Here is a 72,089-nt window from a genome sequence, read left to right on the forward strand (position 1 = left end):
TACCTTTGAAACTTCAAATTTCATAACATAGATTTTTTTTGGAACTAGGATCCATTAAATGACGGAAAAACCTTGGTGCCCCAAAAGTTAAGGTATCCATATATGTCTTCTGAGGCAACCGCAAACACCTAGAGATTGCTAACAAACAAATATGTTTAGGATTTTAAAGTTAAAAAAATAAAATAGATTGTGTTACATTGCATCATTTTACCTTGTCACTTTTGCAAAGAGTTGCTCATTGAGCTTCTTCTTCATAGCGTGCCTTTAGATCAGAAAGATGAGTTTAGCTTCTAAAATAAGAGATACAATACTTGTATATTAAGCAATTGCATGCAACTTTAGGAAATGTTTGCAAGAGAAAGTAAAACTGTATCATTGTTAGTTCAAATTCTTGTAGCAAGGATAAAGAATTCAATAAGTGAAAGTGGACTAGTTTACCTTAATAGTAGGCACACCTATTAGTCTTAAGAGACGTTTACAATCTTCATTATGTTGTTTGGTTACTTGTGAAAAAAACTCTACAGTCAGCTACTGGAATCAAATTCTTCAAGAAAGTAATTTGAAAGTTCAAAATATATTTAAAGAAACTTTATTTAAGGAACTGGAACTGTCGACTTGTTTTGAGTATCTGATATCAGCAGCTAACAATAGCAATAAAAGAAACAATCACAAATCTACCTAGACAAGATAACATGTTATTATGATATTAATAGACATCAACTTATGCCCTTGAGAAACATAGGATCACATTATTACCTTAAAGAAAATCCAATTAGATGCACATCTTATTAAAATTTTAGTTTTTTAAAATTCAGGAGAGCTGGTTAATGGTATACAGGACCATGATTAATGAATTAAAATCAGAACTTCTTATCTTAATACTAACTAAACAACAAAAGGAGTATAGAAGAGGTCACATGCTAATTTTATGGTGGAAAGCAGATCAAACTTGGATCATTTGTCATCTTTTCATAATCTTCTTAATGTAAGACTGACTTCGACATCAAAGATTCTGTTGCCTTCTCCAGGCATGGAAAAATTAGCCTATTTTGACTAAAACTTGTTGACTCTCTTTGTTAGAAAATGGACAGTCTTCTTGGAGCATATAATGTAGAAATATACATCTCTGACTCTGCTGTAGTTCTATAGACATGAACAAAAACAACAATAAACAAGGATGTCATGGCTAAAATCCTGATGCCTTTGCAGTCTACTATAGACCCTGCAGAAGAAGCTTGCTTACATGCGAAACAGACGTATGTTTTCATATTCTTCTCTGATCTATAAATTATTCTGATACATCGAGGAACAACCAAAGCCTGTAGCGGCAGCAAAAGCTGCTAAATTGAACTAAAAAAGAAGAAATGGCGATTTTTTTTCAAAAGGAAAAGAAAAGAAAATACTAATTTGGAAAACTCCGTCGGCATAAAAAAAGCAACTTCTCCAAGGATATCTACAAGAAAGGATGCGCACAATTTCGGCAAAATCCAATAATTCTCGCCCGTAATTTCCACCAAATTCCAACCACGGGAAGCAAAGCGCCAGGAAAAATCAAAACTTTACCTGACCTCAATAGGCAATGCCACCGCAAGATTAGGGCCATCATCCATCGAAGCAATCGGTGCTCCATCACGGATCGATCCCAAGCCAGAGTTTTCCCAAAATGATTCGGAGTGACACAAAGAAGCGAGTTGGGAGAGAGAGCAGGAAAGGAGGAGGAGGAGGAGAAGGACAAAAGGAAGGCTCCAAGGCCAATCAAGATCGATTTGGTCCACCATTTATTTCTTCTCCACTAGAGAGAGGGATCAAACAAGAGAGAGGATGAGGATCTTCTTTGCTTTAACCGCCGGCCAACCCACGTTCTACTTATTTACAAGCTCATAAACAAGCAGAGGGTGCCGACCTGGAGGAGCACGGGCTGTGGCTTCCCGCCGCTGTCCTCTTCGCCTCTTCCCAGCGGCGCGAAGAGCTTGTGCGTGCTGCTATATAGGGAAATAGGTTCAAAGCACCCTCTTCCAAAGCCAGACGGCGAAGCGGCGGCTTGCGCCCTAGAGAAGGCGATGAAGACTGCGTCGTCGCTCTTGTCGATGACGAAGTTGGCGCTACCTGCATTGGCACGCAGGCAGCCGGTCCAGGCTTGCTCCAGAAGAGGGGAAGATGCAAGGAGCACACCAAGGACATGGCCTGTCTCAAACCTTTAGGAGGCAAAGGTAGACAAATCAAGAGTGAGGGTGAGAGTGAGAGAGAGAGGAGAGCACACCGTCGTGGAGGAAGATCCAGCGGTTGGCAGGATGGTGTGAAGAGATTGTATGGGGAGAGGGAAAGAAAAATGGCTTAGGGTTCAGGAACGCGAAGGGGAAAACACGGCGCCGAAAAATATTCAGAGAGAGGGAAAACAAAACTGTGCGCGAGGGGAAAAAAAAGACCAAATTCAAATAGAACGGTTTTATCAAAACTGTTGTCGTAGCCACTAAAAAAGCGCTTAAAGACAACGGATTTAGAAAACCATTGTAAAAAGTGTTGTTGATTCAAAAATAAATCGCTCAATGACAACAGTTTTCCCAAAACCGTTGTCTTTTATATTTAATGGGAGTTCAAAGACAACGGTTTTGGCAAAAACCGTTGTCTTTGAGCAAATACGGAACGCTTTCTCTTAAAACCATTGTCGTAGGGGTGTTGTCGTTTGCAATTTTTATTGTAGTGCATTTTCAGGAAAGCCAAATATAAACCCTATGGAACACTGCAACCGCATCAAGCTGAGGAGAGGATGAACTTTGGGAGACCCCCAAATCACTACTCAGAAAGGACCTGACTCAGAGGAAGAGCCCTCTACCCTAATCCCCAATCAGATCCAGAAGAGGGATGGAGAGGAGGTCACCAAGAAAGTTGAAGGAACTCTTCAAATTCCCCCACAAAGTTAGACAATTCCTTTCCCTCAAAAACTGATAACATCCTAAAAGGATGAAGAGTTCAATCGATTCCTGAAGAAGATTAAGGAAATTTACGTAGAAGTACCACTGATAGATGCACTGCACCAAATGCTGAAGTTCACAAAATTTTTTAAGGGAATTTTATCTAATAGGAGGCAAAAGGGTGACTTCGAGACCGTCGCATTAACAGAGAATTGCAGTGCTCTACTTATGGAAAATATTCCACCAAAACTTCAAGATCCAGGAAGTTTTTTCATACCTTGCAAAATTGGTTATAAACTCATACAGAGAGCTTTCTATGACTTGGGAGCTAGCGTTAGCCTACTTCCGTACTCCTTATGTAAAAAGCTGGGACTCCAGAACATTAAATTGACTACTATGGCACTGTAATTAGCTAACCATTCATGTAGATACCCAATCAGAATAGTGGAAGATGTGTAGCGCCCGCCCTCCCTGCTAACCCTAAGGGACGGGGCTACGATACTCTATATACGTATTACAGCGAAAGACTTAAAAATTATTTTTCTTAACTTATTTCAAACCGAACTACACTAACATGGTTTCATAACATGATAACAAAATCAATAAAAACATAACATCAAGTCACCAATAGTGTATTACATTTCACAAAACCAAAGCATAGTTCTTAAAGGTTTTAAAGCAGGTTCTTAATTAGTTGCCTAGCCACCGCCACACACATCTTCGTTGCCCCTCCTGCTACTCCTTTAGCTCATCCAGCTTTTTCATTTATCTGTGGTACAAGGAAAGTAAGCTGTGAGCACTCATGGCTCAGTAAGTTCCTTTCCTACTCACTAAAGCCAAAAATCAACATATAATCAAAGAATGTATCAACAAGTCATAATCTCAACTAATCATGGCATAACCTAGCATTCTATTCAAGCATATCATGCATCATAATATAATCACCACTAGTCATGGCATATCAAACATCATCATGGCCGAAACATATACCTAGTGCATTGCACAAAACATAGCTAGACATGGCATAACAACCAAATATCATGGTATATCAAAGCATGGCCGAAACATGTATATCAAAGCATCATAACTATGGCCGAACATGTACATCAAGGCATCATCATATCCATGGCCGAAATCTATATATCAAGCATCAACATATCCATGGCCGAAACATGTCTATAAGGTATAGCATGAACATAACATTATCATACCTTATCATGGCATATCATAATCAAGAACATAGCATGAAACATAGCATAATCATAAGGTGTATGCAATATGATTTTGGAAAACATGTATCCGAAAAACATGTGTATGTCTCATGATCTTTAAAACCATTTTCTTTTACATATATATACTTGAAAGTAATCTCAACATAAGGGGGATCCTGGCTATGTACCACTTACATATTGCGCGCAACCTTGTAGGTCCAAGGTAGCAAGTCTTGAACCCTACGAGGCAAACATACTAGGCCCTTAGTCCTAGGGGCATTTAGGAGCCCATCCCTAACGAGGTCCTTAGTCCCCGGGGCGCTTATGGAGCCCACCCTTGGTACAAGCCACTCACACATAAAGTAAAGTACATGTCATACATATCATGTATCATAAAAGCATGCATCACTTAGGCACACATCATATCATAAAGGTATGCATCACTTAGGCATACATCATGTCATAAAAGTATGCATCACTTAGGCATACATCATATCATAAGGTATGCATCACTTAGGCATACATCATGTCATAAAGGTATGCATCACTTAGGCATACATCACATCATAAAGGCATGCATCACTTAGGCATACATCATGTCATAACAATATGCATCACTTAGGCTTAGATCATAAAAACATGCATATCTTAAGCATAAAGCATATCATCCAGCATGCATGATTTAACCACATAGCATATCATGAAAGCATGCATATTTTAAGCACTAAACATAGCATTAAAGCATGCATAATTTAACCACATATCATAACATAAGCATGCATATTTTTAGCACAAAGCATATCATATCATAAAAGCATGCATATCATATCATAAGTCATAAATCACAAGCATACATATTAAGCATAAGGGTGTATCTTGTGATTATCCTATCATAGGAAACATGGTATCATATTCATCTTGGTTCTAAGCTTCCTAAACCCTTGTGGCTGAAACCCCTTTAGAGCTTAATTTAGGTTAAACACAACATCCAAGCATATGGCACCTAAATTATCATCATAACATTTTCATAGGAAGCATTATAAACATGATTAACTTAGTTTCTAAGTTCTTCAAGTCCCTAATTTCATGTGGCCGAAACCTTAAGGTGTGAAACAAGGTTCCATATGACATAAAAGCATGGACAACTTTAAATCATATTTATAACATTTTTACCAAGGAACAAGGTAAACACATTTGACACATTTGAATTAGTTTCTAAGTTCTTTAAGCCCTTAACATATGTCATGGCCGAAATTTAACAAGTTCTCATTAGGGCTACAAACAAGCATACAAGCATGTGAACTTGGACTAACCTTATGTATAAATTCATACAAGGCATCATACAATAGTTATGGCCGAAACATACCCTAGCATCATTTTAGGTCATAAAGCAACATATAGCAATTGAACCTTGGCTTTCTACTTATCATATTTCATGTAGAGTGACATGAGCATATTTAATTTAAGTCCTAGGGTCTCTAGGGAATCTAAACCTTCATGGCCGAGACTTACAATGGTCCACTTAGGTCATGGAAAAATTATACAAGCATGTGACACAAGCAATAGGTTATCATATTTTCATAAGAAACATTTTAACACCTTTGGTTTAAATTCTAAGGCCTCTAGGTCATTTAAACCCTACTTGGCCGAAACTAATCAGTGTTTAAACTTGCTTCAAATAACATAAAAACATATGAAGTCATATGAGTTTCATAGCATATGTAAAGACAAGCATAATGAGTATACATATGAATTGTGTCTTAGGCTTTCTAGGTTTCTTTTTCTCTTTTTCTTTTATTTTTTTCTCATGGCCGAAACCTACCATTCTTTAGCTAGGTTCTTGAGTGGCCTAAAGCATGAAAAACCTAAGTAAGTTTCATGGCAAAAGTTACTAAGAAACATATATACAAATTGGTTCATGAATAAGCTAGGACCCCTTGTGGTCATACATGTTATATGTCGTGCAACTAATTTTTCTACACCCTAATTAAGCATGAGGGCATTAAACAACTTTCATATTTAAACAGCACAGAGGTCTTGAGCATATTAAAATTTTGTTTAAGCTTTTCTAGGCTATCCATCTCATCATGGCCGAAAAACCCTAAGAAGGAGTTCATGAAATTCTAGCAATATTCAAGCATACAAATCCTTTAAGATCTTTGTATTCTATCACATGAGCATGGTTATTTAAATTTAAAGGTCTTCCTAACCCTAAACCCTTTCTTGACTGAATCATATGAGTGGGTTTTCTTTTAGTTTCAAATATCTTCTAAGGAAGAAAACTAATACATGATCCTTAATACTTCATAGGGAGAACCTTGTACTAGTTGGGTAAAACAATAAATTTCCCTAGCCTCTTAAGAATATTTTTGGCCGAAATTCTAGGGTTCAGTACTCCTCTGATCAAGCATCATATAGGTATAAAAGCATGAAGAAGAACCCCTTTACATAGCATAGAAAAATCTATCATGTAGTGAAGACTAGTTTAAACACCATTAGATTTTGAAAGCTCTTCTTGGCCGAATTTTCTCAAACTTGTTTCTAGGTTTTAAAATCTTCATAAATTCCGAAAAGCACATAAAAGACTTGTACCATAGGTGAGGGGAAGCTTACATCCTTTTCACTTGTGGATCTAAGGTATGGTGAAGAAGAAGTAGTCTCTTCTTCTAGTTCCTTTCCCTTGATTCCTTTGCTAAGTCCTCCTTGTATCTTAGGCTTTCTTAGGGAAAACCTTGGCTTGGGGCCGAAGATGGAGGAGAGGGGGAACTGAGGTTTCGGTGAGGGAGAGGAGAGAATGAGAAAAATGAGAGAAAATGGAATTTTCCCTTTACATATTCTCTTTTATGTTAAGGGGGAAGAGGTAGCAAACTTAGTTTTTGCTTTCCTTCTCCCTTAGCCTTTTTTTTTTCTATTTTATTTTTATTTTTATTTGTTTATTTATCCTCATCATTCATGGTGAAATAAGGGGGAATGAATCCCCTTAATCCCTCTTTAAACATTTCGGCAAAACCAAAGAGGAAGAAGGAGAGAAAGGGAGGAAGACAAGTTGCCTTTCTCTTGCTCCTTTCTTGTTTTCTTTTGGCTAGCTTTTACCCTTACCTTTATCATGAGTTTCCCTCCTTTGTTATCAACATATTATTCCTATCCCAACTGGTTATTACCCATTAATTCTATGAAATATAATATAAGAGGTTCAAGGTTCAATCCTTGACCTCTCCCTATTTTTATTTCATTTTATTTCTTTTTGCTTCAACTCACTTCCTATTATTTTTCTAAGGAAAAATCCCACATTCATATATTTATCTTACAAGCTTAGTGGGTATTACAAGATGTGCCAGTAGAAGTGGGTGGATGTATCATTCCCACATATTTCATTATCCTGGATATGGAGGAGGATCCCAAGATACCGATCATCCTTGGAAGACCATTCCTTGCCACAGCTGGAGCCCTCATTGATGTGAAAAGTCACAAGTTATCCTTGGAGATCGACAAAGAAAGGATTGAATTTAATTTATCTAATTCCCCTATCTGCGACCCCTATTCTCAGGGAAATTCTAGCAAGGTCAACATACACAAAGTCGAGGAGTGCAGTTTCCATGAGAGTTCCCCTCCAGCGAGCAATAAGAAATACATTTGTTCTGCACGAGCAAAACTAAAGACGCAAACTGGAGCATTAACCCTAGGAGGAGAGTCGTACTTCCACGGGTTTAGTCCACATTAACTAAAAAGGGGTCGAGCTAAAGACCTAAAACAAGCGCTTCTTGGGAGGCAACCCAAGGATTTTTCATTTTAGTTCATCATTCCGTTTATCGTTTTATTTCTCTAGTAAGTTCAAGTTGAGTCCTTTTATTATTTCTTTATTTTTGGGTATTCATTTTTAGGATATGCAAAGCCTCACAAGATGGACGTGAGCATTTCATGGGCTTGGAGGCGTCAGAGGAACCAAAATGGCGAAAGGCGAGTCTCCGTGCGCTTAAAGGAGTCGGCCGTGTGACCCCACACAACCGTACGAAGCCAACAGAGGGACCAAAGCCACGGGCTATACAACCTTGCACGGCCGTGTGGCCTATGCAGAGAAGAGGAGAACACGAGACGTGCCAATTGGCACGGCCGTGCAAGACCGCCAGAGAGGAAGAAGACTTAGGTCGTGCCAATTGGCACAGCCGTGCGACCTATGCAGAGAAGAAGGAGGCATGGACCGTGCCAACCGGCATGACCTTGCGACTTTGGCCGAAGGAAGAAAAGAGGAGGTCGTGCCAATTAGCACGGCCGTGCAAAACCCCGCCTAACCCGGCCGTGTCTATAAGAAATGGTCGTGCCCCTACCCGTATGCGCCGCCTTCTCCTCCAAAAGCCCTAATTTCCATCTCCTTCTCTCCCCAAAAGCCTTCTCCTCCCCACTACACCTCATCAAACCCTAATTCCCACCTCTAGAGTTCATTTTTGCTTAGATCTACATCTAGATCTAACACTTCTTTAAGCCATAAATCCAGAAAGAGAGAAGCAACTCCCCTATTTTCCTTCCTTCTCCTCCTCTCCTATCCTCAAGACCCATCTCCACAAGAAATTCCTCAAAACCTTGCACACCATGTTATAGATCTTGAAGACACTTCGTCGAGGAAGCAGTGGATCTGGCGAAGGAGATGCACCGGGAGGCGACAAAGGAAAAGGGAAGGCGTCTTCTTCAAAAGGAAAAGGAAAAAGGGTGGCACGCGACGAAGATAACGAAAATGAGTTCAATATTATTTTTATAAATCATAAACAAAATGCTAGATATGATATCCTTGTCACTAGAAAAATTATATGCACTAAATATATGGATCCCATTACTATGGATATGCTAGGAATTAGGAATGACGTAGATTGGATGATTAGTTCTTTAGATTGAAATGATATTATGTATGCTCATGCACCGACTTACCCCCGCCTAGTTCTTGAATTTTTGAGCTCGATTGATGTTAAATTTTCATCTGAGGATGACTACGTAGGGATCATAACTTTTAGGATGATGAATAAAGAAGTTCGGTGGACTTTTAGTGATTTTAATGATTGTTTTGGTTTACCTATTGGTGGTGCTTGTGGATTTGATGATGAGATTAGATGGAATGAATTCTGGATGTCAATAACCGGATCAAAGGACCCTTATGAACCCTCTAGAGCTAAGGCATCCCGCATGCAAAACCCGTTCTTTAGATACCTTCACCGAGTAATAAGCAAAATGATCTTTGGTCGAGGAGAGAGTAATGGAGTGGTTAGAAAGGTAGAGCTCTATTCTCTTTGGGCAATGTTGAATAAAGTGGATTTTGATTCCGGGTTTCATTTTTTACTAAATTTGTTGAGAGCGACTAAAGTATCTTCGGGGATGATAGTGTTTGGTGGATTGATCACCCAAATAGCATTCAATCTAGGTTGTGGGCTTGATGGATTAGAGGTTATTCATGGTAATGACAAGATCGACATCGATTCTTGTCTTGCAACCAAGATGATTTGTCGGGATGAGAATGAGTTTGCCTTCCCTAGGAACAATGATTTTCCATTACCCCTTCCTTGCCCCGAGCGCACTTCAGTTCGCAACCCCGCGAACTGGGTGATTACTGACTTAATCCCCGAAACTGCCCCCTCCATTATAGAAGAAACCGAGCACCACCAAGAGCCCTCGTCATCAGGATTCCTGCACTCTTCCGGATATCCGAAACCTCCTAGGCACTTTTTTGCCTATGGTATGGGACCTTCTAGATTTGATTTTTCTGACTTCCATGCCTCCTTAGACTCCCTTCATGAGAAGTAAAATACCCAACAATGATTGTTGAAGGGTCACTTCAAGCTACCTGACGACCAGTTTAGGGAGGTACAGGATCATTTTCAGTTTACTAGGGACTTCTATAGTCAGGTGACAGGGTTCGTTCAGGACTATGAGGTTGACCAGGAAAGAATGAGCAATTTTATGGATGATATATTTATCACTAGACAACAAGTAGATGTCCTTTATCAATATCATCAACACCTTGGCCATCTTCCTGGTATGCCTAGATTTCCCCCTGGCACACATCGAGGACCCCATTATCCCCCACCCCCGCCATCATATTGATTTCATCGGGATGATGAAAAAGTTTAAGTTTGGGGGGATGTTGTGTCTGCACAACCTGAGTCGAGTCAAGTTTTCTTTTCTTTCTGCATATTTTATTTTTTTTTGTTTTGCATACTTTATTAGTCTGCTTTGTTTATTCACATTTTATTAGTTTCATATTTCTATTTTCATCTCATTTGCACTTTGCTTTGTTTATTCGCATTTTATGAGTTTTATATTTCTAGTTTTGAGACATATTTGAGAACATCAAACCTTCTACTTTTTCTGCTACTTGTCCGATAACAAAATGACTAGCATTTTCTAAGTCCATGTGTTATCAAGATAGTGTTAGTATGTTTGGTGTATCTCCTTTCTCTATCTTTAGTAGCATGAAATAAGCTAAGTATTGTATGGAGTTTGATATAAGTTTTGGCCTAACCTTAAGGATCCTATTTTCATTACACTTAAGTACTTAAACTTGAATAGTAGAAATATTTTTGAAATAGTTATGATTCATCCAAATTGTTTAATACTTTTGTTCCTATGGTGATTTCTCATTTACATTTTGGTTACTGGATGACCTCGGATCATGGAAGCTCATTTGGAAAAATCTAAATCCCAACATATGCATCTCGCATTTATATTTAGTGTTACACCTCTTTAGCACCAAAAAAAAATTGAATAAGGGATAAAAAATAGTTGTCGTGATTGGAAACTAACAATTCACCCCTTTGAGACCGAGTTAGGTTACTAGGGAAATAAATGTTATGTTTCTCTTGATTCCGAGTAGTATCCTTTGAGACCTTGTGTAATTTAAGAAAAATGACCCAAGTGTGTGGCAGGTAAGTGTCTATCACCGGGAACATTAGGAACTCAATTGTATGATGACTTAACTAGGATAGAAAATTGAAACTTGAAGAGTTTGAGTTACTTATTACACCGAGTACAAAGAACTTATGATTAGGTCATACTTAGGTTACTCCACAATCGTGCTCATCAATGAAACTAGTTGATAAAGTTAGGTGAATGCACTAGGGATTATGAAACACTGCTAGGCGCTCATGAACATAGTTTGCAGCATTTTTCTTTAGGACAAGCAAAGGTTCAAGCCTAGGGGTGTGATGTGCGTAAATATTATGATTGTTTATGCATGTTTTAATGCACATTCACTTGCTTTATATGTATATATTCTTTGCATGATTACCTCTTTTATCATGTACTCATCATATATACTCTTTTGTTTGGATATCTGCTCTTTGTTTGGTTTTGTGTTGACAGGGATAACATTCGGAGCAAAAATAGCGATTGTCAACGCACAAGAACGAGCCAGAGAACACGGCCATGCAACCTCGCACGGCCGTGTGGCCAAACAGAAGAGGAGCAGTGCACGGTCGTGCGGCCAACCAGAGGCAGATCAGTGCATGGTCGTGCAACCCTGCATGACCATGTCCTAGGAGTCGATCCCGAAGTTCACACTGTCATGCCAATTGGCACGGCCGTGCAGTGCGGCTAGAGACAAGAAAGGGCACGACCATGCCATATTGGCACGGTCGTGCCGCCGCAGTCGCGCCCTAGCCTATAAAAGGGTTTTAACCCTTTTTCTCAGGGGGGGAGAGCTAAGAAGCAAGCCAAGAGCGAGCCGTCAAAGAGGGAAACACCTTAGTGTCGTTCCACGTCATCCAGGACCTCCGTCCAGTGATCCTTCGTCACCACATTGATTCCAGAAGCAAAGGATTGGATCCGAAGATCACTCGTCATCGTTGAATAAGCATCCTTTCTCTTTCTCTCTTCTTGATTGGGATTGTATGCTTAATTACATCATGTCTTCAGGTTTTTCATCGGCGTCTATGGAGTAGATTCCTTGTTCTAGGATTAGGGAGTAGTTGTGGATCAGTTTGATGTAAGGCTCATACTTATGCTTATATTCTTTGGATGATTTCGCTTTCTTTGTTTCAATTACGTATTAATTGATTGTGTAGGAATTGCTAACCTTGTAGAGAGATTATCTTAGATCGTACACCCAAGGGGCCCTAGTGACAGGGGTAACCCATTCACGGACATCTAGGGTATTTCCTCGAAAGGAGAGGCGACTTCTCCGTAAGGAAGTAAGAGACCAAACCAAACCCTTACTTCTATCCTTAATGACATCAATTAGAGTTGCATTCTTGTGATCTACCGAGGCGCCCTAGTGACAAGGGTTAACCGTAACAGGATTTCACAGGGATCTTCTTTATTTAGTACTTAAGGATAGTAGCTCTAGCTTCCGGCGAATGCATGTGATGGATAATGAGTAGAGGATAGAACGTGATACATCAATACCACAACAACGAAACTGTACTCCTAGAACTTTTCGTAAACCAAGTAAATTACTCTCTCTTCACTAGTTCTTGTTTCCACTTCTCATTCTCTTTTCTTTAGATAACTCACAACCATCGATAGTTTAGCTAATGTTAAGTGAACCATTGCTAGTGCTTATAACCAGTCCTCGTGGGATCGATAATCTGATTACTGATGATGAATCTATGCACTTACGCTTCAAAACAAGGGTGAATCATATTCGTCAAAAATCATGAGTTAAATGGAATTACGCAGTGGAAAGATTAAATAAAAATAATACACAAGGAAAACTCAATCGATTTTACTTGGTTCGGAGCCTTCGGCTAATCCTACTCCAAAACCCATGTCTCGTGGACCTATCAATGGGTAATCCACTAAATGCCTCTCCCGAAACTATTGAAAGAGGTAATCGAACACAGGATAGGGGTAGTGTAACAGGCTACACTTCCCTTTAAAAATAATAGTATGAGAAATTTGCAACATAGCTAAAGTTACCAATATTTGGACGCGTTTGTGCATTGCTATTGGTCTTCCTAAGATGATCGATTGACTCGAAAGTGTAGCTCGATGGCACACAGACTTCTTTGAAGTAGCAGCAGAAAGGTGGAGCAGTTGGAAGCCCAATCAGAAGTGTAGAAGCTCATATAAGTGATGGATGTGATGGCTTGGGTGAGCACTCCCTTTATTGAGCATGGAAGGTGCCTTCCAAATCCTTGAAGGCACCTCCAATGTGGAAAATCTGATCCTAAATAGCCTGGACTTTATCTGTGATAAAATCTGAATTTTATCCTATGAAAGATGACTTCTATAGCCTTGAAGGCGTATTCTATAAATAGTACGAACGCACCTTCCAAAGCTTGAAGGCACCTCAAGCACTGTTCACCCAAGGCCTTTTGTGCTCCTTTTGTCCTACAAAAAGTGTTAGTTCAATAACCTGCAAGATAAGTGTTAGCACAATAATAATGAGTAGTAATTAGACCATTACTCCTCGAAACTAGGATCTAGTCAAGGTCTCAGTTTAAGGATCCAAAATAGACATAAACTGGACCGACATCTATTCTCCCTCCACCGGGGCGCATCCTCACCAAGTCACTCTCCTCTAATAACTTACCTTTACTTACCAACTTGCAGTCGGTTGACTAGCCCCATACCAGTTGTCAGGTCCGCAGACCCAACTAGACTTCTGGCAATTGTCAGGTCTCACAGACCTAGCTGGCCTTCCTGCCAGATATCAGGTCGGTCCTTTGACCTATCAGGGCTTTGCACCAGTTATCAGGTCTATAGACCTAGCTGGATTTTAGCTTGGTGTCAGGTCCTCCAAACCTGTCAACTCCTGCACACTTGGTAAAGCAATTAGATCACAAAAAATACCTAACTTAACTCACTATCATTCATCAAAACCTAAGTTAGACCGTTATTGCAAACTACACCAACAATCTTTCTCTTTTTGATGCAATGACAAGCTAAGTTAATGTTAGGAAAAGATATGCAAAATTAAGACAGTAATAACATTATTTAAGAGAAAAGAAGCTTGAGTAAGATCAATTATTGTTTAATTCTCTTGATCATTGGAGTTAAGATTTTTCAAGTCTTTCTCCCCTTTGGCATTTATCAAAATAAATATAGATAACGGTAGCACCTTATGAAAGTTGTAATGAACTTTTGTAAGTACAACATTAAAAACAATTTGCAAATTTATTAAAGGGAGGTTATATAAACATTTCTAAAGAAGATTTCAAACCTTTCAAAGAGTTTCAACATTTTAAAAATACACCATTTTTCAAAATCTTGCAAGAGTTAAGGACTTTGTCAAGATAGAACATTTTCAAAATAGGCAAAGGCTTGTTGGTTTATAACATGTTTTGAAATCTAACTTTTGTGAAATGATTTCAAAGTTTAAGGCTTTAAAGTAGATTCCAAGATATTTTCAAAGTTATTTTCAAATATACTAACTTTTCAAAATAATGTAAGAGTTGTTTTCTAAGTGATATGCGTAGATATTATACACTTGTTTAGCATATTTTGACGTGCATTCCTATATTTTATGCGTGCTTTATCTATGTATTTTTATACTCCTTGTTTTACTTTTAGCATATTTACTCTTCTTTGTTCGGAGATCTGCTCTTGTGTATTTTCTGTCTACAGGAATCAAATTTGAAGAGGAAATGATGTTTATGGTGAATCTAATCAACAAACGAAGGAAGTCAGTGCTAGCCATGTATGCCACACGGCCATGCCAAAGGAACAGGAAGGAAAATGATCTTGCCCATGTGGAGCAAACTGGGTGTGTAGCATCAACAGAAGAGGAGGATGACATGGCCGTGTGGTTTCACACGGCCATGTCACTTTTGAAGCAAAATTAGAACACGACCATGTAGATCTACACGACCGTGCAACCTTTCTAGAGGTCAGGCATTGTCATGTCGTGTGCGCCACATGGCCATGCAACATTTCCAGAGGCTAAGATTGGCACGGTCGTGTGTGCCACACGGCCGTATGAGCCGTCCAGAGACAAAGCATGGCACGACCATGTGAATCTCACACGGTCGTGTGACTCTGGCCGAGAGCTAAGCAGTCGAGGCCGTGTGAGGTTCACATGGCCATGACATAGGCCGTGTGGCACCCAAATCCCCTGCTCTATATAAAAGGTTTCTTCCTCTTTGAAAAGGGGAAGGCTCTCCCTTTGGGGAGATCCAATCTGGAGGCTTTTCTCCATCTTTTAGGTGTCAATCCGGTGATCTAAAGACTCTTCCATTCCCAATTCGACTCCGGTAGCAAGGATTGGTTCCGAAGATTACTCGTCGGCTCTAGATAAGCATTTCTTTTTCTATCTTCTTGATTTGGATCGAAATGTTTATGATCTTCTTGTCTTTGGATCTTTTCCTTTGTTTCATGGAGTAGATCTTCTTGTTCTAGGATGGAGGGAGTATTTGTGATGTGAATTGATGTAAGATTTCGAGCATATGTCAACTTCTTGTTTCAATGATATTGTTATGTTTTATATCGATTCAATCTTGTATGGATTGTTGTGTTTGGATCTAATTATAATTTCTAATTGGATGTTTGTATTACTTGTGGATCTTGTATAGGAATTCTCTAGATCGTATGACCGAGGGGCGTCGTGACAGGGTTGCCCCATTAATGGACATCTTGGGGATCACCTTGAAGGGTGAAGCAAGAATCTACAAAGAAGTGGGATAGATAGATGAGTTGATCCCTATATCTTGATGTGAATTGATTTGTGATGTGTTTCTATGTTGTATGACCAAGGGGCATCGTGATAGGGTTGCCCCGCTAACAGACTTCATAGGGATCATGACTATTTAATTGCTTAAGGTGTAGATATAAGTCCCTTGTCGGTGTTTTTTGCAGGAGATAACCGACGACTTCTTATAAATGCATGACAATTGAGGATATAATTGGTAAATCATATTACATTAATAAGTATCACAAAGAAACCAAATCTCCTAGAACTTTTATAAAACCTAGTTTCTGCATTACTTTTCTATTTGTATTTTCTAGTTGCTTCTTAGTACGTGTAATTCCTAGTTGATTGTTTAGCTAATTAGCTTTGAGATATCTTTAGTGGTTATAACCAGTCCCTGTGGATACGATATCTTTTTATTACTAATGACGAAATCGTACACTTGCGGTTGCGTAACACTAAGTACTTATCAAGATAATATAAGAGTGGTTAGCAAAGTACTAAACAAAATTCCAAAAAAAAAAAATGAACTTAGAAATATTTTCTAAAAAACTTTGAACAAGATTTTGAACTTAGAAATATTTTCCAAAATACTTTAAACAAGATTTTGAACTTAGAAATATTTTCTAAAAAACTTTGAATAGGATTTTGAACTTAGAAATATTTTTCAAAATACTTTAAACAAGATTTTAAACTTAGAAATATTTTCCAAAAAAAAACTTTAAACAAGATTGTGAACTTAGAAATATTTTCCAAAATATTTTAAACAAGATTTTAAAAATTACTAAGTAAAAAGAATTCTAAAGACAATTTTCAAATTAAAATTATTTTTCAAAAAATATTTTTGAAATTATTTTTCAAATATCCTCCCTTAAACTTGATGTAAAAATATTCATCAAGAAATTATCCTTAAAATATTTAACCATTTGTTACTAACTGACTATCAGAAGATAGCAATGTTTACTTGGTTAGTTAAGTTAAGTTAATGTATTCAGTTAGTGTTTGACTAAGATGTATTACTTAACTTGATCATTGTAGTTTGATATTTCTCACCCAGACTTGTGTTGATGCACTGATATAAGCATCTTAAGTCTAGGTAATTTACCTACGCATCTCACGTCATTCTACATTTTTTAATACACAATCAAGTAGGCCTCATATGTTTATGAGATACTCAAGTCCTAGATCTATTGGAATATATTTTCTATGGATTTGATCTAGATTAAGACTAAAATTAATTTTTGAAATACTAAGGAAATGGGAATTGTTAGTAAATAGTTTTTCCTAGAATTTGGAAATCATTTGAGAATTGATTTGATAACATTATTCCTAGTCTATGAAACACATTCATAATTATCGATGTAAATTACTAAATTCACTTTCAGGGAGAGGTTTGGTAAATATGTCAACTAAGTTTAACTTGGACTTAATATACTTGAGTTCAATGTTTCCTTTAGTTACATGATACCTGATAAAGTGGTGCCTAATTTTGATGTATTTAGTTCTTGAATGATGCATTGAATTTTTTATTAAGTTGGTTGAGATAATATTATCAATTAATACTTTTGTATTTTTAAAGTTTAGATTAAAATCTTTTAGGGTGTGCATCATCCATAATAGTTGTGCAACACATTCTCCTATAGCTATATATTCTGCCTCAGTAGTAGATAAAGCAAACAATGTTGCTTTCTACTAAATCAGCTAATAAGTGATAGTCCAAATAGTTGATAACCACCACTTATACTTTTTCTATCTAGTTTACAGCTGACATAATCTGAGTCAAAGAAACCTATAAGTTCAAAATTGGCTATTCTAAGGTACCACATTCCTAAGTTGGATGTTCCTTTTAAGTATCTAAAAAATATTTTAACATTAGCCAAGTGTGACTCCTTGGCGCATGTTTGGTACCTAGCACATATACTGACTGCAAATAAAATGTCAAGTCGATTGGCAGTTAGGTATAGTAGGCTTCCTATGGTGCTTCTATAATATTTGAGGTATATAGGTTTTCCACTTTGATCACTGTCTAGGGTCACATTCGTGGCCATTGGAGTTTGTTCTAAGTTATGGTTAAATTCTTCAAATTTTACATTTGTGATTTCTTTGATTCTTAGTGTATCTTTATTATATACTCTGTAACGTCCGTTGTTTAATGAGTAACCTACAAAAATTTTATTTTCTACTTTTAAGGTAAATTTTTCTAAGTATTCTCTTTTATTTAGTACATAGATTGGGCACCCAAACACTTTAATATATTTGATATTGGGTATTTTATTATAATAGAGTTCAAATAAATACTTATTATAATTTTTATTTATTGTAGTTCTATTTTGTACATAGTAGACTGTACTAACAAGTTCTATCCAAAAGTATTTAGGAAGTTAATAGTCATTTAGTATTGTCCTAGAGGCTTCAAGTAGGGTTGTATTCTTTCTTTCAACTATTTCATTTTGTTGGAGTGTTTTAGGGCAAGAAAATTTGTGATGATAGCCATTTTCTAGGCAAAATGTATTGAATTATGATTCCTAAATTCACCTCCATTATCACTTCTAATTCGTTTGATTTTTTGGTCTTTTCATTTTTAGTTTGTTTGTAAAAATTACTGAAGACTTCAAATGTTTCATCTTTATTTTTTAAGAATTTTACCCAAGTAAATTTGAGTAATCATCTATTATTACTAGACAATAGAGACTTCCACTTATTGATTTGATTCCATGAGAGTCAAATAGGTCTAGGTGCAATAATTTTAGTATTGAATTTATTTGAGTTTGATTTATTGATTTGTGAGTTAATTTGATTTGCTTTCCTTGTTGACAAGCATTACAGATTGTTGAATCTAATTTAGATAATATTGGTAAGCCTCTAATTAAGTCATTTAATTTTGTTAGATTTCTAAAGTTTGTGTGAGACATTCTTCTATACTATAACAAGGTTTCTTCTTTTTGTGTCAAATGACACTTCAATGAAGAGATGATTAGGTTAATTGCATAGATATTGTCCTTCCTAAACCCTTTTAGATTTATGTTAAGGTTATCTATGTGCTTGATTAAGCATTTAAAAGATAGAAACCTAACCTTATATCCAGAATCACACAACTGACTAATGATAAGTAGATTGTATTTAAAATTATCAACAGGTGTAACGACCCAACTTTCCTCAATTAGAGTCCTAAAAGTAATTTAAAAATATTTAAAAATGCTATAGAAATATTCTAGGGATTTTTAGAAATTTTTAGATTATTTTTATGTAATTTTTGGAGGTCGTTTGGTATTTTTACTAAACGAAGGAAGTTTCGACAAAAAAATGTCCAAGCCGAGAATTGAACCCACAACCTTTGACTCGGTCAAAACCCAGCTGACCAGGTGGGCAAACAGATTTTTTTGTTTAGAAAAGGCAGCGAATTTATTTAAGATAGTTAACAGAATATTGGATTATAAAAGGGATAAGTTGATCTTGGATTTGTCTGTTTAGAAAATGTAGCGAATTTATTTAAGATAGTTAACAGAATATTATAAAAGGGATAAGTTGATGTTGGATTTGTTTGTTTAGAAAAGATAGCGAATTTATTTAAGGAGTTAACAGAAATAATTAAGTTATAAAAAGGGATAAGTTGATGCTCTGTTTTCCCGTGACTTAAACCATTCTCTCCTTCTCTTCTGCGTACGATGGCGCAGCCCGGGCAGAAAACGAAAGGGAGTTAGGGCATCATCTCCGACGGCCGGCCAAGGTCCTAGAAGCCCTTTTTGTTCGGTTGTGATTCCAAGAATCAAGGTAAGTCGCTACTCACCTGCAGTAAGAGTCGTTCCGAGATTTCATCTTGTGATGTTTCCTGGATTTCTACGTGTTAGTGTATGATCTTGTTTTGCTCAAGTTTCCTGAGGAATCGAGTTTTTGAATCTATACTCTTGATGGATTTGTTGGATAAGGATGTCCTAGTTCTTCATGGGAAGACTCAATCCCGAGTTGGTCTTGCCATATGAACATTGATGAACACGATGATTTCCTCACCCTCTGGTGATGATGGTTGGTTATGGTTTGCTGCCGTAAACCCTAAAGAAAGAAGGGAAGGATTAGTTCAGTTCAAGCATGTGGAATTGTTAGATTCGGAAGTTAACAGATTTTTAGTTTGTGGTTGCTCGTTTCGGATTTTTGTGATGTCTTCTGGATTCTCGTAGGGATTTTTAGGCGTTTAAGATAGCATTGGGTTTTGTTCGGATTCTTTCAATTAGTTTGGAAATCTGGATCAAGAATTTGATAGATAGATTATTACTATGTGAAGTATACTCGAGTTTTAGTAAAATTGAAATGTTTTAGGTTGTGATAAAGTTTATAAGATGACGTTAGAGATTAAAAATTGAAAGAGGATTCGTTTGGACAATATCGCATAATATGTAGTAAAGAGAGAAAACTGATTTGATGTGAAATGATTAAAGGAGATAAGTACATAATGAGATTAATTGTCCTATGAGATAATATTATAGATAATTTCAACATAGATTGTTTTATTCTAGCAGATCATGATAAATTCCTGCACCTCAAATTAAGTTGTATGGGTTAAGCATATGGTCTAGATTTATTCTTTGACTCAGAATCAGATAGTCCTAACTTAGCTTAAGTTGATGTGGTTCATGTACATAGTTAGTCTTGAAGCAATTAGTTTAGTGTAAATGTTTGGATCTTGAAATCTTACTCCATCTCTTGTAAAGATGCCAGATTGCTTTAACATAGAATAGGAGTTCAAGAAAGGTTTGAGAACAGTATACGTGTAATAAACTCTTTGGGTTTGGTTGTTGGTAGATGTTGGCGATTTCTGTTGGGTTCTTCGGGCTGCGAAAACCGCTTTTTCGCGTCACGGAAACCCCGAAGGACCCAAAGCCGTAGATCCGTGCAAAGATTCGTATACAAAATTCGAAAAACTATTTCTTGTACGAGTTCAAAAACTGATCTACTACTTAGATCTACGAGAAAAATGTTTACCCTTGTAGCGTGCCTTTCGCAATCCCGCAAGGTCCAAAATCGTCGGATCTCAAGATTGTCAACGTAGACAATCCTCTCTCGGTATCCACACGAACAAGGAGGGTTCTCTAACTCTCAAGGATGGAAGAGAGAGCACCACAAGTGTGCTAGCACTCTCTAGATGCTCTCGGATGGGATTGGAAAGAAGAGAAAAGAAGAGAAAACAAGAAGAATCTCACCACTCCTCTAGTAGTCTTCTCCTTTGTGTCCTTCACACTCTCTTATTCTCTTGGACTTAACTCACACCTCTCCTCCCAATGAAGTGCACGGCAACCATCAGCCATGGAGAGAGGAAGCAAGAAGGAAGATGATACAATAAAACCACATCAATACACACAAATGAAAAAACTCCACACCATTAAGTGTGGCCGGCCACATAACTCCTCTCATTAATGTGGCCGGCCACATTAAAGAAAAGGAGAGTGTAACCTCCAATGAGGTGGCACACCTCATGAGGTGGAGGTGATGTGGCAACTATGTGTCATGCCATGTAGGATGAGTCAACCTACATGATGTGGCAATGCATCAAGTCAAACTTGATGTTTCAACTTCCAATTTGGTCAAGTCAAACTTGACCCAATCTCTTCCTTGTTGAGTTAAATCCAAGCTTTGATTCAAGTCAATTTTAATTTAATGAATCTCAATTCATTAATATAAATTGACTCAATGAATCAAATGTAAATTAGACTCATTCAACAATTGAATCTAATTGAGTCTAACTCAATAAGTCTAATTTGAATCAATCTTTGGTTCATCATATGAACCTAATCCTATTGGTTCATCATATGAACCTAATCTCCATCCACATGTTCTTTGTGTGTGACCCAATAGGTTCTTGTAACGTTGGCAATGTTTCTAAACTCTTTTAGAAACATAAGCAATGAGCGGCATCTAGCAATACATCATTGCTACCCAAGTTACAAGAAATGTTGAGATCCAACATCACCTTGTGACTACTAATTGTGACTCCTCACAATATGTGACATTGTCCTTCTATCCTAGACATCTAGATTGATCAAAGTGAGGCATAGACCGTGTCATCCTCTAATCAATCTAAATCTTGAACTCCAAGTAGACGCACTCGATCAAATGAGCTCAACATCTAATGTTGACTCATTTGGGCATGGCCATGCACTTAGTGGTCTCACTCTATCAAGAATAGCGATGTCGCTCCCGTCATATGGGAGGGATAGATACCATCTACATCACTCACATCCCTCTGCATAATTCGTTATATACCCAGTAATCGCCTTTATAGTCCACCCAGTTACGGGTGACGTTTGACGAAACCAAAGTACATAACTCCTTATGTAGGGATCCATGGTGACTTTAGGTCTAAGGACTAATAGTCATACTAATAGCCACATGAGAAAGTATATGACACTCATATAACGATCCATGATACTTTCTCATGGCGGGTCATTCAGTATACATTCTCCAATATATACCCATGTGTCAACTTGATATCTCCATATCCATGACTTGTGAGATCAAGTCATCGAGTTGACCTACATGCTAGTCTTATTGCATTAACATCGTCCTTGAATGTTAATACTCGACTAGGAATGATTAAGAGTAGTGTTCCCTATATCATCTCACTATCGATTCAACCAATCGATTGATATAGGTAAGAACGCTCTACTCAAGGACGTTACTATACTTAGTTTATTTGGCACTAAAACAAATAAGCATAATAACCAAACTATTGCCTTTATTAATATAAGAATATGATATACATGAGTCCATACAATCATCAAATGATTGGCTCTAGGGCTCTAACTAACAATCTCCCACTAACACTAGTTCCAATCAGTATAGGCTCTAAAGCCTAAAGACCTAGTGTGACCATCATGCTTTCTCTGTGCCAAAGCCTTGGTCAAGGGATCTACAATGTTAGCCTCTGTAGGTACTCTACAAATCTTCACATCTCCTCTATCGATAATCTCTCGAATGAGATGGAAACGTTGTAGAACTGCTGTGAACTCTGCCAGCTTATAGCACTACCATTCAAGCAAAACACGAACCTCGACTGCGATTTTTAACCATCCTGGTCGGTCTGGAAGCTAGCATCACTGTAACCCTTTACAGCTAGCTCATCATCGCCTCCATATATCAAGAAATATTCTTTAGTCCTTCTCAAGTACATAAGAATATTCTTGACCGCTATCCAGTGACTTTCACCTGGATCTGACTGGTATCTGCTCGTCATGCTCATAGCATATGAGACATCAGGTCGAGTACATAACATGGCATACATGATAGATCCTATGGCTGTGGAACTAAAAAACTCTCAGGTTGTGTCATGTACACATTCTCGAGTATGTTTCCATTCAGAAACGCAGTTTTTGATATCCATCCGCCATATCTCGGAATCTGGTCTCATCACAGCTTCCTGATAGGTGTTAGGCTCATCCTCTATGAGCACAACGTCATCATGGTCAGACACGAGAAATGAATATCTCTCAGGCTGAAGACGTACCCTATCAGACCTGCGAAGAGGTATGTCTACTTGAACTGGTTGTTGTTCCTCAACTCCTTGTGGAACAACATCATCCACAACACTTTGTGGTTCCAGTTCAACTTCCATCGAGGCTCCAGTGCTATCGTTCGCATCTTGAACTTCTTCAAGATCAAAGGTACTCCCACTAGTCTTTCTAGAAACAAAGTCCCTTTCTAGAAAGACCCCAGTCTTTGCCACAACTACCTTGTCTGGGAATGTAGAAGTAATATCCCTTAGTTTCCTTGGGATATCCAATGAAATAGCACTTGTCGGATTTGGGTCCTAACTTGTCTGAGACTTGACGTCGTACGTAAGCCTCACAACCCCAATTCCTCATGAAAGACACCTGGGCAACTCTCCCAGTCCATATCCTATATGGTGTCTTCATCACGGCCTTGGATGGAACTCGGTTGAGAATGAAAGCTGCCGTGTCTAGAGCATAACCCCAGAGGTATGTCGGAAGATCTGTGTGACTCATCATAGACCGTACCATATCTAATAGGGTACGATTCCTCCTTTCGGATACACCATTCCACTGTGGTGTTCCAGGAGGAGTGAGTTGGGATAGGATCCCACACTTAACTAGATAGTCACGAAACTCATGGCTTAAGTATTCACCACCTCGATCGGATCGAAGTATTTTAATACTCTTGCCAAGCTGGTTCTGTACTTCATTCTTGAATTCTTTAAACTTTTCAAAGGATTCAGATTTATGTGTCATCAGGTACACATAACCGTATCTACTGAAGTCATCAGTAAATGTGATGAAGTATCTATAACCGCCTCTAGCAGCGACATTGAAAGGGCCACATACATCACTATGTATGAGTCCTAACAAATCAGTCGCTCTCTCGCCGTGCCCACTAAAGGGAGTCTTGGTCATCTTGCCTCGTAGGCATGACTCGCATATCTCATATGATTCAAAATCAAATGAGTCCAAAGAAACCATCCTTATGGAGTGGGATAGCGCTTGTCATTTATATGACCTAGCGACAGTGCTAGAGTAAGTTTGGTTCAAGTCATTCGACTTGATCCTCTTGGTATTTATGTTATAGGCGGGGCTCTCTAGGTCTAGAATGTAGAGTCCGTTTATCGGAGGTGCTATAATAGAACATATCGTTTAAAAGGCGGAACAACATTTGTTCTTTATTATAAGGAGTATCCTCTCTTGTCGAACAAGAAATTATGTTCTTTGTCAAGGCGGTACATAACAACAATCGTCTAATTCTAGTACTAGCCCGAGGGCAAAGATAGATGATAAGTTCCTACAACAATAGCAACAACTCGTGCTCCATTGCCTACTCGTAGGTCTATCTCACCCTTCGTCGATGCTCTGCTATTCCTCGGAGCTTGTACATTAGTACAAATGTAAGCACATCCGGTATCTAATACCCACGATGAAGAAATAGAGGTTGACTTCTATAACATTTATACAAGTAGAAATCTTATTTCTCTTCTTCTTAAGATCTTCGGTATTCTTTGGAGTTCCTCTTCCAATGTCTTGCTTGTCCTTGATATAGGTGACAAAGATGTTCAACCATATCGTAAGCGCTCATAAACTCATGTTGCTTCAAGCTCAAAGTTCATGGTTGCGAGCATAAGACAAGACACATCTAATGCATCATCTTGATGCTTCTTGTAAGCATCTCGATCCGCTTTGCAGTGGCAGGAGGGCCTCGGAATGGGCTGCTCCAGAACGTACGTTTACGTTCTTGGGTGAGAACTATTCTCGATTCCTGTACCAAGAAATTTACTGTTGAGCTTGTCCTTCTTAAGACGGATCGCAGAGAGAAAATGTTCGTATTTGGCGTCATGGTTATCTACAACAAAATTTGCGAAATAAATATCATATTCTTTAAAAATCATTTAATTAGGCCTTTAATTAAATTATGCTCCCTTGAATTCTATAATTCTTGTGGGACAAGATCCACATCATACTAACCCTTGAGTTAGCTTTGGCTATACGCCCAAGGCTTAGTATGATCGGTAGATAACGATTACCAATTACATCTCTATGCAACTCTTGTTTATAGAATCAATATCCGCATTTATATTAAAACTCGAGTTAGCTTGGCTGCCTGAGAGTTAATATAGATGTGATTTTGACCTATCTTTTCCAACCGTTGGAATAATGCCTATAGTTGACTCGATCCAACCGAGTAACTAGGAATACTCAATCTAATTGAGTTTGTATTCACCCATGCGTTGATAGGCGGGACCAAGATTGTCCCTCCGTACCCTACCAAGATAATATGTATTGCTCTGCTTTGGCAGATTCAACAATACATGTGATCGAGGTAGTGATAGGTATCACGGCACGATTAGGCATTTAGAGTTGGTTCGATCTAGATCTAATCTAATCGAGAAGGATGCATCTTGTGCACGACTTAGATCTAATCTAATCGCAAGGGTGCATCATGTGCACGACTTAGATCTAATCTAATCGTTAAGGCACTAATTAATTAATTAACTATTAAACATGCATCAGATACATAATAATTAATTAATTAATCTATTTGTGATTTAGTCATGGCCCTACTACGATCTTCTCAAGCCAATGAGAATATCGAATGGTCAACCTAGGGTCAACAGCTTCTCCAAGCTCCTCCCTTTGACCACCTTGTGTTGCTCGTGCCCGCCTCGGAACTTCGTCTCGTGTGGACCCTCCACCGCTCCAATTTGTACATTACAATTTGAAACTCGAGTTACATTCGAGTCTAAATCTAATTTACAACAAGAATAAAAGACGAGGCACGACGCGCAGGTCGCGAATAATAAAATAAATACAACACGCGAAAACACATCACGGCACGCAGGCCGTATTATGAATTACAACACAACCAATCATATTGGGTTTTGGGCCATGACTATCACAAAATTAATATATAATTCAAAATTATATATTTTCTTATTTTCTGTAATTTTAAAAATAATTTTTTACAATTTTACAAGTAAAATTTCCCGACGGTCCCGGTTAGCGGTTTCGGGCGCAATCGCGGAACGGATCCCCTTGCGGGGCTAGGGGCAGCGCCCCTACCCGCGATCTAACCATCGTGAGGGTCCCATTGTGATCCAACAGCGCCCAAACCCACTGTCCCAAAACGATTTGGGCCGAGACATTACCGTTTCGGAAAAATCTTCCCGACGGGTTCGTTTTTAGCGATTTCGGGTGCGATCGCGGAGCAAATCCCCTTGCGGGGTTAGGGGCAGCGCCCCTACCCACGATCTAACCATCGTGAGTTGCTCCGTTGCGATCTAAAGGCACCCGAGTCCACTGTCCCAAAAGATTTTGGGTCGAAACGAAGCCGTTTGGGAAATTTCTTCCCGATAGCCGAAGCCTACAAGTGCCGAGACACTTGTGCTTCGCCTATAAGGAAAAATTACCCATAAAAACATAAAAATTGAATTTTTACAGAAAATCACAGAAGTTTTTTGTTTTCCAAAAACCAAAAACTAACTCGTACAAGTCTTTGCACGTGGCTCTGATACAACTGTTGGGTTCTTCGGGCCGCGAAAACCCAAAGCCGTAGATCCGTGCAAAGATTCGTATACAAAATTCGAAAAACTATTTCTTGTACGAGTTCAAAAATTGATCTACTACTTAGATCTACGAGAAAAATGTTTACCCTTGTAGCGTGCCTTTCGCAATCCCGCAAGGTCCAAAATCGTCGGATCTCAAGATTATCAACGTAGACAATCCTCTCTCGGTATCCACACGAACAAGGAGGGTTCTCTAACTCTCAAGGATGGAAGAGAGAGCACCACAAGTGTGCTAGCACTCTCTAGATGCTCTCGGATGCGATTGGAAAGAAGAGAAAAGAAGAGAAAACAAGAAGAATCTCACCACTCCTCTAGTAGTCTTCTCCTTTGTGTCCTTCACACTCTCTTATTCTCATGGACTTAACTCACACCTCTCCTCCCAATGAAGTGCACGGCAACCATCAGCCATGGAGAGAGGAAGCAAGAAGGAAGATGATACAATAAAACCACATCAATACACACAAATGAAAAAACTCCACACCATTAAGTGTGGCCGGCCACATAACTCCTCTCATTAATGTGGCCGGCCACATTAAAGAAAGGAGAGTGTAACCTCCAATGAGGTGGCACACCTCATGAGGTGGAGGTGATGTGGCAATGTGTCATGCCATGTAGGATGAGTCAACCTACATGATGTGGCAATGCATCAAGTCAAACTTGATGTTTCAACTTCAATTTGGTCAAGTCAAACTTGACCCAATCTCTTCCTTGTTGAGTTAAATCCAAGCTTTGATTCAAGTCAATTTTAATTTAATGAATCTCAATTCATTAATATAAATTGACTCAATGAATCAAATGTAAATTAGACTCATTCAACAATTGAATCTAATTGAGTCTAACTCAATAAGTCTAATTTGAATCCAATCTTTGGTTCATCATATGAACCTAATCCTATTGGTTCATCATATGAACCTAATCTCCATCCACATGTTCTTTGTGTGTGACCCAATAGGTTCTTGTAACGTTGGCAATGTTTCTAAACTCTTTTAGAAACATAAGCAATGAGCGGCATCTAGCAATACATCATTGCTACCCAAGTTACAAGAAATGTTGAGATCCAACATCACCTTGTGACTACTAATTGTGACTCCTCACAATATGTGACATTGTCCTTCTATCCTAGACATCTAGATTGATCAAAGTGAGGCATAGACCGTGTCATCCTCTAATCAATCTAAATCTTGAACTCCAAGTAGACGCACTCGATCAAATGAGCTCAACATCTAATGTTGACTCATTTGGGCATGGCCATGCACTTAGTGGTCTCACTCTATCAAGAATAGCGATGTCGCTCCCGTCATATGGGAGGGATAGATACCATCTACATCACTCACATCCCTTTGCATAATTCGTTATATACCCAGTAATCACCTTTATAGTCCACCCAGTTACGGGTGACGTTTGACGAAACCAAAGTACATAACTCCTTATGTAGGGATCCATGGTGACTTTAGGTCTAAGGACTAATAGTCATACTAATAGCCACATGAGAAAGTATATGACACTCATATAACGATCCATGATACTTTCTCATGGCGGGTCATTCAGTATACATTCTCGATATATACCCATGTGTCAACTTGATATCTCCATATCCATGACTTGTGAGATCAAGTCATCGAGTTGACCTACATGCTAGTCTTATTGCATTAACATCGTCCTTGAATGTTAATACTCGACTAGGAATGATTAAGAGTAGTGTTCCCTATATCATCTCACTATCGATTCAACCAATCGATTGATATAGGTAAGAACGCTCTACTCAAGGACGTTACTATACTTAGTTTATTTGGCACTAAAACAAATAAGCATAATAACCAAACTATTGCCTTTATTAATATAAGAATATGATATACATGAGTCCATACAATCATCAAATGATTGGCTCTAGGGCTCTAACTAACAATCTCCCACTAGCACTAGTTCCAATCAGTATAGGCTCTAAAGCCTAAAGACCTAGTGTGACCATCATGCTTTCTCTGTGCCAAAGCCTTGGTCAAGGGATCTGCAATGTTAGCCTCTGTAGGTACTCTGCAAATCTTCACATCTCCTCTATCGATAATCTCTCGAATGAGATGGAAACGTTGTAGAACTGCTGTGAACTCTGCCAGCTTATAGCACTACCATTCAAGCAAAACACGAACCTCGACTGTGATTTTTAACCATCCTGGTCGGTCTGGAAGCTAGCATCACTGTAACCCTTTACAGCTAGCTCATCATCGCCTCCATATATCAAGAAATATTCTTTAGTCCTTCTCAAGTACATAAGAATATTCTTGACCGCTATCCATGACTTTCACCTGGATCTGACTGGTCGTACTCATAGCATATGAGACATCGGTCGAGTACATAACATGGCATACATGATAGATCCTATGGTGGAACTAAAAACTCTCGGGTTGTGTCATGTACACATTCTCGAGTATGTTTCCATTCGAAGCGCAGTTTTTGATATCCATCCGCCGTATCTCGGAATCGGTCTCATCGACTACGATAGGTGTTAGGCTCATCCTCATGAGCACAAGCGTCATCGTGGTCGACACGAAATGAATATCTCTCGGTGAAGACGTACCCTATCGGACTGCGAAGAGGTATGTCTACTTGAACTGGTTGTTGTTCCTCAACTCCTTGTGGAACAACATCATCCACAACACTTTGTGGTTCCAGTTCAACTTCCATCGAGGCTCCAGTGCTATCGTTCGCATCTTGAACTTCTTCAAGATCAAAGGTACTCCCACTAGTCTTTCTAGAAACAAAGTCCCTTTCTAGAAAGACCCCAGTCTTTGCCACAACTACCTTGTGCTGACTGGGAATGTAGAAGTAATATCCCTTAGTTTCCTTGGGATATCCAATGAAATAGCACTTGTCGGATTTGGGTCCTAACTTGTCTGAGACTTGACGTCGTACGTAAGCCTCACAACCCCAATTCCTCATGAAAGACACCTGGGCAACTCTCCCAGTCCATATCCTATATGGTGTCTTCATCACGGCCTTGGATGGAACTCGGTTGAGAATGAAAGCTGCCGTGTCTAGAGCATAACCCCAGAGGTATGTCGGAAGATCTGTGTGACTCATCATAGACCGTACCATATCTAATAGGGTACGATTCCTCCTTTCGGATACACCATTCCACTGTGGTGTTCCAGGAGGAGTGAGTTGGGATAGGATCCCACACTTAACTAGATAGTCACGAAACTCATGGCTTAAGTATTCACCACCTCGATCGGATCGAAGTATTTTAATACTCTTGCCAAGCTGGTTCTGTACTTCATTCTTGAATTCTTTAAACCAAAGAAATACACATAACCGTATCTACTGAAGTCATCAGTAAATGTGATGAAGTATCTATAACCGCCTCTAGCAGCGACATTGAAAGGGCCACATACATCACTATGTATGAGTCCTAACAAATCAGTCGCTCTCTCGCCGTGCCCACTAAAGGGAGTCTTGGTCATCTTGCCTCGTAGGCATGACTCGCATATCTCATATGATTCAAAATCAAATGAGTCCGAACCATCCTTATGGAGTGGGATAAGCGCTTGTCATTTATATGACCTGGGCAGCGGTAAGTTTGGTTCAAGTCATTCGACTTGATCCTCTTGGTATTTATGACAGGGCTCTCTAGGTCTAGAATGTAGAGTCCGTTTATCGGAGGTGCACTACAATAGAACATATCGTTTAAAAAGGCGGAACAACATTTGTTCTTTATTATAAGCAGTATCCTCTCTTGTCCAAACAAGAAACTATTATGATGTTCTTCGGCACATAACAACAATCGTCTAATTCTAGTACTAGCCCAGAGGCAAAGATAGATGATAAGTTCCTACAACAATAGCAAACTCGTGCTCCATTGCCTACTCGTAGGTCTATCTCACCCTTCGTCGATGCTCTGCTATTCCTCAGCGCTTTGTAAAAAGCACATCCGGTATCTAATACCCACGATGAAGAAATAGAGAGGTTGACTTCTATAACATTTATACAGAAGTAGAAATCTTATTTCTCTTCTTCTTAAGATCTTCGGTATTCTTTGGAGTTCCTCTTCCAGTGTCTTGCTTGTCCTTGATATAGGTGACAAAGATGTTCAACCATATCGTAAGCGCTCATAAACTCATGTTGCTTCGAAGCTCAAAGTTCATGGTTGCGAGCATAAGACAAGACACATCTAATGCATCATCTTGATGCTTCTTGTAAGCATCTCGATCCGCTCGCGTGGCGAGGGGCCTCCGGAATGGGCTGCTCCAGCGTCAGGTTACGTTCTTGGGTGAGAACTATTCTCGATTCTGTACCACAGGAAATTTACCGTTGAGCTTGTCCTTCTTAAGGGCAGATCGCGAGAGAAAATGTTCGTATTGGCGTCATGGTTATCTACAACAAAAATTTGCGAAATAAATATCATATTCTTTAAAATCATTTAATTAGGCCTTTAATTAAATGATGCTCCTTGAATTCTATAATTCTTGTGGGACAAGATCCACATCATACTAACCCTTGAGTTAGCTTTGGCTAATACGCCCAAGGCTTAGTATGATCGGTAGGTAACGATTACCAATTACATCTCTACGCAACTCTTGTTTATAGAATCAGTATCCGCATTTATATTAAAACTCGAGTTAGCTTTGGCTATGCCCGAGAGTTAATATAGATGTTTTGACCTATCTTTTCCAACCGTTGGAATAATGCCTATAGTTGACTCGATCCAACCGAGTAACTAGGAATACTCAATCTAATTGAGTTTGTATTCACCCATGCGTTGATAGGCGGGACCAAGATTGTCCTCAGCACCTACCAAGATAATATGTATTGCTCTCTTTGGCGATTCAACAATACATGTGATCGAGGTAGTGATAGGTATCACACGATTAGGCATTTAGAGTTGGTTCGGTCTAGATCTAATCTAATCGAGAAGGATGCATCTTGTGCATGACTTAGATCTAATCTAATCGCAAGGGTGCATCATGTGCACGACTTAGATCTAATCTAATCGTTAAGGCACTAATTAATTAATTAACTATTAAACATGCATCATATACATAACAATTAATTAATTAATCTATTTGTGATTTAGTCATGGCCCTACTACGATCTTCTCAAGCCAATGAGAAGATCGAATGGTCAACCTAGGGTCAACAGCTTCTCCAAGCTCCTCCCTTTGACCACCTTGTGTTGCTCGTGCCCGCCTCGGAACTCCGTCTCGTGTGGACCCTCCACCGCTCCAATTTGTACATTACAATTTGAAACTCGAGTTACATTCGAGTCTAAATCTAATTTACAACAAGAAAATAAGAGAAGGCACGACGCGCAGGTCGCGAATATAATACAACACTCGCAAACACATAACGACACGCAGGCCGTATTATGAATTACAACACAACCAATCATATTGGGTTTTGGGCCATGACTATCACAAAATTAATATATAATTCAAAATTATATATTTTCTTATTTTCTGTAATTTTAAAAATAATTTTTACAATTTTACAAGTAAAATTTCGCGGTCCGGTTAGCGGTTTGGGCGCAATCATGAGCGGATCCCTTGGGCTAGCGCCCTACCCGATCTAACCATCGTGAGGGTCCCATTGTGATCCAACAGCGCCCAAACCCATTGTCCCAAAACGATTTGGGCGAGACATTACCGTTCGGAAAAATCTTCCCGACGGGTTCGTTTTAGCGATTTCGGATCGCGGAGCAAATCCCTTGCGGGGTTAGGGGCGCCCACGATCTAACCATCGTGAGTTGCTCGTTGCGATCTAAAGGCACCCGAGTCCACCGTCCCAAAAGATTTTGGGTCGAACGAAGCCGTTTGGGAAATTTCTTCCCGATAGCCGAAGCCTACAAGTGTTGAGACACTTGTGCTTCGCTATAAGGAAAAATTACCCATAAAACATAAAATTGAATTTTACAGAAAATCACAGAAGTTTTGTTTTCCAAAACCAAAAACTAACTCGTACAAGTCTTTGCACGTGGCTCGATATCACTGTTGGGTTCTTTTCGCGTCGCGAAAACCCCGAAGGACCCAAAGCCGTAGATCCGTGCAAAGATTCGTATACAAAATTCGAAAAACTATTTCTTGTACGAGTTCAAAAATTGATCTACTACTTAGATCTACGAGAAAAATGTTTACCCTTGTAGCGTGCCTTTCGCAATCCCGCAAGGTCCAAAATCGTCGGATCTCAAGATTATCAACGTAGACAATCCTCTCTCGGTATCCACACGAACAAGGAGGGTTCTCTAACTCTCAAGGATGGAAGAGAGAGCACCACAAGTGTGCTAGCACTCTCTAGATGCTCTCGGATGCGATTGGAAAGAAGAGAAAAGAAGAGAAAACAAGAAGAATCTCACCACTCCTCTAGTAGTCTTCTCCTTTGTGTCCTTCACACTCTCTTATTCTCATGGACTTAACTCACACCTCTCCTCCCAATGAAGTGCACGGCAACCATCAGCCATGGAGAGAGGAAGCAAGAAGGAAGATGATACAATAAAACCACATCAATACACACAAATGAAAAAACTCCACACCATTAAGTGTGGCCGGCCACATAACTCCTCTCATTAATGTGGCCGGCCACATTAATGCAAAGAGGAAGGTGTAACCTCCATGAGGTGGCACACCTCATGAGGTGGAGGTGATGTGGCAACTATGTGTCATGCCATGTAGGATGAGTCAACCTACATGATGTGGCAATGCATCAAGTCAAACTTGATGTTTCAACTTCCATTTGGTCAAGTCAAACTTGACCAAATCTCTTCCTTGTTGAGTTAAATCCAACCTTTGATTCAAGTCAATTTCAATTTAATGAATCTCAATTCATTAATATAAATTGACTCAATGAATCAAATTTAAATTAGACTCATTCAACAATTGAATCTAATTGAGTCTAACTCAATAAGTCTAATTTGAATCCAATCTTTGGTGCATCATATGAACCTAATCCAATTGGTTCATCATATGAACCTAATCTCCATCCACATGTTCTTTGTGTGTGACCCAATAGGTTCTTGTAACGTTGGCAATGTTTCTAAACTCCTTTAGAAACATAAGCAATGAGCGGCATCTAGCAATACATCATTGCTACCCAAGTTACAAGAAATGTTGAGATCCAACATCACCTTGTGACTACTAATTGTGACTCCTCACAATATGTGACATTGTCCTTCTATCCTAGACATCTAGATTGATCAATATGAGGCATAGACCGTGTCATCCTCTAATCAATCTAAATCTTGAACTCCAAGTAGACTCACTCGATCAAATGAGCTCAACATCTAATGTTGACTCATTTGGGCATAACCGCACTTAGTGGTCTCACTCTATCAAGAATAGCGATGTCGCTCCGGTCATATGGGAGGGATAGATACCATCTACATCACTCATCCCTCTGCATAATTCGTTATATACCCAGAAATCGCCTTTATAGTCCACCCGATTATGGGTGACGTTTGACGAAACCAAAGTACATAACTCCTTATGTAGGGATCCATGGTGACTTTAGGTCTAAGGACTAATAGTCATACTAATAGCCACATGAGAAAGTATATGACACTCATATAACGATCCATGATACTTTCTCATGGCGGGTCATTCAGTATACATTCTCCAATATATACCCATGTGTCAACTTGATATCTCCATATCCATGACTTGTGAGATCAAGTCATCGAGTTGACCTACATGCTAGTCTTATTGCATTAACATCGTCCTTGAATGTTAATACTCGACTAGGAATGATTAAGAGTAGTGTTCCCTATATCATCTCACTATCGATTCAACCAATCGATTGATATAGGTAAGAACGCTCTACTCAAGGACGTTACTATACTTAGTTTATTTGGCACTAAAACAAATAAGCATAATAACCAAACTATTGCCTTTATTAATATAAGAATATGATATACATGAGTCCATACAATCATCAAATGATTGGCTCTAGGGCTCTAACTAACAATCTCCCACTAACACTAGTTCCAATCAGTATAGGCTCTAAAGCCTAAAGACCTAGTGTGACCATCATGCTTTCTCTGTGCCAAAGCCTTGGTCAAGGGATCTACAATGTTAGCCTCTGTAGGTACTCTACAAATCTTCACATCTCCTCTATCGATAATCTCTCGAATGAGATGGAAACGTTGTAGAACTGCTGTGAACTCTGCCAGCTTATAGCTACCATTCAAGCAAAACACGAACCTCATTGCGATTTTAACCATCACGGTGGTGCGGAAGCTAGCATCAGTAACCCTTCTGACTAGCTCATCATCGCCTCCATATATCAAGAAATATTCTTTAGTCCTTCTCAAGTACATAAGAATATTCTTGACCGCTATCGATGACTTTCACTGACTGGTATCTGCTCGTCGTACTCATAGCATACGAGACATCGGTCGAGTACATAACATGGCATACATGATAGATCCTATGGCGTGGAACTAAAAACTCTCAGGTTGTGTCATGTACACATTCTCAAGTATGTTTCCTCGGAAACGCATTTTTGATATCCATCCGCCATATCTCGGAATCTGGTCTCATCACGACTTCGATAGGTGTTAGGCTCATCCTCATGAGCACAACGTCATCGTGGTCGGAACAGAAATGAATATCTCTCGGTGAAGGCGTGCCCTATCGGACTGCGAGGTATGTCTGCTTGGCGGTTGTTGTTCCTCAACTCCTGGAACAACATCATCCTGACACTTTGTGGTTCGGTTCAACTTCCATCGAGCTCCAGTGCTATCGTTCGCATCTTGAACTTCTTGAAGATCAAAGGTACTCCCACTAGTCTTTAGAAACAAAGTCCCTTTCTAGAAAGACCCGATCTTGCCACTACCTTGTGTTGACTGGGAATGTAAATAATATCCCTTAGTTTCCTTGGGATATCCAATGAAATAAGCACTTGTCGGTTGGGTCCTAACATGCGAGACTTGGCGTCGTCGTAAGCCTCACCCCAATTCCTCATGAAGACACAGGCAACTCTCGATCCATATCTATGGTGTCTTCATCACTGGCCTTGGATGGAACTCGGTTGAGAATGAAAGGTGCCGTGTAGAGCATAACCCGGAGGTATGTCGGAAGATCTGTGACTCATAGAATGTACCATATCTAATAGGGTACGATTCCTCCTTCGGATACACCATTCCACTGTGGTGTTCCGGAGGAGTGAGTTGGGATAGGATCCCACACTTAACTAGATAGTCCGAAACTCATGGCTTAAGTATTCACCACCTCGATCGGATCGAGTATTTTAATACTCTTGCCAGGTGGTGTACTTCATTCTTGAATTCTTTAAACTTTTCAAAGGATTGATTTATGTGTCATCGTACACATAACTATATCTTAAGTCATCAATAAATGTGATGAAGTATCTATAACCGCCTCTAGCGGCGACATTGAAAGGCCACGTACATCACTATGTATGAGTCCTAACAAATCGATCGCTCTCTCGCTGTGCCACTAAAGGGAGTCTTGGTCATCTTGCCTCGTAGGCATGACTCGCATATCTCATATGATTCAAAATCAAATGAGTCCAATGAACCATCCTTATGGAGTTGGGATAAGCGCTTGTCATTTATATGACCAAGCGGCAATGGTAAGTTTGGTTCAAGTCATTCGACTTGATCCTCTTGTATTTATGTTATAGGCAGGGCTCTCTAGGTCTAGAATGTAGAGTCCGTTTATCGGAGGTGCACTACAACATATCGTTTAAAAAGGCGGAACAACATTTGTTCTTTATTATAAGCAGTATCCTCTCTTGTCGAAACCAAGCGTATTATGTTCTTTGTCGGCGAGCATAACAACAATTCTAATTCTAGTACTAGCCCGAGGGCAAAGATAGATGATAAGTTCCTACAACAATAGCAGCAACTCGTGCTCCATTGCCTACTCGTAGGTCTATCTCACCCTTCGTCGATGCTCTGCTATTCCTCAGCGCTTGTACAATGTGAGAAACACATCCAGTATCTAATACCCACGATGAAGAAATAGAGAGGTTGACTTTTATAACATTTAAAGTAGAAATCTTATTTCTCTTCTTCTTAAGATCTTCGTATTCTTTGAGTTCCTCTTCCAGTTGTCTTGCTTGTCCTTGATATAGGTGACAAAGATGTTCAACCATATCGTAGGCGCTCATAAACTCATGTTGCTTCCGAGCTCAAAGTTCATGGTTGCGAGCATAAGACAAGACACATCTAATGCATCATCTTGATGCTTCTTGTAACATCTCGATGCCTCCGTGGCGGTGGCGGGAGGGGCCTCCGGAATGGTGCTCGCCAGGCGTCGAGTTCACGTTCTTGGGTGAGAACTATTCTCGATTCTGTGCAGTCCGGAAATTTACTTGTTGAGCTTGTCCTTCTTGGACGGATCGCGAGAGAAAATGTTCGTGTTGGCGTCATGGTTATCTCTGACAAAATTTGCGAAATAAATATCATATTCTTTAAAATCATTTAATTAGGCCTTTAATTAAATGATGCTCCCACCAATTCTATAATTCTTGTGGGACAAGATCCACATCATACTAACCCTTGAGTTAGCTTTGGCTATACGCCAAGGCTTAATATGATCGGAGGTAACGATTACCAATTACATCTCTATGCAACTCTTGTTTATAGAATCAATATCGCATTTATATTAAAACTCGAGTTAGCTTGGCTAATACGCCCGAGAGTTAATATAGATGTGATTTTGACCTATCTTTTCAACAGTTGGAATAATGCCTATAGTTGACTCGATCCAAGGTAACTAGGAATACTCAATCTAATTGAGTTTGTATTCACCCATGCGTTGATAGCGGGACCAAGATTGTCCCGCACCTTACCAAGATAATATGTATTGCTGCTTTGGCGATTCAACAATACATGTGATCGAGGTAGTGATAGGTATCATGACACGATTAGGCATTTAGAGTTGGTTCGGTCTAGATCTAATCTAATCGAGAAGGATGCATCTTGTGCACGACTTAGATCTAATCTAATCGCAAGAGTGCATCATGTGCACGACTTAGATCTAATCTAATCGTTAAGGCACTAATTAATTAATTAACTATTAAACATGCATCGGATACATAATAATTAATTAATTAATCTATTTGTGATTTAGTCATGGCCCTACTACGATCTTCTCAAGCCAATGAGAATATCGAATGGTCAACCTAGGGTCAACAGCTTCTCCAGCTCCTCCCTTTGACCACCTTGTGTTGCTCGTGCCCGCCTCGGAACTTCGTCTCGTGTGGACCCTCCATCGCTCCAATTTGTACATTACTATTTGAAACTCGAGTTACATTCGAGTCTAAATCTAATTACAACAAGAATAAAAGACGAGGCACGACGCGTCGCGAATAATAAAATAAATACAACACGCGAAAACACATCACGGACGCAGGTAGTATTATGAATTACAACATCATATTGGGTTTTGGGCCATGACTATCACAAAATTAATATATAATTCAAAATTATATATTTTCTTATTTTCTGTAATTTTAAAAATAATTTTTACAATTTACAAGTAAAATTTCACGGTCCGGTTAAGCGGTTTGGTATGCGCAATCGAGCGGATCCCCATGGGCTAGGGGCGGCGCCCCACCATGATCTAACCATCGTGAGGTCCCATTGTGATCCAACGCCCAAACCCTTGTCCCAAAGCGATTTGGGCGAGACATTACCGTTTCGGAAAAATCTTCCCGACGGGTTCGTTTTAGCGATTTCGGGTGCGATCGTGGAGCAAATCCCTTGCGGGGTTAGGGGCCCCCCACCCACGATCTAACCATCGTGAGTTGCTCGTTGCGATCTAAAGGCACCGAGTCCATTGTCCCAAAAGATTTTGGGTCGAACGAAGCCGTTTGGGAAATTTCTTCCCGATAGCCGAAGCCTACAAGTGCAGAGACACTTGTGCTTCGCCTATAAGAAAAATTACCCATAAAAACATAAAATTGAATTTTCAGAAAATCACGAAGTTTTTGTTTCCAAAACCAAAACTAACTTCAGTAAGTCTTTGCGTGGCTCGATATAACTGGGTTCTTCTCAAAACTTTCGTCGCGAAAACCCGAAGGACAAGCCGTAGATCCGTGCAAAGATTCGTATACAAAATTGAAAAACTATTTCTTGTACGAGTTCAAAAATTGATCTACTACTTAGATCTACGAGAAAAATGTTTACCCTTGTAGCGTGCCTTTCGCATCCCGCAAGTCCAAAATCGTTGGATCTCAAGATTATCAACGTAGACAATCCTCTCTCGGTATCCACACGAACAAGGAGGGTTCTCTAACTCTCAAGGATGGAAGAGAGAGCACCACAAGTGTGCTAGCACTCTCTAGATGCTCTCGGATGCGATTGGAAAGAAGAGAAAAGAAGAGAAAACAAGAAGAATCTCACCACTCCTCTAGTAGTCTTCTCCTTTGTGTCCTTCACACTCTCTTATTCTCATGGACTTAACTCACACCTCTCCTCCCAATGAAGTGCACGGCAACCATCAGCCATGGAGAGAGGAAGCAAGAAGGAAGATGATACAATAAAACCACATCAATACACACAAATGAAAAAACTCCACACCATTAAGTGTGGCCGGCCACATAACTCCTCTCATTAATGTGGCCGGCCACATTAAAGAAAGGAGAGTGTAACCTCCAATGAGGTGGCACACCTCATGAGGTGGAGGTGATGTGGCAACTATGTGTCATGCCATGTAGGATGAGTCAACCTACATGATGTGGCAATGCATCAAGTCAAACTTGATGTTTCAACTTCCAATTTGGTCAAGTCAAACTTGACCCAATCTCTTCCTTGTTGAGTTAAATCCAAGCTTTGATTCAAGTCAATTTTAATTTAATGAATCTCAATTCATTAATATAAATTGACTCAATGAATCAAATGTAAATTAGACTCATTCAACAATTGAATCTAATTGAGTCTAACTCAATAAGTCTAATTCGAATCCAATCTTTGGTTCATCATATGAACCTAATCCTATTGGTTCATCATATGAACCTAATCTCCATCCACATGTTCTTTGTGTGTGACCCAATAGGTTCTTATAACGTTGGCAATGTTTCTAAACTCTTTTAGAAACATAAGCAATGAGTGACATCTAGCAATACATCATTACGAGTTACAAGAATGTTGAGATCGACATCACCTTGTGACTACATTGTGACTCCTCACGATATGTGACATTGTCCTTCTATCCTGACATCTAGATTGATCAGTGAGGCATAGACTGTCATCCTCTAATCGATCTAAATCTTGAACTCCAAGTCACTCGATCGAATGAGCTCAACATCTAATGTTGACTCATTTGGGCATGACCGTGCACTTAGTGGTCTCACTCTATCAAGAATAGCGATGTCGCTCCTATCATATGGGGAGATACCATCTACATCACTCACATCCCTCTGCAATTAGTTATATACCCGAATCGCTTTATAGTCCACCCGATTCTGGTGACGTTTGTGAAACAGTACATAACTCCTTATGTAGGGATCCATGGTGACTTTAGTCTAAGGACTAATAGTCGTACTAATAGCCACATGAGAATATATGACACTATATAACGATCCATGATACTTTCTCGTGGCGGGTCATTCAAGATATACATTCTCCAATATATACCCATGTATCGACTTGATATCTCCATATCCATGACTTGTGAGATCAGTCATCGAGGTTGACCTACATGCTAGTCTTATTGCATTAACATCCTTGAATGTTAATACTCGACTAGGAATGATTAAGGTAGTGTTCCTATATCATCTCACTATCGATTCACCGATCGATTGATATAGGTAAGAACGCTCTACTCAAGGGCGTTACTATACTTAGTTTATTTGGCACTAAAACAAATAAGCATAATAACCAAACTATTGCCTTTATTAATATAAGAATATGATATACATGAGTCCATACAATCATCAAATGATTGGCTCTGGGCTCTAACTAACAATCTCCCATAACACTAGTTCCATCGGTATAGGCTCTAAAGCCTAAAGACCTAGTGTGACCATCATGCTTTCTACGTGCAAAGCCTTGGTCAAGGGATCTCTGATGTTAGCCTCTGTGGGTACTCTAAATCTTCACATCTCCTCTATCGATAATCTCTCGAATGAGATGGAAGCGTTGTAGAACTGCTGTGAATCTGCAGCTTATAGCACTACCATTCAAGCAAAACACGAACCTCATTGCGATTTTAACCATCCCGGTCGGTGGGAAGCTAGCATCAACGTAACCCTTCTACTAGCTTCATCATCCTCCATATATCAAGAAATATTCTTTAGTCCTTCTGGTACATAAGAATATTCTTGACCGCTATCCATGACTTTCACTGATCTGGTATCTGCTCGTCGTGCTCATAGCATATGAGACATCGGTCGAGTACATAACATGGCATACATGATAGATCCTATGGTCGTGGAACTAAAAACTCTCGGGTTGTGTATGTACATATTCTAGGTATGTTTCCATTAACGCAGCTTTTTTGATATCCATCCGCCGTATCTCGAATCGGTCTCATCTACGATGGGTGTTAGGCTCATCCTCTGAGCCTGCGTCATCGTGGTCGAACCACGAAATGAATATCTCGGTGAAGGCGTACCCTATCGCAACTGCGAAGAGTATGTCTACTGGGCGTTGTTGTTCCTCGACTCCTTGTGGAACAACATCATCCACAACACTTTGTGGTTCCAGCAACTTCCATCGAGGCTCCAGCTATCGTTCGCATCTTGAACTTCTTGAGATCAAAGTACTCCACTGGTCTTCTAGAAACAAAGTCCCTTTCAGAAAGACCCGATCTTCCCACAACTACCTTGTCGGAGAATGTAGAATAATATCCTTAGTTTCCTTGGGATATCGATGAAATAACACTTCGGTTTGGGTCCTAACATGCGAGACTTGGCGTCGATCGTAAGCCTCTGACCCCGATTCCTCGTGAAAGACACCGGCGACTCTCCCATCCATATCCTATATGGTGTCTTCATCACGGCCTTGGATGGAACTCGGTTGAGAATGAAAGGTGCCGTGTCAGAGCATAACCCCAGGTATGTCGGAAGATCACATGTGACTCATCGTGGCCGTACCATATCTAATAGATGCGATTCCTCCTTCGGATACACCATTCCACCTGGTGTTCCGGGAGGAGTGAGTTGGGATAGGATCCCACACTTAACTAGATAGTCACGAAACTCGTGGCTTAAGTATTCACCACCTCGATCGGATCAAGTATTTTAATACTCTTGCCGGTTCTGTACTTCGTTCTTGAATTCTTTAAACTTTTCAAAGGATTCTTATGTGTCATCGGTACACATAACCATATCTAAAGTCATCAATAAATGTGATGAAGTATCTATAACCGCCTCTAGCGGCGACATTGAAAGACCACATACATCACTATGTATGAGTCCTAACAAATCGATCGCTCTCTCGCTGCCCACTAAAGGAGTCTTGGTCATCTTGCCTCGTGGGCATGATATCTCATATGATTCAAAATCAAATGAGTCCAAGAAACCATCCTTATGGAGTGGGATAGCGCTTGTCATTTATATGACCTAGCGACAGTGCTAGAGTTTGGTTCAAGTCATTCGACTTGATCCTCTTGTATTTATGTTATAGACAGGGCTCTCTAGGTCTAGAATGTAGAGTCCGTTTATCGGAGGTGCACTACAATAGAACATATCGTTTAAAAAGACGAACAACATTTGTTCTTTATTATAAGCGAGTATCCTCTCTTGTCGAACAAGGAAACTGATATTATGGTCAAGGCGGGTACATAACAACAATCGTCTAATTCTAGTACTAGCCCGAGGGAAGAGATGATAAGTTCCTACAACAATAGCAGAACTCGTGCTCCATTGCCTACTCGTAGGTCTATCTCACCCTTCGTCGATGCTCTGCTATTCCTCAGCGCTTACATTAGTACAAATGTGCGAAGCACATCCAGTATCTAATACCCACGATGAAGAAATAGAGGTTGACTTCTATAACATTTATACCAAGTAGAAATCTTATTTCTCTTCTTCTTAAGATCTTCCGTATTCTTTGGAGTTCCTCATGTCTTGCTTGTCCTTGATATAGGTGACAAAGATGTTCAACCATATCGTAAGCGCTCATAAACTCATGTTGCTTCGAAGCTCAAAGTTCATGGTTGCGAGCATAAGACAAGACACATCTAATGCATCATCTTGATGCTTCTTGTAGCATCTCAGTGCCTTTCGCGTGGCGATGGCGGGAGGGGCCTCCGGAATGGGGCCGCTCGAGCGTCGATTTACGTTCTTGGGTGAGAACTATTCTCGATTCCTGTGGAAATTTACTCGTTGAGCTTGTCCTTCTTAAGGACGGATCGCAGAGAGAAAATGTTCGTATTTGACGTCATGGTTAACAAAAAATTTGCGAAATAAATATCATATTCTTTAAAAATCATTTAATTAGGCCTTTAATTAAATTATGCCCACCGAATTCTATAATTCTTGTGGGACAAGATCCATCATACTAACCCTTGAGTTAGCTTTGCTAATACGCTTAGTATGATCGGTAGGTAACGATTACCAATTACATCTCTATGCGACTCTTGTTTATAGAATCAATATCCGCATTTATATTAAAACTCGAGTTAGCTTGGCTGCTCGAGAGTTAATATAGATGTGATTTTGACCTATCTTTTCCAAGTTGGAATAATGCCTATAGTTGACTCGATCCAAAGTAACTAGGAATACTCAATCTAATTGAGTTTGTATTCACCCATGCGTTGATAAAGGCGGGACCAAGATTGTCCCTCAGTACCCTACCAAGATAATATGTATTGCTCGCTTTGGCGGATTCAACAATACATGTGATCGAGGTAGTGATAAATATCACGGCACGATTAGGCATTTAGAGTTGGTTCGATCTAGATCTAATCTAATCGAGAAGGATGCATCTTGTGCACGACTTAGATCTAATCTAATCGCAAAGGTGCATCATGTGCACGACTTAGATCTAATCTAATCGTTAAGGCACTAATTAATTAATTAACTATTAAACATGCATCGATACATAATAATTAATTAATTAATCTATTTGTGATTTAGTCATGGCCCTACTACGATCTTCTCAAGCCAATGAGCATATCGAATGGTCAACCTAGGGTCAACCTAGGTTAACTTCTCAAGCTCCTCCTTTGACCACCTTGTGTTGCTCGTGCGCCTCGAACTCCGTCTCGTGTGGACCCTCCAGCGCTCCAATTTACATTACAATTTGAAACTCGAGTTACATTCGAGTCTAAATCTAATTTACAACAAGAATAAAAGGAGAGGCCACGCAGGTCGTGAATAATAAAATAAATACAACAGTGAAAACACATCACGGTCGTATTATGAATTATAACACAACCAATCATATTGGGTTTGGGCATGACTATCACAAAATTAATATATAATTCAAAATTATATATTTTCTTATTTTCTGTAATTTTAAAAATAATTTTTACAATTTTACAAGTAAAATTTCCAGCGGTCGGTTAGCGGGTGCGATCGTGGAGCGGATCCCTTGCGGGGCTAGGGGCGCGCCCCACCCGCGATCTAACCATCGCGAGGGTCCATTGCGATCCAACAGCGAACCCACTGTCCCAAAGATTTGGGCGAGACATTACCGTTTCGGAAAAATCTTCCGACGGGTTCGTTTTAGCGATTTGGTGCGATCATGCGGGCAAATCCCTGCGGGGTTGAGGCGCCCCCCACGATCTAACCATCGTGAGTTGCTCGTTCGCGATCTAAAGGCACCGAGTCCACTGTCCCAAAGATTTTGGGTCGAAGCAAGCCGTTGGGAAAATTCTTCGATAATAGAAGAATACAAGTCTTGAGACACTTGTGCCGCTATAAGGAAAATTACCAATAAAAACATAAAATTGAATTTTTAGAAAATCAAAGTTTTGTTTTCCAAAACCAAAACTAACTCGTACAAGTCTTTGCCGTGGCTCGATACAAGTTGGGTTCTTGGACATGCAGATTTTAATCGCGAAAACCCGAAGGACAAAGCCATAGATCCGTGCAAGATTCATATACAAAATTCGAAAACTATTTCTTGTACGAGTTCAAAACTGATCTACTACTTAGATCTACGAGAAAATGTTTACCCTTGTAGCGTGCCTTTCGCAATCCCGCAAGGTCCAAAATCGTCGGATCTCAAGATTGTCAACGTAGACAATCCTCTCTCGGTATCCACACGAACAAGGAGGGTTCTCTAACTCTCAAGGATGGAAGAGAGAGCACCACAAGTGTGCTAGCACTCTCTAGATGCTCTCGGATGGGATTGGAAAGAAGAGAAAAAGAGAAAACAAGAAGAATCTCACCACTCCTCTAGTAGTCTTCTCCTTTGTGACCTTCACACTCTCTTATTGTCTTGGACTTAACTCACACCTCTCCTCCCAATGAAGTGCACGGCAACCATCAGCCATGGAGAGAGGAAGCAAGAAGGAAGATGATACAATAAAACCACATCAATACACACAAATGAAAAAACTCCACACCATTAAGTGTGGCCGGCCACATAACTCCTCTCATTAATGTGGCCGGCCACATTAAAAGGAGAGTGTAACCTCCAATGAGGTGGCACACCTCATGAGGTGGAGGTGATGTGGCAACTATGTGTCATGCCATGTAGGATGAGTCAACCTACATGATGTGGCAATGCATCAAGTCAAACTTGATGTTTCAACTTCCAATTTGGTCAAGTCAAACTTGACCCAATCTCTTCCTTGTTGAGTTAAATCCAAGCTTTGATTCAAGTCAATTTTAATTTAATGAATCTCAATTCATTAATATAAATTGACTCAATGAATCAAATGTAAATTAAACTCATTCAACAATTGAATCTAATTGAGTCTAACTCGATAAGTCTAATCGAATCATCTTGGTTCATCGTATGAACCTAATCCTATGGTTCATCATATGAACCTAATCTCCATCCACATGTTCTTTGTGTGACCAATAGGTTCTTGTAACGTTGGCAATGTTTCTAAACTCTTTTAGAAACATAAGCAATGAGGCATCTAGCAATACATCATTGCTACCCAAGTTACAAGATGTTGAGATCCAACATCACCTTGTGACTCTAATTGTGACTCCTCACAATATGTGACATTGTCCTATCCTAGATATCTAGATTGATCAAAGTGAGGCGTAGACCATGTCATCCTCTAATCGATCTAAATCTTGAACTCCGTAGGACGCACTCGATCAAATGAGCTCAACATCTAATGTTGACTCATTTGGGCATGACCATACACTTAGTGGTCTCACTCTATCAAGAATAGCGATGTCGCTCCCGTATGGGAGGGATAGATACCATCTACATCACTCACATCCTCTGCATAATTCGTTATACCCAGATGTCGCCTTTATAGTCCACCCGATTACGGGTGACGTAACCAAAGTACATAACTCCTTATGTAGGGATCCATGGTGACTTGGTCTAAGGACTAATAGTCATACTAATACCTGAGAAAGTATATGACACTCATATAACGATCCATGATACTTTCTCATGGCGGGTCATTCAGTATACATTCTCCAATATATACCCATGTGTCAACTTGATATCTCCATATCCATGACTTGTGAGATCAAGTCATCGAGTTGACCTACATGCTAGTCTTATTACATTAACATCGTCCTTGAATGTTAATACTCGACTAAGAATGATTAAGAGTAGTGTTCCCTATATCATCTCACTATCGATTCAACCAATCGATTGATATAGGTAAGAACGCTCTACTCAAGGACATTACTATACTTAGTTTATTTGGCACTAAAACAAATAAGCATAATAACCAAACTATTGTCTTTATTAATATAAGAATATGATATACATGAGTCCATACAATCATCAAATGATTGGCTCTAGGGCTCTAACTAACAATTTCTTTATGGATTTAATTCAATGTGCCCTGCCCTGTTAATTTTCTATTGATATTGAGGATATCGGACTGCATAAGAGAAGTATGGATTTCAAAGGAGGAAAGTGGTTAGATTAAGCATGTAGGTTTGTGTTTTGTGGATTTCCGCAGAATGGTTATAATTGTGTTAGCAAGTGCAGATTTTGTTAAGCTATTATGCAGATTTTTATTAAGCTAGTATACAGATTTCTGTTAAGCATTAGTGCAGATTTTTGATAAGTATTGTATGTGCAGATTTCTTTTGTATTCTATGCATGATCATGTGTTACATAGTTAGTTTCATTCATAGATGCATACAAAAGATACCCTAATAGTATTTTGGGTTTAAGAAAAGTATAAGAAAGATGAAGAAAAGTATAAGAAAGATAAAGAAAAGAAAGAAAAGGTCGAGGCCTTAAGTAAATCCCAAGGTCAAGACTTTAGGGATTTTGGCACACAAAGTGCCTATTAAAATGCCGAGGCATTTAAAGAAAAAGTAATTAAGATTATAAGTATTTTACTTTTAAGAAGAGGCTAGTACCCGACTTCCGAGGTTGTCGTTAAACAAATCCAGGTGTCCAATTCCGAGGTCTTGGCCCTGGTAGACCGAGGTCTGCTCTTTTAGGATTGGTGGCTCGCTACTCCAACCTATTAGGGAACGCGCATAAGATGGTACTACGCCTGGGCCCAAGAAGAAGTTGATTATTATTTTGAAGTATTAAAGTATATGTTTTTAAACAAGTAAAACAAGCTTCACATAAGTTTAAAATCCAGCAAGTTTAGTTTTCTTTTATGCTAGCATGTTTGTTTAGATTTGCTTTACATGTTTAGCATTCCAGTATCCTTTGTTTCCTTTGCTGTTAGATGAGTATGAGTAGTATTTCTTTCTGAGCATTCAGTTTTAGACTTCTTCCAGTTACATGCATATTCGAGTTTTGTGAGTTAGATAGCGCTTACTAAGCAATTTTGCTTATAGTTGCATTTCCTCTTACTGCAGATAAAGGAAAGGAAAAGTTATAGCAAAGGAAGGTGACAAGGAGGTGCGGATAGATGTGTGATGCCTGGACTATAGAAGCCTTGGGACCTAGCATAAGAATTTATTAACAAAGAGTTGAGTAGAATGTATCAGATGAGTCATTTAGTCTTCCGCTGCTAGTTAATTGTATGTTTTGAGTTCTCCGAGAGTTTTAGGAATTACTATCAACATGTGAACAAGGATAGTTAAGTAAAGTTAGTAGTCCAGTAGCACTCCGCCCTCACGGACTAGTAGCGAGGAGGGTGGGGTGTTACAACAGGTAACACCTAAAATCAGTTTTGAGTTCGATATTACCTATCCCAATTACCTTAAGTTTGTCATTGTTTCAAAAGGCAACTGTTCCTAGGCTTTTATATGTTAGTTGAGTAGACTTCGTGTGATCCCCAATCATGTGTCTGGAACAACCACTGTCCAATATCCACTTAGTTTTCTACAAAATGTGGGAGTCATTATTGACTGGATTGATTTAAACTTAACTCAATTTAATTTAATTTAGTTTAATTCAATTTAATTTAGTTTGACTTAATTTGATTTGATTCAATTTAATTTAATTTAATTTTTAATTTAGAGTTTAATTTCAATTTTGATTTTAACTTTACTTTTAATGTGAATTTAAATTTTGATTTTGAATTTTAATTTTCAATTTGAATTCTGAATTTTATTTTTTTTTATTTTAATTTTAATTTAACTTTATTTAATTTTATTTTAGATCCTTAGTCATTTCACCTGATCTATATTTTCAATCAGGGAATCCTATAATTTTGTGAGATGAGTTAAGTTGAATTTTAAGGTTTGGTTTAACTTTGTGTCAAATTCAAGTTTAGCTCTAGGTTTAACAAACAGACATTCTTTAGAAAAACTTCTAAGCTATGGTGAGTCACCTGGACATCATTAGAATAACCACGTCTTCAAAATTTTTCAAATAGTCCTATCCACTGAACTTAATACAAAACTTTGGTCTAACCAATTAGGATTCGTAAGAGGTAGCTTCAGTTAGTTCCACTAAGCTAAATGCACCAGGTCAAAGTCATATCTTCCTAGACATGCATAGGTAAAGTTTCTCTAACCTACTATCATCTAAAACTTCACCAGTACTGTTTATCAAGTAAAACTTTTGTCCCTATTTAAACTAATCCTAATTATCCACCGAGTAAGTTATTGAATTTGGAGGTGTCAACTAGTTTGGAGCCTCCCCTGAATTATTGTACTTGGGTTTTAGGTTTTTGGTTTGTGTCGATTTGCTTTATAGTTATAATAGACTTGGTTATAGTAAGGGTTTAGATTATTTTTATTTTTATTTAATTTAAGTTTAGTTATTGCTTTGTTTGACTTTACTGAATTTAGGTTAGAGGCTTTAATTTTTTAGATTAAAGTTAAGTTATTTGATTTATTTGATTTTATATAGTGTATTTTATTTTTAGGTACATAGAATTGGTTAATTCCTACTTGCGTAGTTAGGCACGCTTTCAGAACCCAAGCCTTGATTTTTTTTTTATTTTGATTGACTGGAGATATAAAAGTTTTGTTAGTTAAGCTGGACTTGTATCTGAATCCAAATTTATTATACACAACTTTTTGTGATCCAAGTATCATATCGAGGTACTTAGATCTAGTTGTAAATTTTTTTTAGTAGTTGTTATAGTTCAACTACTTCACCTTTCAATCTAGAATTGTCCTCCCCAAGTTTTGCAACTTGAGTTAGGATTTCAGCTTGAATCGGTTTAGTTGTTTAGATTGATTTTAGTTGTTTGTTAAGTATTTTATTTTCTATACTTAGCTCATTTATTTGATTTTCAGACATAGTTAATTTCTTTTCTTATGTAAACATGCAATTATTTTAAAAAACTTTTTGCTTAAAATATATTGTACCTCATCGAAACCTTCGAAAACGAGTGTGGACTCATGGCTCAATTCAAGTTTGAACCCATCTTTCGATTCACTTTCTGATTCTAGTCTGTATGCCATCAATGTGAGGTAGTTGGTGTGCTTCAGTTCATCGCTATATGATTCCTCCGCAGACGATTCATCCCAAGTCACCTTGAGGGCTTTCTTCTTCTTGAGATTCGGGCAGTCATTCTTGTAAAGTTCCTTCTTGTTGCATCCAAAGCATGTGACGTTTATCTTGTTGTTGTTGGAAGTAGTCTTGATCTTCTACAAATCCCTTTTGGTGAAGTCTTTCTTTCTCCTAGTGGGCATCCTCCTTACTAGGTTCCCTAGGTGTCCTTCATCATCTGAGTCTAGGTAAGACTCATCTTCTAGTTCCGATTTAGGTCTTGGATTTTTCTTTTGGCGATCTTGCAACAAGAGTAATACCTTTCTCAGGTTTGGTATTAGTCTCTTCGTGTAGTTCTAATTCACAAAAGAGTTCTGTTGGTACCCCAAGGTAGTTTTGATGTGATCAAACAAGTTAGGTTAGGTCTTATTGTGTTTAACCCTGTGTCTAAGTGTGTAGGAACTTAGGAGCACAGGACGTCAAGCAAAAGACGCAGCTAGCGAGAATAACTACATGGGAGAGAGCCGACAGGCTCGGTACATTTGAGGGACGAGGTGCTATAGAAGAGTACACCGACGGGCGAGAAGGGAGTGTGCGGTGTTTTTGAGGAACGAGAAGCCGGAGCGAAAGATTGCTCGAGGAGCAAAAGACGCAGCTATCTGAGGGACGAAAAGTTATGAAAGAGTACGCTGGCAGACAAGAAGGAAGCAAGCAGCGCTTTCGAGGGATGAGAAGCTGGAGCGGAAGGTTGCTCGAGAAGACCGGAAGTTGGGTTCAGGTGAGCCCTATTCCGGAAGGCCGAAATCACCCAAGCGAGCGGACTCGGAGCGGAAGACCCGGACCGAAGCACGCGGAGCCGAAACTAGAGGCCCGGATGGAAAAGTCAACAAAATATTGACTCTCAACCTTCGGGGTGCCCGGACCAGTCCAGGGCATCCGGACTAGGTCAGGGCGCCCGAAACCCAATTCTTAGTCATTTCGACGTGGCATTTGACCGTTGCATTAGAGATAGTATTCTATCCAATTCCAGGTGCCTAGAACCCTTCCAGACACCCCAAGCAAGGCTATATAAACAACCCTGCTCCCAGAAGCTAAATACAACAAGAATTTCATAATAACAACACTTGTGCTTGAGTTTGTCTGAGCTTAGCTTTTTCTTGTGAGCTTTGAATGTTGTAAGAGGCTTCTTCACCCAGAGGAGATTTTTAGTGTGCTTTTTTATCTTCCTTGAATTAACAACCATCCCGGTTGTAACCAAGTAAATTCTTGGTGCCTCTTTTCTTTTAGTTTCTTTATTAGTCTTATGCAAGTGTTCTTTTAATTAAGTTATAAGTTCAATAACGGTTGTGTTTGCTTAATTTTTACAAAGCTATTCACCCCTCCTCTAGCCTGCCGCCAAGGGTCCTAACAAGTGGTATCAGAGCCAGGATGCTTCAGGAAGACTAACTGTTGGTGCAGCGGAGACCGGCAAGAGGGGGGTGAATTGCCTGCAAACAAAAATTATACCCTCCTCAAGAACATTCAACTCAAATATAAGCAATAATTAAGAAATTGAACAGAACTAAACTAAGACAGAAAAAGCAGACTCAACGATTGACTTGGTTACAACCGAGACGGTTGTTAATCCAAGGCGGTTGGAATGCACACTAACAAAGTCTCCTTCTCTGAAGGCATAGAAGCCTTTTACACTTGAGGAGCACAGAACTATTGCTTTGGAAAATGAAAGTACAAGAGTTTGATTATCGTTGTTATCTTAAACAGCTATTCGAGACCCCTTTATATAAGGGTTCCAAGACTTATCAGATAACCTGATTTTCGGGATCAAGTTTTGACTCGAGAGGGATCGGTCGACCGATCCCCAGGTTCGGTTGACCGAACCTGCTGTACTTACCCAACCTTCCATCCAAGTGCAATCTCTCTGGATCGAGCTTGGGTTCGGTCGACCGATCCTTGTGTTCGGTCGACCGATCAGCCAACGGTCTCTCTGAGCTGGCCCGATCAGTACGTTCGACTAAGTCATCTGGTTTATCTCCAATTCAGCCGACCGATTAGATGGTTCGGTCGACCGATTAGCCATTGGTTGCTGACGTGGTTGCTTATGTGTCTCCAACGGCTGGCTACTGATGAAAATGGTTTCGGTCGATCGATCAGAGGGTTCGGTCGACCGAACACTTGTCAAGTCAAAATCCCGGTTTACTTGCTCTGGTTCGGCTTACTTGGGTGATTTTAGCCATCCGAAATAGGGCTCACCCGAACTCAGTTCCCAGCCTTCTCCTCGAGCAGTCTTCTATCCCGGCTTTACATCCCTTGAACGCCGCACACGTTCTTCACGCCCACCGGTGTACTCTTCCGCACTCTCTCGTCCTTCAGACGAACCGAGCTCCTCGGCTCCCTGTAAAATACCGAAAATTGGCGAATATTAATAAGGGAATTTTTCGAAAATTTTGGAAATTTTTCGGGAATTTTTCGGAATTTTTGGAAATTTTTCGGAGCTCGTACGGACGAGTTAACGGGTATAAAAACGAGGCTCGGGAAAAGCCTGTTTAGGCTAAGCGAGGAAATGTTTATTTTTATATTTCCTTTTTCTTTTTCTTTTTTCTTTATTTTCTCTCTTCCTCGTCGTTTCTTCCTCCCCGCGCGCCCGACGACCGTGCCCTAACTGCCACTCGGCGGTTTCCTCCTCTCCTCTTACTTCTTATCCCAAATTCCGACTCCTCTTTCCTCCTCTTCGGTTCTTCTGCCGAGCCGCCAACCCTGTTCCCCTTTCTCATCTTCTTCCTCACCGATTCTACCCTAGCCGCCAGCTACCCGGGCGCGCACGCCCTCCTCTCCTCTGCCGACGCCGACGACGACGACGACGCCGGGGAATAGAAAGTCGATCAACTCCCTCATCCCTGCGCTCGCACACTGCCGATCTGTGCTCTAGCGCCCCTGTTGTGGCTACAGCCGACGTGGCCGAGACTCACCTCAGCCTTAGCGTTGATCACCGTTTTGTTCCTCTGTGCTGTGCCCTAGCCATCTCCGACACTGCTATCCTGCAGTGCCCTCTCGCCACTGTCCTTGTGCCCTAGCACCGGTCGCTAGTCGTCAAGTGCCAGCAGCAACTTTGTCGGATCCTAAGTCATCACAGGCAGTAAGAGGGAAGAGGTAATGTGTGTAATTATTGCTAGAAATTTGTTGGTGATAGATTATCTGGTTGAATTTTTTATCTCCTATTTCGTTCAGTGAAGGGTTTCAGGAAGTGTTGTTCGGTGGGTTGTTCTTGGGTTCCAGCAGCAATCAATCTATGCTGGCAGCAACAGTCTTGGTGTGGATCAGCAAGCATGGTTATGAGTTAGGTAAGGCATATTTGGTATTGGATTTTGACTGGAATGATGACACATAGGGAATAGTAGTCCATTGTAGTGTAGGCAACAGATCTGTGGCAGCAATAGTTCCAGCAAGCAAATTTTCGACAGCAGCTCTAGTTGGCCGTGGATTAACAGGAGAGGTTCCGGATTGAGGGTAAGGAGTTGTTTGTTTCTTGCTATAGCTTAAATCCAATTTGAGGATGTAAATATTGTGAATTTGGTTAGTTAGTTTTGGATTTTTAATCTAAGGGTTGATTAGGGATTAGAACACTAACCCTAATTAACCGTTAGATTTGATTTAGGTAGGTTGAGGATTATGGTTTAGGGTTTTGCCCTAAATAGTTCTTAGGAATTTTATTTAGCTATTTGTGTAAATTGTAGCTAAATAAAATATATCTATATTGGTGACACAGGACTTTGACGCGAGACGTGTATCTCGACTACCAGTTTGGACTTTTCGATTTGGAGGCGGGTACTTTGACTTATGTCTTTTGATATGCATAATAATGTGTTTAACATATAGCATGATTATGTTTTCCATTTGTTTCGGTTGGTCACTACATGATCTATTACATGTTTGCTTTTTTACTTGTTATGCACTGCATGTTATTATTTACCTGATCATACCTGCTTTATAAGTAGTGACACAACCATATGATACATTATGTTCAGGACCTAGGGTTTTTTTTGATACCCTATCTGTTTGTGTACCTTCCATCTGATACATTGACTTGTGGTACACCTTTTATTTATGTATGGATCTTGCTATGCTATTCATGATATTGTCATGTTTAGTGTCATGCATCATCTTGCGTGATTGCATGTTGTGCGATTGTCTGCTCCATTATTGTTGAGCACATCGCTGATTTATCTGTACACACCACCACTCATGGGTTAGTGGTATATCAGACGGTGTGTGGCAGTTCTTTGTTTGGCTCCGTTGGTCCGGTGACTCAGCGTGGCCGTAACAATTCTTCTGTTTGGCTCCGTTGGTTTAGTGTAGCGGTGTGGGCAGACGGTTGGACTTTGTTTGGCTCGTTGGTTCGCTCATGGGTAGTGTGTGACGTGGTGGCCGTGATTCCTCCCGTCATCGTGTCTGGAGGTGAGGCATCACTCCCATTTATGATTTGGGGTAGGGGTATGTGTGTACTCCGACAACATCCGTCCACTCGGTCACTCGTGAGTAGTGATGTAGAGTGAGGTTGTCATAGCCCTACCCACTCGGACTCACCATTGTGTGTGAGATGGGTGGCGTCCGGGGTGACCATGTCATTGGCATCATATGCATGATGCATTTATTGCTTGTGTTTGCTGCATTTACTTGCTGCATTTATATGGATGCATATGATTGACATGCATACAGGATTATGACACCCTCGATCTGACGACCCTGTTACCCTTATACCTTGGTCCGGGTTAGTACAGCTTTTCTCCTGCATTCCTCAGTTGCATTTACCTTTCTTATATCAAGAGACTGTACGCATGATTAGTGCTAGTTGTTATATTCTTTATTATGCATATCAGTTGTTACCCGCTGAGCGTTGGACTCACCCCCATCTCCGTTGTTATTTTCAGTTTGATGCTGTCAGGAGGCAGTTCCAGTCGCTAGTCCCCATTGCACGTAGTGCTAGTCCTCTGCTGATCTCGAGTTGTTATTTTTTTTTATCTCTATCAGACTATGTCTTTGTCTTGTATTGGTTTTACTTATGGATCTTGTATAGATTCTTATCGTAAATGGATTTTGGTATGATTTGATTTTGTTCTACTACATGCCTGCCTGGACGGAAGAAGAGGTGAGTTTGTCGGATTTGAGCTTTACGAGTGTAGTTGAGTAGGGTTGTTTTCGAGTCATCGTATTACTATTCTATTTGTTTACTACTTAACTACGTGGTTGTGTCAGCCGGAGGCTGAAATTGATATTAACTGAGTGGTGATTGTTTTGTTATTGTTATTATTCCAGCCGCATGTGGCTGAGGTATATGGATATGTAGAAAGTTTCAGATTGTCCGCCTTACAGGGGAGATGCTACCGAAATTTCTTCGGACAGGGACTCCTCCGGGGCGTGACAATTTATTTGGTATCAGAGCTTAAGTTTTACGATATTTATTTTCATATTTTGGGATATTTGGGATAACCTGATACCAATTTAGTTGGTATCAGAGCGCTAAAGTTTGGCGATATTTGTTTGATTTTCGTGTGTTGGATTTTCGAGATTTATCTGATACCAATTTATTGGTATCAGAGCAGGGTGTGATACCTGCTTTTGGTATTCTGGATATTATGCGCTAGCCTAAGTTTGCGAGTCAAACTAGGCATTTTCGGATTTTTGTTATGGTTATGTTTCGGATTTCCATTTTGGATTTATATGGATTTTCGGTGATTTTTCTTGTACGGAATTCCGAGGTCAATTTGGGGATTGGACAGCGACGGAACATCTCCAGACAGCAATTAGGAATGATGTTATTTTGGTAATTGGTTATACTGGTAATAATATCTGTAATATAATTTAACAGATATGAGGCGATCTACACGTATTGCTACGAGACGTGGTGCTGGACGACCATGTACGAGGACCGCGGGATCTCTGGATATGCCAGAGATGCCTTCTGTTGATGAGCCTGTCAGCCAGGGACAGACTCAGCATGCTGCAGGCGCGTCGGGCTCTCAGACCCCGATAGCTCCCTTAGAGGTACCTACCTCAGCTGCACCGACAGTATCCACTCCTACTGTATTTCCGGTACCACCAGGGGTACCATTGGCATACACGACACCAGCTCCAGCCCAGCCTATGGCGTACTCGGCACCACCGCCACTTGGGCCTATAGTGTACCCGACACCAGCGGCACCTGTGCTCCCAATACATACGGTGTACCCAGCAGCACCTGCATTAGGGATACCGGCTGCTCCACATCCGGTACCATTACCTACGGTACCTCCAGTCGCGGCCACCTATGTTCACCCTACAGTGCCACCGACGACATATGCTCCAGTTTACCCAGCAGCACCGGGAGTACCTCCTCCGGTCTATTCGGTACCACACAGCATCGGCTCGGTGTTTCCTTGATTCCATGACAGTTCAGACACATCTCACGCGACTTTGTCGAGCGAGATTCCGTGTTAGCGGTCGATGAAGAGTCGATTCACACTCTTCCGAGGCGAGATCCGAGTGTGGCCTTGTCTTGGATTGAGACTATGGAGCGGACCTTCTTCTCCTAGTGGGAGAAAGCAGAGTGGCCGCTTTTCACTTACGGGACGCGGCCGACACTTGGTGGCTTACCGGTGTTCCATCATGGTGGCGAACATCACTTGGGCGGTTGAGAGGCTTTTGAGAGCCGTTTCTTTCCACGAGCTTATCGGATGGCTCACGGCGAGATTTCCAGTCTGCGACAGAACAATCGGACAGTGACTGAGTATAATGCAGAGTTTGACAGATTGGCCAGATTTTGTCTAGAGCTTGTTGCTGAGGACAGTTCGCGTATGCAGCAGTTCATTCAGGGGTTGGATGGACATTTGCAAGTAAGACTTGCCGGTCTTGGTACCACATCCTATCTAGAGACTTTAGACAGAGCCCTATTGATTGAGTCAGCGCAGCAGAGAGCGTTTCCAGACAGGAAAAGGAAACAGTCGGGTCAAACATTTGGGTAGATCCAGCAGCCTCAGGCTACACCACCGCAGAGCAGGCGTAGTCGGTCAGATCAGGGTACATCTGGGTTATCACGTAAGCCTCAGAAATCAGGGCAGTCTTCTTCAGGATGTTTTCAGTCTCCCCAGCAGAACCGGAAACAACCCGCCAGCGACATTCGCTGTTTCAGATGTGGGTCCAGAGATCATATCACCTCAGCCTGCTCTGGGGCGATCGGTTTGCTTTCATTACTGTGCACAGCACCAGAGCCGAGATTGTCGGCGAAGACTCGGCATATGACTTCGGAGGGTCGATCATGGAGGGCGATCCGGTCGATCCTGAACTTATCGAGAAGGCGAAGAGCCCAACCTTAGCATGAGTGCTTCACTGCGGCGGCATTTGGCATACTTGGGCGAGTACTCCGGTGCTTCCACGCACCCGAGTTACGTGCAGGACTTTATTATCACGCGAGGCGATGTCGGATGCGACTTGGCCTTTAGGCGATGCAGACTTCGGTCGATGCCAGCGCGATATCGATCACCGTCCTCGATCTTCTCGGCATTATCGGCCGCCTCGGTGGCGAGCACGCCCGGGCGGCGTGGCGGCATACCCCCTCCTCGCGGAGACTGGACGTATACATACGATTACCAGAGAGAATGCGCAGCGAGCCGACGGATCCATTTTCCGCGGTACGATTTCCATTTATGCATTTTCCGCTGATATATTGATTGATACTGGTAGCTCGCACTCTTTCATATCTCGTACCTTTATACGGGAGATTGGTAGATTACCCACTTTCAGACCCTAGTGATTGATCGTCTCCCTACCGTCCTGTGATTTATTGGACGTCACTCAGGAGGTCAGAGGTTGCCCGTTAGATTTTGGCAACCTAATACTTACGGTGGATCTTTTAGTATTGGAAATGGTTGATTTTGATATTATTCTTGGCATGGACTGTTTGTCAGCATATCATGCCATAGTTGATTGCCAGACTAGGGTGGTCACATTTCGGCCTCCGAACCAACCCTCGTGGGATTTCACTAGCATCAGAGACGACGGCATATCGATCATTTCGGCGATTCAGGCTCAGAAGCTGATGTCGTATGGTTATCAGGGTTTTCTGTTATCTTTGATCAGTACTGAGGACAGCAGTAGTTCGCAGCTCTCCGACATTCCTGTAATCCAGGAGTACCCAGATTTATTCCCAGAGGAGTTACCAGGTTTGCCTCCTAGAAGGCAAGTGGAGTTCGCTATTGAGTTGATTCCGGGGACCGCACCGGCATCGAAAGCTCCTTATCGTATGGCACCAAAAGAGTTGAACGAGCTGAAGGTTCAACTCCAGGAGCTTTTGGATAGGGGATTTATTCGCCCTAGTGTTTCTCCTTGGGGTTCTCCAGTGTTATTTGTCAAGAAAAAAGATGACACCATGAGGTTATGTATTGACTACAGACAGCTGAATGTAGTGACCGTCAGAAATAAATATTCATTGCCACGGATCAAGGATTTATTTGATCAGCTCAGAGGTACCTCCGTGTATTCTAAGATTGATCTGCGATCCGGATATCATCAGCTGCGAGTTAGAGACTCAGATATTCAGAAGACAGCTTTCCGTACTAGATACGGTCATTATGAGTTTTTGGTAATGCCATTTGGGCTTACCAATGCTCCAGCGGTCTTTATGGACTTGATGAACCGCATCTTTCTGGAGTATCTGGATCGGTTTGTTATCGTCTTCATCGATGATATATTGGTCTACTCTCTCTCTGAGGAGGAGCACGCACAGCATCTTCACACAGTTTAGAGATTCTTCGATGACATCAGCTGTACGCGAAGTTCAGCAAGTGTGCGTTCTGGTTATCCTCGGTCGGTTTTCTGGGACACGTGGTCTCTAGAAGAGGTATTTCAGTAGACCCTCAGAAGATCGAGGTTGTCACCAGTTGGGAGCAGCCGAAGTCAGTTCAGGAGATCCGCAGTTTTTTGGGATTGGCCGGATATTACCAACGTTTTGTCGAGGGTTTCTCACGTATTGCTATGCCGCTGACACGCCTTACCAGGAAGGGCGTGAAGTTTACGTGGACAAAGGATTGCGAGACCAGTTTTCAGGAGCTGAAGTGGAGATTAGTGTCGGCTCCAATTTTGGTTTTACCTTCTGGAGAGGACGGATTTGTACTCTACACCGACGCTTCTCTACAGGGTTTGGGTGCTGTTCTGATGCAGCACGGTAGAGTAGTCTCTTATGCTTCCCGTCAGCTGAAGGAGCATGAGAAGAACTACCCAATTCATGACCTGGAGTTAGTCGTCATCATATATCCTTTAAAGATTTGGCGTCATCATCTGTACGGCATTACATTTGAGATTCTCACTGATCATAAGAGTCTCAAATACATTTTTACCCAGAAAGAGCTTAATCTCCGACAGAGGAGATGGATGGAGTTCCTGAAGGATTACGATTGTACCATTAGCTACCACCCAGGGAAAGCTAATGTGGTTGGAAATACTCGATGGGAAGTCCGAGGGACTTTGGCTTGCCACAGTTTCGATTCTGAGACTTGGTTGTGGTTTTCGAGTTAGACCTTGAGGAGTAAGGATCTGAGGCGGTATTCGGTTACCATGGTTGCTCAGTCGTCGATCAGGACGAGGATTCTAGAGGCACAGGCTGGTGATCAGCATTTGCAGTTCATTAGTAGTCAGATAGCTTCCGGGCAGCAGACCGAGTTTACACGAGACGAGGAGGGTATTATATACTTCCGAGGCAGATTATGCGTACCTCAGTCTCATCCGGTCTTACAGGAGCTACTTCAGGAGGCTCATCACTCTCGATTTACGATCCATCCAGGCGGGACCCACATGTATCGAGATTTGAGGCGTTCCTATTGGTGGAACGGTATGAAGAAAGACATCACGAAATTTGTAGCTAGATGTCTTGTCTATCAGCAGGTGAAGGCTGAGAACCAGAGACCTGCAGGATTACTACAGCGGATTCCTATTCCTGAGTGGAAGTGGGATCACATTACCATGGACTTTGTGGTGGGTTTGCCGAGGACACGATGAGGCCATGACGCGATTTGGGTAATCGTTGATCGATTAACCAAATCCGCGCACTTCTTAGCGATCCGAAGGACTGATTCCCTGGACCGATTGGCAGATCTGTATTGTCGAGAGATCATCAGATTACATGGTGTTTCGTTGAGTATCATTTCGGATAGAGATGGTCGGTTCATGTCTCGATTCTGGCAGAGTCTGTAGCAGGCCTTGGGCACACAGCTTCGTTTCAGTACAACTTTCCATCCGCAGACAGATGGACAGTCAAAGCGGACCATTCAGACTTTAGAGGACTAGCTGAGGTCATGTGTTATAGATTTCGGAGGCAGTTGGGAGGACCATCTGCCATTGGTAGAGTTTGCTTACAACATGACTTTCATTCGGCTATCCATATGGCCGTTTGAAGCATTGTATGGTAGACCTTCGGACACCGTCCTCCAGGATGAGGTTGGAGAGGCCGGATGTTGGGACCTCATATAGCTAAGCAGGATGCAGAGTTGGTGCATCTATCGAGACGGAGGATGTCGAGGCAGGACCGCCCGGAAGAGTTATCTTGATCGGAGACGCAGACCACTAGAATTCTCTGTTGGCGACCATGTATTTCTGCGAGTTCCACCCACGAAAGGGGTGAAGAGATTTAGCCTCAGAGGTAAGCTAGCTCCGCGGTACATTAGTCCTTTCGAGATCTTGGAGAGGATCGGAGCGGTAGCTTACCGGCTGGCACTACCACCGTCCCTGGCAGGCATCCACGATGTATTCCACGTATCTATGCTGCGGAGATACGTGCCCGACCCGACGCATGTTCAGTTCAGCCTGACATTACATATGAGGAGGTTCCGGTACGGATTCTCGACCGAAAAGAGCGTCAGTTGCGGAACAAGACTATCCGGCTGGTTAAAGTCGGATGGCAGCATCATTCAGACGAGAAGGCTACTTGGGAGCTCGAGGATACGATCCGAGCTCGTTATCCCCATCTTTTCACTTGAGGTATGTGATTTAGTTTACCGTTCAGCATTTATACTCTTTACCTGTTATTAGTACTTGCTGATGGTAGATAATGAAATTTGGGGACCAAATTTTTATTAGTGGGGGAGAATGTAAAATACCGAAAATAGGAGAATATTAATAAGGGAATTTTTCAAAATTTTTGGAAATATTTCGGGAATTTTTCAGAGCTCGTACGGATGAGTTAACGGGTATAAAAACGGGGCCCGGGAAAAGCCTGTTTAGGCTAAGCGAGGCAATGTTTATTTTTATATTTCCTTTTTCTTTTTCTTTTTTCTTTATTTTCTCTCTTCCTCGTCGTTTCTTCCTCCCCGCGCGCCCGACGACCGTGCCCTAACTGCCACTCGGCGGTTTCCTCCTCTCCTCTTACTTCTTATCCCAAATTCCGACTCCTCTTTCCTCCTCTTCGGTTCTTCTGCCGAGCCGCCAACCCTGTTCCCCTTTCTCATCTTCTTCCTCACCGATTCTACCCTAGCCGCCAGCTACCCGGGCGCGCACGCCCTCCTCTCCTCTGCCGACGCCGACGACGACGACGCCGGGGAATAGAAAGCCGATCAACTCCCTCATCCCTGCGCTCGCACACTGCCGATCTGTGCTCTAGCGCCCCTGTTGTGGCTACAGCCGACGTGGCCGAGACTCACCTCAGCCTTAGCGCTGATCACCGTTTTGTTCCTCTGTGCTGTGCCCTAGCCATCTCCGACACTGCTATCCTGCAGTGCCCTCTCGCCACTGTCCTTGTGCCCTAGCACCGGTCGCTAGTCGTCAAGTGCCAGCAGCAACTTTGTCGGATCCTAGGTCATCACAGGCAGTAAGAGGGAAGAGGTAATGTGTGTAATTATTGCTAGAAATTTGTTGGTGATAGATTATCTGGTTGAATTTTTTATCTCCTATTTCGTTCAGTGAAGGGTTTCAGGAAGTGTTGTTCGGTGGGTTGTTCTTGGGTTCCAGCAGCAATCAATCTGTGCTGGCAGCAACAGTCTTGGTGTGGATCATCAAGCATGGTTACGAGTTAGGTAAGGCATATTTGGTATTGGATTTTGACTGGAATGCTGACACATAGGGAGTAGTAGTCCTTTACAGTGTAGGCAACAGATCTGTGGCAGCAATAGTTCCAGCAAGCAAATTTTCGACAGCAGCTCTAGTTGGCCGTGGATTAACAGGAGAGGTTCCGGATTGAGGGTAAGGAGTTGTTTGTTTCTTGCTGTAGCTTAAATCCAATTTGAGGATGTAAATATTGTGAACTTGGTTAGTTAGTTTTGGATTTTTAATCTAAGGGTTTATTAGGGATTAGAACACAAACCCTAATTAACCGTTAGATTTGATTTAGGTAGGTTGAGGATTATGGTTTAGGGTTTTGCCCTAAATAGTTCTTAGGAATTTTATTTAGCTATTTGTGTAAATTGTAGCTAAATAAAATATATCTATATTGGTGACACAGGACTTTGACGCGAGACGTGTATCTCGACTACCAGTTTGGACTTTTCGATTTGGAGGCGGGTACTTTGACTTATGTCTTTTGATATGCATAATAATGTGTTTAACATATAGCATGATTGTGTTTTCCATTTGTTTCGGTTGGTCACTACATGATCTATTACATGTTTGCTTGTTTACTTGTTATGCACTGCATGTTATTATTTACCTGATCATACCTGCTTTATAAGTAGTGACACAACCATATGATACATTATGTTCAGGACCTAGGGTTTTTTTTGATACCCTATCTGTTTGTGTACCTTCCATCTGATACATTGACTTGTGGTACACCTTTTATTTATGTATGGATCTTGCTATGTTATTCATGATATTGCCATGTTTAGTGTCATGCATCATCTTGCATGATTGCATGTTGTGCGATTGTCTGCTCCATTATTGTTGAGCACATCGCCATTTACATATATCTGTACACACCACCACTCATGGGTTAGTAGTTTATCAGACAGGTGTGTGGCGATTACTGTTTAGCTCGTTGGTGCAGTGACTCGTGGTAGCCGTGAGCAGTTCCTTCTGTTTGGCTCCGTTGGTTTAGTGTAGCAGTGTCGGCAGACGATTGGACTTTGTTTGGCTCCGTTGGTCCACTCATGGGAAGTGTGACGCAGCGTGGTAGCCGGCAGAGATTCCTCCCCGTCATCGTGTACCGGGAGGTGAGAGCATTGCACTCCCCCATTTATGATTTGGGGTAGGGGTATGTGTGTACTCCGACAGCATCCCGTCCACTCGGTCACTCATCAGGGGCAGTGATGTAAGAGTGCATGGTTGTCATAGCCCTACCCACTCGGACTCACCATTGTGTGTGAGATGGCTGACTGTCGTCAGGGGTGACCATGTCATTGGCATCATATGCATGATGCATTTATTGCTTGTGTTTGCTGCATTTACTTGCTGCATTTATATGGATGCATATGATTGACATGCATACAGGATTATGACACCCTCGATCTGACGACCCTATTACCCTTATACCTTGGTCCGGGTTAGTACAGCTTTTCTCCTGCATTCCTCAGTTGCATTTACCTTTCTTGTATCAGGAGACTGTACGCATGATTAGTGCTAGTTGTTATATTCTTTATTATGCATATCAGTTGTTATCCGCTGAGCGTTGGACTCACCCCCGCCTCCGTTGTTATTTTCAGGTTGATGCTATCAGGAGGCAGTTCCAGTCGCTAGTCCCCATTGCACGTAGTGCTAGTCCTCTGCTGATCTCGAGTTGTTATTTTTTTTTATCTCTATCAGACTATGTCTTAGTCTTGTATTGGTTTTACTTATGGATCTTGTATGGATTCTTATCGTAAATGGATTTTGGTATGATTTGGTTTTGTTCTACTACATGCCTGCCTGGACGGCAAAAGAGGTGAGTTTGTCGGATTTGACCTTTACGAGTGTAGTTGAGTAGGGTTGTTTTCGAGTCATCGTATTACTGTTCTATTTGCTTACTACTTAACTGCGTGGTTGTGTCAGTCGGAGGCTGAAATTGATATTAACTGCGTGGTGATTATTTTATTATTGTTATTATTCCAGCCGCATGTGGTTGAGGTATATGGATATGTAGAAAGTTTCAGATTGTCTGCCGTACAGGGGAGATGCTGCCGAAATTTCTTCTGACAGGGACTCCTCCGGGGCGTGACACTCCCTTCCCGTGTCATCCTTCTCGCTAGCTGCGTCTTCCGCTCGACTTCCTGCGCTCCTAAGTTCCTGCACACTTAGACACAGGGGTCAGACAAACAGGACCTAACCTAAACTTGGTTGATCATATCAAAACAACCACGGGGTCCAACAATCTCCCCCTTTTTGATGTGCATCAACCCAAGTTTAAGTTAGGGTAAAAACAAACAAATAGTAATTTTAAGAAAAGTACTAAACTAACATTTTAAGCACAAAAATGATAAAATTTGGAACATAAGGTAGAAGGGAAAAATATTAAACTTGTTACTAAACTCTCCCCCTTTGATCACAGCAAAAACGGGGTAAAAATAATTTTCTAAGTTATTTTGAAAAATTTTCTAAGTGAAAATTTAATATTATTTTTAAAAACAACTTAGCTTAGATAATTTAATTTTTACAAAAGAGAAAAATGAGAATTTTTCTAAGTAAAAAAAAAACATTTTTCTAGAAAAAAAATATATTTTTGAAGAATTTCTAAGGAAATGTTTAAAAACTCTTCAAAGCATTATTTTATTCTAATTTTAATGCTTTTACCAAAAAGTTAATTAAACATTTTATTTCGATATTTTGGCTTCCAGGTCGTGGCGAGGCACTAGGCCTTCTTCATTATTGGAGCAACAACCACTTCCTTAGACAAAGCTTCATAAAGAAATTCATTGTTTAATTTACTCGTTGTAAGTTCTAACTCATAAAGTTTTACTTTAGAAAAGATTTTGGAACCCAGTAAAGGTTCCTACCTACAAGGTTGGTTAAAAACTTAGGGGGTACATATACTTTTGGTATTTTTCTAAGTTGACCCTGATATTTTCTTATATACCAATTTAATTTTCCATAGACCTTAATTTTTGATTTTTGAAATCGATTTGGTCTTAAGCATGCATTTTCAGTTTTTAATTTTTCAAGTTCTAAATTTAATTTCTCATTTTCTAAGTTCAAATTCTTTAATAGCGTTTTCAAGTTGGCAATTTCTTTTTCTGATTTGACTAAGTCTTTAGTAAGCACTTTGATAAACTTAAAAGACTGAGAGGGAGTGAGATTACGTACCTTACTTACCTCACTTGGTGATGCTCCCCTTTCATCATAGCTTTCTTCTTCTGATTCTCCCCCTTGATCAATGCTCATCTCTGGGTCCGAGTCATCTTCGAGGAGGTGGTTAGCCACCAGTGCTAGTCCCGAGAAGGCTTCAGCTTCTGACTCGGAGGATGAAGAGTCATCCCATGTAGCCTTCAGGCTCTTGCGTGTAGAGGACGTCGGTTTTTTAGGCTTCTCTTTGCTCTTTTTCTTTAGTTTTGGGGCAGTCATCCTTGATGTGCCCTTCCTCGTTGTACTTGTAGCATCAGACCGTCCTTCTATTGCGTTGATGCTTCCTTGACTGCGATTTAACTTTGTTAGATTTAAGAAACTTATTAAAACGTCTTACCAGTAGTGCCGCTTCGGTATCGTCTATCGATGCTTCAGAGTCGAGATCATCCTTTCGGCTTGTAGGGCAATGTTGAGGTTCGACTTCTCTACTGGTTTCTCTACAAGTCGAGACTCGTGAAGTTCGAAGGTAGAAAATAAGTTTTCTAAACTACTTACCTCAAGGTCCTTAGAGATGTAGTATGCATCTACTAAGGACGCCCACTCTAGAGTTCTTGGGAAGGCGTTGAGCGCATACCGGATGGAATCTCGGTTTGTTACCGTTTCGCCGAGATTTGTTAGTTGCGTTATCAGCTCTTTGATCCTCGCTTGGAGTTGCACAACCTTCTCACCGTTGTTCATCCGAAGATTTGTTAGTTATGTCCGGAGGACGTCGCGCCTTGCTAGCTTCGCTTCTGAGGTGCCCTCGTGGAGCTCCAGGAATTTATCCCAGAGGTCTTTGGCGGAGTTGTAGCTTCCGATCCGACTTACCTCCTGGGGCGGCAGAACACTGAGCAGGTGAAATTCGGCCTTTCCGTTGGCCACGCAATCAGCCTGCTCCTTCTTCATCCAATTGCACTCTTCTTTATCTTTTGGCGTTGCATATTCATACTTCATTATTAACAGTATATTAAATTCAGTTTTAAAGAATACCTCCATTTTTCGCTTCCATGTAGCGAAATCTCCATCGAACTTCAGGGGATGAATGTTTCCGCCGGTCATTGTTCTGATCTTTGTGCTTCAGACGGCGGTTAGTCCTTCTGAGGCTATTGGGCTCTGATACCACTTGTTGGTGCAACGAAGATCGGCAAGAGGGGGGTGAATTGCCTGCAAACAAAAATTATACCCTCCTCAAGAACTTTCAACTCAAATATAAGCAATAATTAAGAAATTGAATAGAACTAAACTAAGACAGAAAAAGCAGACTCAGCGATTGACTTGGTTACAACCGAGACGGTTGTTAATCCAAAGCGGTTGGAACGCACACTAACAAAGTCTCCTTCTCTGAAGGCGGAGAAACCTTTTACACTTGAGGAGCACAGAACTATTGCTTTGGAAAATGAAAGTACAAGAGTTTGATTATCGTTGTTATCTTGAATAGCTATTCGAGACTCCTTTATATAGGGGTTCCAAGACTTATCAAATAACCTGATTTTCGGGATCAGGTTTTGACTCGAGAGGGATCGATCGATCGATCCCCAGGTTCGGTTGACCGAACCTGCTATACCTGCCCAGCCTTCCATCCAGGTGCAGTCTCTCTGGATCGAGCTTGGGTTCGGTCGACCGATCCTTGTGTTCGGTCGACCGATCAGCCAACGGTCTCTCTGAGCAGGCCCGATCAGTATGTTCGACTAAGTCTTCTGGTTTATCTCCGGTTCGGTCGACCGATCAGATGGTTCGGTCGACCGATCAGCCATTGGTTGTTGACATGGCTGCTGATGTGTCTCCAACGGTTGGCTGTTAATGAAAAGGGTTGCGGTCGATCGATCAGAGGATTCGGTCGACCGAACACTTATCAAGTCAACATCCCGGTTGACTTGCTCTGGTTCGACTTGCTTGGGTGATTTCGGCCATCCGGAATAGGACTCATCCGAACCCAGTTCCCGGCCTTCTCCTCGAGCAGTCTTTCATCCCGGCTTTACGTCCCTCGAACGTCGCACACGCTCTTCACGCCCACCAGTGTACTCTTCCGCAGCTCTCTCATCCTTCGGACGCACCGAGCCCGTCGACTCCCTTCCCGTGCCATCCTTCTCGCTAGCTGCGTCTTCCGCTCGACTTCCTGCGCTCCTAAGTTCCTGCACACTTAGACACAGGGGTCAGACAAATAGGACCTAACATAAACTTGGTTGATCACATCAAAACAACCACGGGGTCCAACACTAACCGCCAAATGAAGCACACGAAATGGTCAGACCAAGCATCTACCCACCAAAGTTTGAGGGGAAGTTCGCAAGTTGGAAAAAGAGAATGGAGGTATTTTTCAAAATAGATTTTGATTTACTATTAATAATGTAATTTGGTTTTGAAACACCCGAGGGCAAAGAAAAGTATCAATGGATGAAGAAGGAATAAACCAACTTTGTGGCAAACGGCAAAGCAGAATTTCATCTGCTAAGCGTCTTACCACCACAAGAAGTCAACCGGATCGAAACTTACGAGTCCACCAAGGATCTCTGGGAGAAATTCCTAGAACTTCATTAAGGAACCTCGGAGGTGAAACTTGCGAGACGGGACTTACATCGCAACCAGATCAGCAACCTCTGATTAGAAGAAGATGAAACTAGCACATCTTCACTCAAGGATCAAGGAGCTCATCACCAGACTTTCAAATCTAGAAGAAAAGGTAAGCAACCGGGATTCCCTAAGGTACGCTCTTAATGCATTCCCTAGAAATACAAAATGGGCATCATTAGTAGATGCCTACTATATCTCTAAGGATTTAGAATCTGTTACCTTAGAAGAGTTATTTTCAACTTTTGAAATCCATGAAACAAGATGTACAGATTCAAAGAAGGAGCCAATATACGACATTGCCTTTAAGGCAAAAATGGATGAACAAGATTCAGAATCCTCTCTCGACGATGACAAAATAACAATGATGGTAAGGCGGTTTAAAAAATTATTTAAATCTAGAAAAACTAACTATCTACAGGGTAGAAAGAAAAGAAAAATCAAATGCTACCACTGCAATGAAGAAGGGCACGTTAAAAACAACTGCCCTAAGTTGAAGAACAAGGACAAGGGCAAGAACAAGAAGTCTGTCCAATCTAACAAGTATAAAATGCTAAAGGGTACGTGGGATGAAACGTCGTCCGAATAAGATATTGAGGCTTTCTCCAGACTTGTGTTAATGGAAAGTCATTAAGAAAATGAACACGAAGCAAGCTCGTCCGAAATGAGCATTGAAAGCATCGATAAAGGGGGAGCTACATCAAAAAAAATAGTAGTTCAGGGGGAACTACAGATGATGGGATCGACAAGGTAAGTCTGGTACGATCTATGCCTCCTGATAAATTATTCAAGTTTGTTAAATTATTATTAAAGGATTGTTGTAAGCTAGAAAAAGAAAACCAAGAGTTAAAATTAATTCTAGCCAAATCTTGTCCATTAGAAGAATTTGACAAAATAAAATTAGAAAATGATAATTTATAAAAAGAAATAAAGAACTTGAAAAATCATACATACTCATATAATACAAGTATTAGAAAATTTAATGGTCTAAATTGGTACCTTAATTACCACAAGGGACAAATTAGGAAAATTTCACAGAAATTTATTGCAAAATTTATTGCTTTTACTTTATGTTGGTTTACCCTAACTTAACTTGGGTTGCTCATATCAAAAAGGGGAGATTGTTGGTACCCCAAGGCACTTTTGATGTGATCAAATAAGTTAAGTTAGGTCCTATTGTGTTTAACCTGTGTCTAAGTGTGTAGGAACTTAGGAGCACAGGACGTCGAACAAAAGATGCAACTAGCGAGAAAGACGGCACGGGAGAGAGCCGACGGGCTCGGTGCATCTGAGGGACGAGGTGCTACAGAAAAGTACACCGGCGGACAAGAAGGGAGCGTGTGGTGTTTTCGAGGGACGAGAAGTCGAAGCGGAAGATTGCTCAAAGAGCAAAAGACGTAGCTGTCCGAGGGACGAAAAGCTATGGAAGAACACTGGTGGACAAGAAGGAAGCAAGCAGGGCTTCCAAAGGATGAGAAACCGAAGCGGAAAGTTGCTCGAGAAGGTCGGAAGTTGGGTTCGAGTGAGCCCTATTCCGGATGGTCGAAATCACCCAAGTGAGCAGACCTAAAGCAGAAGACCCGGACCGAAGAAAATGGAGCCGAAGCTGGAGGCCCAAAGAGAAAATTCAACAAAATGTTGACTTTCAACCTCCGAGCGCCCCGGACTGGTCCGGGAGTCCAGAGCCCGATTCTTAGTCATTTCGTTGTGGTGTTTGATTGTTGCATTGGGAATAGAATTTTATCTCATTCTAGGCGCCTGGAAACCTTCCAGGTGCCCCAAGCAAGGCTATATAAACAGCCTTGCTCCCAGAAGCTAAATTCAACAAGAATTTCTGAGTAACAACACTTGTGATTGAGTTTGTCTGAGTTTAGCTTTGTTTTGTGAGCTTTGAATGCTATAAAAGGCTTCTCCGCCTAGAGGAGATTTTTAGTGCACTTTTTCATCTGCCTTAAATTAACAACCTTCCCGGTTGTAACCAAGTAAATTCTCGGTGTCTCTTTTCTTTTAGTTTTTTTATTAGTCTTATGCAAGTGTTCTTTTAATTAAGTTATAAGTTCGAGAAAAGTTGTGTTTGCTTAATTTATGCAGGGGCTATTCACCCCTCCTCTAGTCGGCCGCCAGGGGTCCTAACAAGTTCATCTAATTTTAATTTTGATAAATTCCTTGAGATTTTTTAGGCGTCCACGATGGATGCCCACAGTGCATTTCAAGGAAATGTGTTTAGATCATACCTTATCATAGCTCGATTCTCTATCTAATGGGTAATTGTGTGGATCCCATTGAGGATGTCCTTTATCCTTGCGTGCAACTAACTAGCGGACTCTCCTTCCTACATTTTGATATTAAATAATTTATTTAAGAACAAATCTCTTTATGTTACCTTTGCATCGTTGGTTCTGTCGTGTAGTTCTATGAGCTTATCCCATACCTCCTTTGCATTTTCATGTGGGTCGACGCAGTGTATTTCCTCCTTCGTTAGTCCTTACTGGATTTTGTTGAGGACCTTGAAGTCGATCTAGGCCTTCTTCTTCTTCTCTGGATTCTAATTTTCTGGTCCATTGGAATTTCGATGTTGTGGTCGACTGGCGCCTTATATCCTTTGGTGGCGTTGAACCACTGGTCGAAGTCGATCTTAAGGTATACTTCCATCCGTTTCTTCCAATGTGGGAAATCATCCCCGTTGAATAGCGGTGGACAAACGTGTAAGGTTCTAGAGTGCTAAACACGCAAAAAGTGTAACAGAAAAACTAACTAGATCCTTTCCAGAAGATCCATGCGAAGGAGAAAAATCACATATACTAAGTTTAATGAGAGAGAGTTATACCTTTGTAGCATAAACAAGAACTCCCGACAACAAGGATCTCAGCACAATCACGTATTCATGCCTTTAACAGTGTCCACATGAACAAGTTTACTTCTTGGAGAAGAAAATAACCTTTGGTTGTGCTAGCAACCCACAAGAGAGTTTCGGCCCAAAGAGAAGGAAGAGAGAAGAAGAAGATGACTAAAAGTCTCATCAGCAAAATGATAATGCAAAAAAATCCTTTTATATTCATCTAATGAATACCAAGGGTTTTTTCCCTTTGGTTTTCCACCTTAAATTCATGATTAAGCCAAGTTAATCAACACCTTTGTTCTTAAATGAATGGTGAATTTCAAATTGATCATTCCTCTTCCTTCATCCAATTCAAATTCAATGAGTCACCATCTCAGTAATTCAACTTGACTCAATGAGTCTAGTTTGAATTAGACTTATTCCAATGATTGGATCCAATTGAGTGTAACTCAATGATTCTAATTTGGATTAGACTTAATCCAATGATCCATCATATGAACTCATCTCTAAATTAACTTGTTATTTGTGTGTGACCTAATAGGCTCTCGTAACGTTGGCAATGTATCTAAAATCACTTTAGATACATAAGCAATGAGTGGCATTTAGCAAGGCATCATTGCTACCTAAATGACAAGAATGTTGAGATCCGACTTAACCTTTCCGTGTCTATTATTTTGTATGACTCAATCCTTCTATCCTTGATATCTAGTTGATCAATGAGGCATAGACCATGTCATGCTCTTATCAATATTTATGTTTCTTGATCTCTAAGTAGATACACTCAAACAAATAAGCTCAATATCTCATATTGACTCATTTGAACATGGTCATGCATTCTTATGTCCTACTAACTAAGGGGCTCATAGATATCACTTCTATCATATGGAAGGGATAGATCTCATCTACATCACTCACATCCCTCCGCATAACTTATTGCATACCTAATGATCAACGTTATAGTCCATCTTGTTATATGTGATGTTTGTTGACCAAAGTACACAACTCCTTATGTAGGGAACCATAGTAACTTCAGTCTAAGGACTATTCATACCAATAGTCACATAAGAATATTTATGACACTCATATAATGATCCATAAAACATTCTTATGATGGGTTATTCATTACATATTCTCTAATATATACTCATGTGCCAACCTGATATCTCATATCCATGACTTATGAGATTAAGTCATTCGTTGACCTACATGCTAGTCTTAACGCACTAATATTATCCTTATATATTAATGTTTGACTAGGAATAGTTAAAAATAGTATCTATTATCCTTATATATTAATATTCGATCCCTCAGCCGCGCACTTTTTTTTCCAATTTATTTTAAGTGTTCCAACTACTGCATATATACATTTCGTTCAATATATATTCACAAAAGACCCGCGGCTCACTTGGTTGCCTCGCTTCGCTTAAGGCTTAGGACTTGTCCGAGGTCTACGGGTCGAATCTCAACTTACACAATTTTTGTCTAAACTTCTTCGTTTTGTAAAAATACCAAACAACCTCCAAAAATTACGTAAAAATACTCTAAAAATTTCTAAAAATCTCTAGAACATTTTAAAAGCATTTCCAGATATTTTTGAGGATATTTAGAACTCGAAATAGGAAAAATTGGGTCGTTACAATCCCCCATACCTTATAAAAAGTTCGTCCTCGAACTTAGAATAGCTCTGGATACTTCTGTCTCATACTGTCCTCTTGCTCCCAAGTGACTTCCTCGTGCTTCTGGTTCTACC

The sequence above is a fragment of the Zingiber officinale genome, chromosome 4B (assembly GCF_018446385.1).
Source record: "Zingiber officinale cultivar Zhangliang chromosome 4B, Zo_v1.1, whole genome shotgun sequence".
Lineage (NCBI taxonomy): Eukaryota > Viridiplantae > Streptophyta > Magnoliopsida > Zingiberales > Zingiberaceae > Zingiber > Zingiber officinale.